This window comes from Piliocolobus tephrosceles, chromosome 3, assembly GCF_002776525.5.
Source record: "Piliocolobus tephrosceles isolate RC106 chromosome 3, ASM277652v3, whole genome shotgun sequence".
Lineage (NCBI taxonomy): Eukaryota > Metazoa > Chordata > Mammalia > Primates > Cercopithecidae > Piliocolobus > Piliocolobus tephrosceles.
Genome location: NC_045436.1, coordinates 14,333,482 through 14,405,570, shown reverse-complemented (window position 1 = coordinate 14,405,570; position 72,089 = coordinate 14,333,482).

Here is a 72,089-nt window from a genome sequence, read left to right as displayed (position 1 = left end):
GAATTTGTACATCATCATAGTTTGTAGAACATTTCTGTAAATATTATTTCATTTAAGAAAGACATTGCAGTGACTGAGACTCATTACTATAAAATTTTAACAGTATAAATTAGTCATTAATTACAAAATTAAAATAGAACTAGAGCAAAATAAAATTTTACTTGATACCTGAATATTTTTCTTCATTTTTAACTTTCATTCCTTTGGATGTCTAAATTTTTAGTCCAAGACATTGACATTTTGGAAAATTCAAGTCTTGTGTCCTAGCCACAGTATGATTTAGCAAATCCACCTAAGGGGAGGCATCACTATACTCCATTTCTTCATCCCAAGAATACACTTATGTGTTTAGAGTTACCTAAGTCATAGAGAAGATTAGTCAGCGCTAACCCATACATGTTAGCAAACCTTGGTTAGTCACCTAGAATAAATCCACGATTCCAGCAAGCATCTATTGAGTTTAAGGTGTGGCTTCTCCACATAGGCAGTCTGCAAGAATGCAGTGTGTGGTTACTACAGACTTATCTGACATATTTTCTCTTCATTCAGATGTAAGATCATCCCTCCTTATTTCCCTTATCTCACTTCATAGTCCCGCAAATCACTCCAGAAACATCTCACTTTTCTAAGGGTTCATTCATGGCTGCTGGTTAATACTCCCAAGAACTTCTCTTGGGCACAAGGGGAATGTTTGAGCCCTAGGAAGCCAGTGGATTCTTTTCTTTGCTATCATCTCCCATCTGATTCAGCCACTCCACCACTTGTACCCCTCCCACAACCTTCTCATCTGTCACAGGGATGGTCTCATCTTCCACAGGTACTGGTGCTCTATGAACTCCAGCTAAGATAGGAAATTCTCATATTTTTCTTCGCTTCCTCCTACTTCCTTAACCCCTCTCTCCCATTTCAATGCACGAGATTGAAATAATCCTGTTCGGAAGAGTCAAGGAAAGCTATCATTATGTCTGAGTCCCTTACCACTGACTTGAACATAGTAATCAGGGGAAGTAACCTATGTGATGAAAAACAGTATAGAAAAATCCAGCCCCACAGTTTCGGTGACATGATCCTTTTAATGTTTCCTCTACATTAGTCTTCTCCTTATCCTTCTATCTTTCTCATTGCCTGTTCAATCTGCCAGTGAGAGCTGTGAAGTAGTATCTGTTGGCTCAGACTAGTCGAGAATGACTAAGCACACCAGCTGCTCCTTAACATCCTTCTAAGAAACACTAAGAAAACATTAACTTTAGAGCCCAATCCCCTTGTCAACAATAGCCAGCGATGCAGAGTTGCCTTGTCACAACCTGTCTGACCCCATGTAAAAATCCATACAGTATGGAAAGAGCCATATATGTTGTCTATGCATTGACAGCAACCACATTTACACTTTCTAAAGATAAAGGAATAGAACAAGATTGTTTAGAAGGTTAGTGCCAGAAAAAAAAAACTAAAGAATATCCATCTCCACATTCTCTTTTTAAATATTAGGAAAAGTTTCAGGGAGGTTACATGACATAACCAAAGACACAGACTGAGTTGACTACAAGTTGAGCCTAGTACAGTGAATATCCTTAGGATTCTCTAGTTAACACTTTTCTACAGAGTCACACTATTCTAAACTTAATAATGTTTTCAATGCACTATCATTAAGGAATTGCTAAACAGACTGTTATCTTCTGTCATCATTGTTATCAGTCTTTAAGGATTGAGGAAAAAATACTAAAGAAAATGTTTGCTAATTGCATACTCATTTCTAAGTGCAGGGTTAGGCTTGGAGGTGGGATGGGTCAGGAGAGGATAAGAAAGCACTAAACGGCAGCTTTTATCTTCATTTAGGAGATAAGTATTAATTGTCAGAGTAAAAATAATAATTCAAGGAAGTACAGAAGACATTCTAAGTGAATACTCACAGTGTATTCACACCACTGAAATTCAGAGAAAACTAAAGTCACTAGGGCTGGAATTGTATTGAAAAACTACATGCATGGGACAAGGTGTCTGTGGTCTGGATAAGTAGTGATAGTTAGATAAGCATGGCTTTCTATTAAGGACTAGCACATACACGGCCATTTTAATTAAACCTTCTAAAACACCAGCAGGTGGATTTGTACATGAATCTAAATTGGTAATGTATAAGAGAAACTCTGCATGTTATAGTTCTTATCCACACAAAAATAAATGAGAAAAAAAAGAAAAGACTGAAAAGGAAATTTTCGACTAGATAACGTAAGAACTTGATGGAATATTGCCTCAGAGAAAAAGAGGAACTTTCTGCAAAGGCATTGAGAAGCTTCAGAGAGGGTCATTGGGTATTCATATACAAACTTTAGAAAAAATGGTTACAGGACAGCTTCTTTCCATTCCCTGAGTCCATTTAAGCAAACAATAAAGGAATATTTTTTATATACTAGGAGAAAGGGCATTTTAATGGCTTCAGAAATATGTGGACAGTAAATCTTACTCAAAGTGACTGAATAAATTAGCCCAAAGCAAAGAAAAATATAAAAGTCAACTGCTGCCCTGGTTTTTACCTTTTGAAAGGAAAAGAAAAAAACAAAAAACCTACCATCTATTTTCTCTCTGTCTCTCTCTCTCACACACACACACACACTCTCTCCTTTGTTCCTTCTCATTTTCCCTTTCATTCCTTTAGGAATATTATTTAATAATGCAAATAACATATTTAGAATATATGTTGTCATGCTGATCAATGACAAAAAAGTAAAGAAAAAAGAGAGAGAGTATAACATAGCAGCAATCCCAGAGGCATTAGTTCCAGAGAAATCTGAATGCAAATGGCTGATTCACCTACTTTCTATTTGCGTGATTTTAGGCTAGCTAATTAATCTCTTAGAGTTTTATATTACAGATATTATATTTGACATCTGTAAAATAGAAATCCAAATAATAAACTTCTCATATGGCAAAGTTTAAACTTTGTAAGGGAGTTAATGCACCTTTGAGCTAGTATGATAACACATAAATCTAATTATATTCCTTATTTCCTCCACTGAAATCAAGCAATATTTTATATTTTCTTTTCTGTATTATAAGAAGAGTAGATACTCTTGAAATTTTGCAGTGTAGTAGATGCAGGTGAAGCTATGTATTGCTTAACCCACAGGTAGCAAAAGAAGCTATTTTTCTCTTATTACACAAGTTAAAACAAATTAAATACCTTAAACGCGTATAAATTATCTTATAATCAGTGAAATGAATTTCTTAGACCCTTCATTTTTTATCATGAAAAAAACAGAAACATGCAACTATTCTGAAATAGGCACAAAAGCACTTCAACTAAATCCAACACATCTCAGAATTTAGGGAATAATGTGAATATTTTAGAAAGGAAAGTTCAATTTTCCAAAAAAGCTTTGCCCAAGATGCTTATAAATTTACAAACAGTGTCTATGTTATTTCATATAATTTTATTCTGAGGAAAAATAAAACCAAGGGTAACATTTATCAACAGCAAACAAAAATTATGACTCGTCTTTTGAGCAATGCACATATTGGAATGGTGACTCCTCTATCTTTCACATGATAAATACTCTATTTTTCTTAGCTTCTAGAAACTATATATGTTTTATGGAATTTCATTACCAATAAAGAATATAAAGTGCCTATATCTCTGGAGCTTTGCAGTAACTGGTATACTTTATATTCAGGACTATAGTCAGACCAGAAAGAGCTGGGAATTAGGCAAAAATAAAAATCTGAAAAAGAAGCCATGCAAATGTTTGTTTATATCCATTCACTCTGTCTAGGCAAACAAAAACTGGTGAATAAACAAATAAATATAGTACCATGTTCAAGCTGAATTATATTTTAGAGGAAACAAAGAAAGTAACATTAAATGGCAAACAATGCTGCTGTAGGTTTGCTATTCTTTAACCAGATTCACATATCCATGAATAAGATAAATGACATTTTCTGATGGAATTAAATCATCATACTTCTTGTTTCTCCTTAAACGGATTCAATCACAAAATTTAGAAATCCTACTAATCTAAATCCAGTAATACTTTGCTTTAAGCTCTAAGATACTATGTATCTTTCTAAAGTACCAAAAACTGAATCTGCAAGTTAAAGTTAAGCGTGAGAATAAAAACCAAGTGAGGCCAAATAAAACCAAACACATCTCAAAATAATATGGTTTTCCAAAGTCTTTATATTCTTCTGGTAATGTACAGGAAAGTGCTTTATAATGTGAAGAGTAACATAATTATATTAACCACTACTTAACCTGTGTCTTCTTTCTCTTTTTCATACCCCTTACTTTTCTTCTTTCTCTCTCTCCCTTTTCTTACTCATTTAATGCTTACTGAATGCTCACTAACCTTCAGGCAGAGCCCAGAAGAGAAGCTATGCATCTCACCTTAGGAGGTGTATGTGGTTATTAAACACATTTTCTGTTACTGAAGGACCTCTTTCAGTCAGACCTGTTTCCATAGACAATATATTAGCCATACAAGGAAATGTAAAATGATCAAAACACTCTTCTTTAACTCAACTTTGTGTATTTTGGATATGTCAAAATAATAAGATGAACCAGTAAAGGACAGAGATTTGCAAATTCAGAAGACGTTGATGGTAAACTACATAATATTCTTACCCACAACTCATGTAAATGATTCATGAAAATAGAAGTGTAAATGTGTCGTTCAAATGACTGATATTGTAAACTGAATCACTGCAGCTCAATGAATGTATCCTACTCATTCAATAATCTATACCTCCCTCGAAAATGGAGGCATAAACCAGCAGTTATCATTTAGGGGTTATCATCTTTCCTTTTTACTTAAATACCTTCAAATTCACAAGAAGCTGGTTGATCTAAGCAGGTGGCTATGGGAAATCTCCATTTTCTCTCTGCCCTTTCAGACCTCTGCCTCCTATTCCTCAGGTAGCTGCTTCCACGTACCAGTCCTTGTTCTCCGACTGGGTGGCATAGGAGGGGCAGGAAGGAGGAGAGTCAATTGCAGAGCTGCTGCTCTTCCAATTTCCTGCACCTGGTCCATTTTTCCAGACATCTCAAAATATCCATCCCTTAGATTATTTTTGTTATTCACCTCAAAATCATCACCTCATCCTCAAATTTGAGCATGGGTCATGAAGACTCTTAGTCCTGATTTCCTCTGAATATACTTGGACTTTATCCGAATCATCCCTCCTCGCCTTGGAGCATCCATGGATGTATTTGTCAACACTTTAGGCCATGGCCCTAAAATGTTTAGAAATTATGTTTTTGCTGCTGTTGTTGTTGTTATAGTTGTTGTTTTATTTTTAAATAAATAATTTTTTGATTAAATATTGCTGATTTTAAAACTGCTTTTAACATTCTCTTTTTAAAAAATTCCTTTGATGATAAGGCTATTTATAAAAGTTAAATTAAATCCAGTTGGGAGCAGTGGCTCATGTTTGCAATCCCAGCACTTTGGGAGACTGAGGCAGGTGGATCACTTGAGGTCAGGAGTTCCAGAGTAGCCTGACCAATAGGGTGAAGTCCCATTTCTATTAAAAATACAAGAATTAGCTGAGCACGATGGCATGTGCCTGTAGTCCCAGCTACTCAGGAGACAGGAAAGTTGCTTGAACCCGGGAGGCAGAGCGAGCCGAGATTGTGCCACTGTACTCCAGCCTGGGAGACAGAGCGAGACTCTGTCTCAAAACAAAACAAAGGAAACAAAAGTTAAATTAAATCCAAAACAACCCTGGAAGACATGGAAAACCACAAAGAGTTACAGCAATGGCATGAGATTAGAAGCAGTGAGAGCTGAGAAAGCAGTGGGTCAAGGCTAGGCAATTCCAAGTAGAGGCAACTAGAATCAGCCTCACTGGCTTGACCAAGGCCACACACGCACAAGATGGCTGGCTTTCTCAGATTCATTAGCAGATAGACTTTCTTCAGTAGGGTTTCTGCACTAAGAAACTCCTACGTTGGACTCTACAGAGAGAAACCTACAGAGAGAAGCCAGAAAACCTATGATGAAAATAAGAAATGAAAAGATACCTGCACACCGTACAAAAAGCCTTATTTCTTCTCCACAGCAACACCTTAAATCCATAAGAAAACACTTATTCTGAGTAACAGCATAGGAGTAAAGGATGTGGACAAGAACTTTACCAAAAAGCAGCCCCTAAAACAAGGAAGGAAGATTACTCCAATAATGAAACAGGGACATAAAACTGCAGTTACTACCATTCCTACTACTGTTTGGTTTAAATTTATATTTCACGTGTATTAGTGTCTCACATGGTACTAAGCATATTTTCTGCATAAACTCATTTAATTATTGCAACACCACAGGTATTATTATCACAACTTTACAGATAAGATCAATGAGGTTTTAAAAATTATAGTATTTTTACCAACTTTTTACAGCAAAAGCATGAAGGAGTCACAGTTTGGTCTGACTTCAGCATGTTTGTTTTCAATGGCTAAGGTACAATTTTAAATTTCCAGTTTGCAAAATAATATTAAAAATTTTATTGATTGGATTAGTAAACGCTTAAATGATTGATATTGTCAATATTATGCTACTGTAGTATAACTTTATTAAATATATTCAGCCAATAATGTTAATAATTTGATGCAACTCAATTGTGTATCAAAAGAGGAAAGGTTAAATACATATTTGGTTATTACATATAATAAAATACTGTGCAACCCTTTACGAATTTGGGGCACATCTATGTCTATGACATTAAAATATATCCAGGATATAATAAAAAGTGAAAAAGCATGATGCTTTTTTAATGTAATAAGATCATATTTAAAAAAACTTTTGTATAAATGTACCATATATGTGTGCATATATTTGTGATATAGGATGTAGTTTATATCCTATAAAGTACATCAAACTTCTAACAGTGTCTTTTTTAAAATGGTCATTTTTTTTACTAATAAATTTATTTTTAATAACAATTTTAAAACCATGTATTTACCTATATTTTTGTAACATAATAAAGAGAAAATGTAGAAATGGACTTTACATAGACATAGCAAGTCATAATTTCTACATTCAAAGGAAGAATCAATTTGTTGTAAAACTCTCTGGAACCCTCAAATTTTATATATAAAACTACAGATACAGACACTTAAAATGTAAATAGCAATTTGTTTTTACTTTTATTATTTGCACGTGTGTTAATATTTTGAGAGATTCTCAGTAATAATATACAAAAGTAGTCTAAAATGTGATCATATTGACATTGTTCTTAGAAAAATATTGTTTTCTGTTTGATTTAGAAGTGATATAAAGTGAGTGATTCTGACAGCAGTTAGCCTAGATGACAACCGTCGCATTTTATAGACACTCATTTGTTTGACCTTCTAGAATATCTTCTGTTGCAATGGTTCATGTGAGATTACAAGTTTGAGATGTGACTAGTACTTGGTCCAACTGCAATGAAGGAAGCTTTTCTCTACAAGAGTGTGCTACCTGTGGCAAAATCTTCATTGGTGATACGACCATAGGTAATGCTATAACAAAATACCACAGGCTGGGGAGCTTAGTCAACAGGAATTTATTTCCTCATAGTTCTGGAAGGTGGAAATTTGACATCAAGGTGTTAGCATGATTGGTTTCTCCTGAGGCCTCTCTTCCTGGTTTAGCGACAGCCACTGTCTCTGTGCCTGTAGAGATTTCTGGTGTTTCTTCCTCTTATAAGGACACTAGTCCTGTAAGATTAGGGCCCCACCCTTCTGACTTCATTTAATCCTGTTGTCTCCTCATAGACCCTATCTTTAAATACAGTCACATTAGGTGTTAGAGCTTTAACATACACATTTTAGGGAGACACAAACATTTAGTCCATAACATAGGCCCCATACAAGATTGAAGATACAATCAGAAAATCTCCAGAATGGGTATTAAAAGCATCTTAGCTGGCTGACACTCTTGACTTTGCAGAAGTGCAACCATAAATATCAGTATCATTGCTATGGCTCTGCTCCAAATTTCATGCTGCCTTCTTATCTTCAAATTCAAAATGAGAGAAAAGGTCAAAATTATTTCAAGATAGAGTACACTGAAAAGATACATTTTTAAAATATTCAATGGAATTCCTTGATTTTTTTTCTTTCTCCACTCTCCTAAATATATTTAATTTCTTAGATCTCAGGAAATCATTGTTTCTAGGTATTTCTTAGAGTTTTCTGACACTTATCACGTTCAATTTTTGTTCTAATACATATAATTATTTTTCATACAAATGATTAAAAATTTGCTCAAAAGACTAAATTGAAAAGACAAATATATAATTTTTATCCATTTGTTAACTTATTTTCAAAGTAATATGTCATTTAAATTCAACTAGTTTTGTTTTCTTTTATTTTGTTTATTAATGTGCTTGCTTGATTGGTTAACCACTGCATATATGCAGACACGAAAGACAGAAGAAACTGAAGAGGGCAGAATAAAAACCATTTTACATGTCCTAGAATTTTTCCAGAAACTCTAAGAGATTTGAGTAGAAGAGAGGCAGTGTGTATTTGTATTGCTTGGAAGCAGCTGCAGTAGCAAATTGAAACAAAGCAAGTCATTCTCTATCTCTTCTTATTATGTGAAAACAAATAAAAACTTTGAAAAAAAAAGATATAGCTTGTGGAAAAGAGTTTATTCTGTTCTTCTCATTATTTTAGCAAGAGGTATCATTTTCTCTGTGGTGACTGTGGGCGTGTGACCGTGAAGTTATCTACATGCCTCATTATATTTTAGCCTAATGGAACATGGATAATTTCAGCCTTGCAACCAGGTGATTGTAAATGTGCTGATTATCTGTGTCTCATCTGAATTTGCAAGAGTAAGTATGCTCCATCATTTGTTTAGTTTGCCAGGAGGAAGAAAATTTTTCTTGTGGACCCTGTTTATGCTAAGTTCTAATAGAATTAGAATGCCAGATCTTGTTAAAAAAAAAAACAAAAAAAAAAAAAAACTGGTCATATCAGAGATTAATGTATTCTCCATACTAAAAAATTTATAAAACTGTAATAACAGCCAATGCAAAGTACATTAGAAATTTTCTCAACACCCAAATTATGAAAGTATACATGTGATTGATAGCAAACATGATTTTATTCTTTATGTTTCCTGGCTAGTAATTTATCTACAAAACAAACATTTATAATGGTACTTCTTAGGCTTTTTGAATGCTAATGACATTTTAGAATTCACATCTCCTCTTACAATTCAAAACAGAGGCACATTTAGTGCTATAACGTATTTAAAGTACTCCTTTTAGAATTTTCCTATGTGGTAAGGATGATAATGCACCCTACTGATCATCATTTGTTTTAAACTAAGAGAATAAATTCAAATTTTTAACTTTCAAGTGAATTTCAGACTCAAATATAACAGTCCTGCAATCTACCATGATCACTGCCACCGATACAGCCCATAGCACAGTGCCTCGCATACAATATACATATGTATTGAACAAATAAATTAATGAATGAATCACCCTCATAACCTTTCTCCTCTGCATTTGTTTCACGTTGGCCAACACTAACACAAAACACCAGATAAATTTTAAGTGAAGTAAAACAATCTAGTAGTTCCCAAATGCTAGCAAATAAAATCGAGTAAGGTGGGTCAAGATAAATCCTCAGGAAATTCAGTGACATAGACAAAAACATGTATGCAAACTTTAAAAAGAATATGTATGAATAAAATTATTGTGCTTTTAAATAAAAATGCATTTCCACAAGCAAATAGTCACACAATCATGAAATGGTATTTCTAAATTTTTACGTAAAGTGTTTTTCTCGCTCTCTACCCGCTCATTTACCCAAAGGCATTTTTCTCCTATTGGAAATTCACTTACAGCACAGAGTTCATTCAGGAAAAGAATCACAGCTCTTCTTGTGTGATACAGAGACTGTGAACTATCTTGTGTCACGTTTGTTTTTATGTGTGTGTGTGTGTGTATATATATAGTTGTCTAGGAAGAGAGAGAGAATCCACTGAGAATAAAAATGAAGTCACATGTATGCATGCTTCAGCTTTGTCTGCAAACAACAAGCCATTCCAACGCCTGCCTCTGGATTCATTTATTTATTGTCAACACTCATTTTTGGTTTATTGCTTTGTTCATCAGTTCATTCGTCACCCAGTCGCTTGTTTTGTGTCTCCAAGTCTCAGTCAATTACACGAATAACTTGAATGCCCCCAACTCAAATGAGTTTTGAACCTGATTACCTCCTCCACTCTTGACTGCAGAGGTTGAAATATTATAGTCCTTCAAGGCATAAACCATGTGCTTCAAAGAGTAGGCAGTTATGTGTCTTAGTAACTGACCAAGTGAGAAGTGTCTGTCAGCCCAAATTTATTCCAATATTTGTTTTTAGGTTTTACAAGATTTCTAAAATGCAAAATTCTAAGTTTTCTAATAGCAAAGTAATTTAGGTTTGTTTACTTTATATCCCTCTGTTCTTTTCTTAATTTTTTCATTGTTTCTATTAAGGAGACCAGAAAGAAAACGCAGTATTTCAAAATGCCTGTTCTTCCCCAGTGAAGGGGAAGGAAGGCTGCGAGGAGGGGGAGGACGCAGTATATTGCAAGCACACAGGCACAGCACAGGAGCCTCAAAACAGGACAACAGTAGTTACTCAGTACCTCCTCCCATTCACAGTGGGATTCAGCTTTTTTATTTAGACACCATGAGGCTGCTTCCCAGCTTGCTCAAAGCCTTCTCTGAGGGTGTGGAAATGAAATACATGTTTCTGGGTTTCTGGTTCTGGTAAGCAGCAGACAGCCCAGGCTTAACGAAGGGTCTACCTACAGCCAGACTCTCAGAGAACAAGACCTCTGGCCAGCAAAGGCAAACTATGGGACCCCAATGCCAGTGGCTGCAGCAATCCTCTCATTAGCTGCAGACAGACGGTGCCTGCATTGTCACTGATACTGACAATAGTGAGGAGGGTGACAGGCAGGGAGAGGCTACTGTTGGAATAAATATAAAGCAATGAGATAGTTCGAAGAAACCACTGGAACAAATGATGTTTTGTTTCGATAGCATGAAGAAGAAGCTGTGGACAATTCTGACAGAATGTCACTTTATTGCAAATATTGTGTCCAGATTTAATGGGTTCTTGGTTTCGCTGACTTCAAGAATGAAGCCGGGGACCCTCGCACTGAGTGTTACACTTCTTAAAGCTGGTGTGTCTGGAATTTCTACCTTCTGATGTTTGAACATGTTCGGAGTTTCTTCCTTCTGGTGGATTCGTGGTCTCGCCGGCTTCAGGAATAAAGCTGCAGACCTTCGTGGTGAGTGTTACAGCTCTTAAGGTGGCTCATCTGGAGTTGTTCATTCCTCCTGGTGGGCTCGCGGTCTCGTTGGCCTCAGGAATGAAGCTGCAGACCTTTGCAGTGAGTGTTACAGCTCATAAAGGTAGCCTGGACCCTAAGAGTGAGCAGCAGCTAAGATTTATTACAAAGAGCTAAAACAGAAAGCCTTAACAGCATGGAACCGCACCTGAGTGGGTAGCCACTGGCATGCTCTGGCAGGTTGCTTTTATTCCCTTATCTGGCCCCACCCACATCCTGCTGATTGGCCTATTTTACAGAGAGCTGATTGGTCCATTTTGACAGAGTGCTGATTGGTGCATTTACAATCCTTTAGCTAGACACAGTGCTAGACAGAAAAGTTCTCTAAGTCCCCACTAGGTTAGCTAGATACAGAGTACTGATTGTTGTATTTACAAACCTTGAGCTAGACAAAGGGTGCTGATTGGTGTATTTACAATCCCTTAGCTAGACATAAAGGTTCTCCAAGTCCCCACTAGACCCAGGAGCCCAGCTGGCTTCACCTAGTAGATCCCACACTGGGGCTGCAGGCTGAGCTGCCAGCCAGTTTCATGCCATGTGCCCACACTCCTCAGCCCTTGGGCGGTTGATGGGACTGGGCGCAGGGGCACAGGGGTTGGTGCTCATTGGGGAGGCTGGGGTGGTACAAGAGCCCATGACAGCTGGGGAGACTCAGCATTGTGGGCTACAGTCCCGAGCCCTGCCCTGCCGGGAGGCAGCTGAGGCCCAACAAGAATTCCAGCACTCGAGGGCAGCTCTGGAAAGCTGGCACTGCTGGGGTATCCTTTGCACCCTCTGCAGCTGCTGGCCCAGGTGCTAAGCCCCTCACTGATGGGGGCCAACAGTGCCAGCCAGATGCTCTGAATGTGGGGCCCATGGAGCCCACCCCACCCAGAACTTGGGCAGTCCCGGTTCCTGTCTGCGCCTCTCCCTCCACACCTCCCCACAAGCAGAGGGAGCCAACTCTGGCCTCGGTCAGCCCAGAGAGGGGCCCCCACAGTGTCATGGCTGGCTGAAGGGCTCCTCAAGCCTGCCAGAGTGGACAGGGAGGCTGAGGAGGTGCCGAGAGCGAGGGCTGCCAGCATGTTGTCACCTCTCAGTGTGACACATTTATTTGAGTGTGAGGGAAAGAAAGTCAACTGTTAATTTTCTGCTAATGAAGAGATGGATCTAGAAATGCTTTTAGGAGTCTCCAGAAACCTGTTTCTCCTGCTTCTAAAACTAAGGAAGCTGAAGTTGATTTTCATTATTGAGATGGTGTGCCAGGACAATACCACAATGTGTATGCCGTGTCATGCCTCCATTAATTCTCACATTTGTATGCAAAAGATGCAAAGATGCAAAATGTTTTATAAATCAATGAGACCCAGAAAAAACAATCTTGTTATGGGCGAACTAAAATCAAAATATACAAGAGTTATTTTCAACTACTTTCTTGACAGTATCTAGTTCTTCAGATGGTCAAGAAAGGAAGCTCTCAGAGGCCAAAAAAACAGTCAGTGATACCACAGTGCTCATATGCATGATTTCAGTTTACTTATAGCCTATAAATGACAAATGCTTCTTTATAATTCAGTCAGAGTTCAACTAAAGAAGCAGACCCAAGAGAGAGTATATATTAAAGGATGACTGCAAGTAATTTTTTTACACGATTGATTTTTGTGTCCAAAATCAGTCAGTCTGGGACTCAGGAAGGAAAGATCAAAAGTAGGCTGGAACCCTATACAACCCAGCTGAGGCTTTAAGCTCAAAGGCAGTCAGAAAGGGAGGAACACCGCGGGCTGAAGCCCAAGGAGCATGAGATCTGGAAAGGCCTGAAGCTTCCTGAGAAGGCTCACTTGCTTGGAGCAGACAAACCCAGGATGATCTCCCTTTAGATTAATTTAGGGACTTCCCTGAAATCTGCAAAATCTCTTAACAGCAGCACCTAGACTCCTGTTTAATTGGGTAGTTTGGAACTGTAGCTCAGCCTAGCTAAATTTTGCCCATTACAAAGTTATCATTGCAGGGATTGTCCTTCCTGCTTAGAAAATACATTAACACATTCTTGAGAGTACACCTGATTGTACATTCTAAACAATTTTTTTTATTTTTTTATTTTTTATTTTTATTTTTTTTTTTGAGACAGAGTCTCACTCTGTCGCCCAGGCTGGAGTGCAGTGGCCGGATCTCAGCTCACTACAAGCTCTGCCTTCCGGGTTCACGCCATTCTCCTGCCTCAGCCTCCCGAGTACCTGAGACTACAGGCGCCTGCCACCTCGCCTTCTAGTTTTGTGTATTTTTTAGTAGAGACGGGATTTCACCATGTTAGCCAGGATGGTCTGGATCTCCTGACCTCGTCATCTGCCCGTCTCGGCCTCCCAAAGTGCTGGGATTACAGGCTTGAGCCACCGCGCCCGGCCTGCCATTCTAAACAATTTTTTTAAAATTTCTACAATAAAAGGCAGTTAAAACACTTCCCACCATTTCCTGTCTGGGGGTTACATGGGGGCTGGTGCGCTGAGCAGTGGGAACAGACGCCAGGAGCGCTCCTACGTTCAGATGGAGGGTGAGAACAGATAAGCTTTGACACTTGCAAGTAGATGTTCTGTGTTAGCCTGCTCTCTAATGACTTAGCAGGTCATCAAAAATGGCTCTAGGAAAAAGTGCCAAGTTTTAATCTAAAGATTCTTGTCTGTCAGGAGACGTGGCGCACGCCTGAATCCCAGCACTTTGGGAGGCTGAGGCAAGCGGATCACAAGGTCAAAGAATCGAGCCCATCCTGGCCAGCATGGTGAAACCCCATCTCTATTAAAAATACAAAAATTATCCAGGGGTGTTGGCGTGTGCCTACAGTTCCAGCTACTTGGGTTCAAGGAGAACCGCTTAAACCCGGGAGGCGGAGGCTGCAGTGAGCCAAGATCGCGGCACTGTACTCCAGCCTGGCGACAGAGTGAGACTCCATCTCAAAAAATAAAAAATAAAAATAAAGATTCTTGTCTGCCAACAAGAAACTCAGAACACAAGTGAACACAGTCCTCTGGCTAACACACCTTCCCTCCAGCGCAGGATCACTGAAGGGAAGCTGCAGGGAAGCTGGGGCCACGGTGGAATTCCATCACTCACAGACCAAGCTCACCATGTGATAACATAAGCAGGATTTTTATACAAGAGTTGGGCACCCTTCTCACCACTGATTTTTTTTTCTCTTTTGTTTGTGTGTTACAAGAGGAGAGGATTGTTCTTCCTTTATTTTCTTTTCCTTTCTTTTAACAGTTTTACAAACTGAAGTCAAGAGTACTTTCAATCAAGTCTCCCACAGGGAAAGAAAAAAAGCCAACAGAATTACCAAAGCCCTTTCTTCTCTTTTCTTTTCCAGGTAGGAGGGAGGGATTCCAAGGCTTGGGGCTGGGAAAATGAATAAGTAAAAAATAAACTAAATGCAAGGAAGTGGGAGGGTACGGCAAGGGCGAAGAAAGAAATTAACCACACCTTTTTATTTTACTTTTTCTTTTTAACCTTATGGTTTAAATATAAATTGAAGGTCTTGAATAAATTTGGAAAAGCAAAGAAACACCATTCTCTCAAAGTACATTCAAGGTAAAATTATTAAAAAAGAAAATGGAACTAAAACATATCAGATTTTTACCCTTTTCTTTACATTTTATCTAGACACCTTTTTACTAGAAATATTGTAGAAAGTTAATACTTGCGCCAGCAAATGCCAAGCAGTGACACCTGTCCATTTTCCATAGCGTCCTGCTTTGTGAGGCACCAAAACGCCCTGCTCTGAGTTTCTGTATACACTGTCCAGAAACTGCTGTTCAGATTTTAAGCCATAGTTTGCTTTCCTCCATTTTTTAACACTTCGAGGATCTTGCACAACATTTTATGAGGCATGGAGTATGCTTCAGGTACATCATCCAGAAAAGCAAGTGGGGACACTGTTGTGGGAGTGTTAGACAATTTATGAGACATTTATTGCTCGGTCAGCATGAATTTCTGGCCTTCAGTTTTGAGCATTAGTTGTTGATAGATTAATCTTGCCCTTTTAATCAATGTTAGCCGAATCAATTGTCATTTTAAATGTGACTTTGAATAGTTCAAATGCGTACGTACCAAAAAGTGTAATTTGATTCCAATAGTCTCTGTATCATGTGGAGCGATGTCAGGAACAACAAGCTCAACAAGAAGTCAAAAAATAAATGTCATCATCTGAATACGGAAGTTTTTCATCCCACATTTCCTGGTTTCATCAAGTTCCTTCATTAGTCTCTTGCAGATCCCTGTCTTGGGGCTAGGTGCCCATCCTATTTACTATGACTTTGCTGTTCACGTTTAGTCTACATTTTAAACAAGCATAATACAACCATAGTTTATTTCCTTCAGTGAGTCCCAGGGTATTATGCTTAAACATCACTTGTAAGACATAAGAATAGTAATAGAACTGTGTTTTCAATCTACAGTTTATATACATTCAACCACACAGAATTCAATGTTACCTTATAGACTTCCTTGGTTAAATGAATAATAGAATGCAAAAATAATACAGAAAAAATATTATATTTATACTTTAGATTTCAAAAAATTCAGGTTCTTAATTTTGGAGTACAACTAAGACTAGGGTGCATTGATTTGGCTTACTGTGAACAAAGAATTGTGTATCCTCAAACAACACTGTTGATGTTGTTAAACTCCCATGCTTGTTTATTGGCTCTTCCCTGTAACCTTTGGTGACAAGGATAAGATCTTCATCACAGAAAACTAGACATCTTTAAGCAGCTACATTCTATGTACTTAAAACTACTAGACCTTTCCCATCTGGGAAGATGTAGTCAAAATACTTGTCCCAATTTTTCTTGCTAAGTACAATTAAAAACCCTGAACACTGTACATAGCACAACCACAAGAAGATTCTGAAAGGTGAAAAAAAAAAAAAAAAAAGACAGACTGACTAGGGAGGGTGAGTCTAGCAAGCCAGAAAACTTTTAAACAATGATTGCTCTACTACAGCCAAAAAACACAGAAAACATTATGGCCAGCTGAACCCCAGTTGGTAGTCTAGGCTTTCACCACAGCCAGGTTGTAACAAAGAGTCCCAACTCCCCTCTCCCATCCCTGCCACTATCAAGGTGTTATCAGATAAGGCCAAGTGAAAAGCTGATATTTTCATCCCTCCTGGGAGGGTAATGAGACCCTCTTTCAACCTCAGTGTTAGTGAAGACCATGCAAAGAGCCCAGATTTCAACCCAGCAGTACAAAGATGCCCCTCCCTTTTCTTTCTGGGGTGGTACCACGGGAGGTATAGTGAAGAGTCAGGACCTCCACTACTATCTAGTGGATAGTTCCCATGGTGGAGAGAGGGTGTAGCAAAAAGACATTCTATGCGTTCCAGCCAGGGAGGTAACAGTGGAGGCCTAGCAGAAAGCCAGAACTCCTATCTTCAAGCAGTTGTCAATGAGTGTTTGAACCCACCTCAATTGTCAGTAGTGGCCAAATGGGGGGCCTACACTTCTGCCCACATCTGGTAATAAAAAGGCAGCATACTACTCTTCCCCAACCAGAATGACATCGGAGAGTACATGCTCAAAAAGATTTAAGTAAAATCCAGAGACTCAAAACATAATATACAAAATGTCCACATTTAAATTGCAAGTTACTTGTCATACCAAGAACCAAGAAGAACTCAAACTGAATGAAAAAACATAATTGAAAGATGCCAACCCTGAGGTGTCAGAGTGTTAAAATATCTGACAAAAATTTTAAAGCAGCCATTACTAAAATAATGTAACAATTACTATTATGCCTGAAACCATAAAGAAAAAAATAGAAAAATCAAAAACGAACAAAATGAAATTTATAAAACTGGAAAACGTATAGCTGAAAGGAAAAATGAAAACGCTTTCATTATTGGCTCAACAACAGAAAAGATGAGACAGAAGAAATCACTGAACTTGATAAATGAAACAATATAAATTTCCTAACCTAAACAACATAGAATAAATGGAAATGAAGAGAGAGAGAGACAGACAGTGCAACCATGGCCTCAGAGATCTATGAGACTATACAAACGATATAACACTGATGTTATGAGTCCTGCAGGAAAGGAGAAATATAGTGGGGTTAAAAATGCTTATGCCCATAATCCCAGCACTTTGGGAGACTGAGATAGGCTGATCAAATTGATAGCAGCCCTTTCCCAAAAAGACTACTTTCTTTCCTGGGGACCAGTCTGCCTTTGCAGGACTAACAAATTTGCTCCAAGAGTAGAAATTACAGTTTAGGGGTCATGCAGCCTCTTGCTCCAAGATTGTGAACCTCCCCATATCTGAGGTAGGGAGTTTGGGACCAGCCTGGCCAAAATGCTGAAGCCCTGTCTCTACTAAACATACAAAAATTATCTGGCTGTGATGGTGCAAGTCTGTAATCATCGATAATCGGGAGGCTGAGACATAAGAATTACTTGAACCTGGGAGGTGAAGTTTGCAGTTAGCTGAGATCATGCCACTGCACTCCAGCCTGGCCAATAGAGTGAGACTCTGTATCAAAAAAAAAAAAAAAAAAAAAAAGTAACCTAAATTAATGGTAGGAAATTTCCCAAAGTCTGCAAAAGGCATGAACCTACTGATTCAAAAAAGCTCAGTGAATCCTTAAATGAATAAACCCAAAGAAATCTACACTTGGACACATTGTAGTAAAACTTCTAAAAACTAAAGGCAAAGAAAACAATGAGAGAGAAACAATATCTTACTAGCCAGTGAAAAACATGTCAAATGACAATAGATTTCTCCACGGAAACAATGTGTGCCAGAAGGAAATGCCAGAATGTTTTTCAAATGTTTAAATAAAAGAACTGTCAACCCAGAATTCTATCTCCAGGAAAATATTATTCAAGAATTAGATAAAAATCAAAACCTTTCCCTATTTTGATGAGAAAAATGAAAAGAATTTTTTTGCCAGCAGAATTGCCTTAAAAGAATGGCTAAGAAGTTACTTGAACAGAAAGAGAATAATTAAAGAAGAAAACTTAGAACACCAGAAAGGAAGAAAGAACATCGTAAGCAAAAATATGGGTATATAAAATATATTTAATTTCAATACATATTTTTCTTTTCTTGAGTTTTCTAAATTATGTTTGATGGTTAAAGCAAAAGTTGTCTAATACAGTTCTAAATGTAAATAGAGATAATATTAAGGCAATTATTTATAAGTATAAGGAGATAGAGTGACATAAAAGGAGGTAAGATTTCTATGTATCAATTTAAATGGTAAAATGGTAACACCAGTAGACTATGATATGCTATGGATGTAATCTGATATTTAGAACAACCCTAAAAAGTGTTACACAAAGAGATATGAAACCACCTTTGCAAAATTATAAGGAGAAAATTATGACAGTAAAAGAAATAAGACTTAATTGACTCCATCTTGCTTGTAACGTTTAAGCTGCCCTTGTTCATTCCTGGGCATAGGCTGAACTTTGGGAAGGAATTCAGTTCATAGTTGAACTCTGAAACAAAATTGATAGCAGCCCTTTCCCAAAAAGACCGCCTTCTTGCCTGGGGACCAGGTTGCCTTTGCAGGACTAACAAATTAGCTCCAAGATTAGAAATTATAGTTTAGGGGTCATGCAGCCTCTTGCTCTTAGACTGTGAACCTTCTCAAATCACTCCTGGGGATAATATCACTGTTGTAAAACCTAAGATCACTGCTTGAGATATTTTGCAGACCCTGCACTGGATGGATCAGCTGACACCACCCAGACTAGTAATCTGGCCCAACCAGTTCTGCCATCCCACTCAGGAACAGAAGACAGCAAGAAAACCTCATTTGGAACCACTATGATTCCATCTCCAACCTGACCAATCAGCACTCCCCACTTCTCAAGCCTTTACCCTCCAAATTATCTTTAAAAACTCTGATCCCTGAATGCTCAGGGAGAGTGATTTGAATCATAAAAAATTCCTATCTCTCATACAGCCAGCTCTTCATGAATTATTTCTTCTTCATTGCAATTCCCCTGTCTTGATAAATCACCTCCGTCTAGGCAGCAGGCAAGGTGATCCCACTGGGCAGTTACAGATACACTCAAAAATCCTATACATATGGCCAGGTGCGGTGACTCACACCTATCCCAGCACTTTGGAAGGGTGAGGCAGGCAGGTCACGAGGTCAAAAGATTGAGACCATCCTGGCCAACCTGGTGAAACCCTGACTCTACTAAAAATACAAAAATTAGCTGGGCATGGTAGAGCACACCTGTAGTTCCAGCTATTCAGGAGGCCGAGGCAGGAGAATCTCTTGAACCCGGGAGGCAGAGGCTGCAGTGAGCCGAGATCACACCACTGCACTCTAGCCTGGAGACAGAGCAAGACTCCATCACAAAACAAACAAACAACAACAAAAAAAAAGTGCTATACCTGAATCAAAATAAAATTCTAAATAAAATATTTAATCAACTCAAAGTAGAGCAGGAGAAAGTAACCAGACAGATAAAAACCGAGAGACAACGAAGAAAATGAAAAGCAAAACTGCCATGTAAACAATTACATTAAATGCAAATGTCTTAAAATACAGCTATTGGCATAACAAATGATTAAACATAACCAACTATATGTTGTCTACAGTAAACTCATTTCAATATAAAGTAGTTTGAAAGTAAAGGGATGGAAAAAGATATATTATGCAGATATTAATTGAAAGGAGGAATGGCTATGTTAACAACAAAGCAAAGAAAATATTTTACAATGATAAAAGAATCAGGCCAGGTGCAGTGGCTCATGCTTGTAAACCCAGCATTTTGGGAGGCTGAGGCAGGCGGATAATCTGAGGTCAGGAGTTTGAGACCAGCCTGGCCAACATGGTGAAACTCTGTCTGTACTAGAAATACAAAAAGTAGCCGGGCATGGTGGTACATGCCTGTAGTCCCAGCTACTCAGGAGGCTGAAGCAGAAGAATCACTTGAACCTGGCAGGCAGAGGTTGCAGTGAGCTGAGATAGTGCCACTACACTCCAGCCTGGGTGACAGAGTGAGACTCTATCTCAAAAGAAAAAAAAATCAATCCAACAAAAAAGACATAACAATTCTAAACGAGTATGCACCAAGTAAGACAGGTACAAAGCAGGTATGCACCAAGTAACACAGGTGCTATAAAGCAACACTATAAAACTAAAATAATAAAAGGAAACATTTACATTTATGTTAGGAGATATCAACATCCTTATCTCAACAATTAATAGAACAAATAGACAGAAAATCAGAAAGGATAAAAAGCTCAATAACAACATTAACTGACAGAATCTAATGAATATTTCTAGAGCACTTCACTGAACAACAGCAGAAGACACATTATTTTCAAGCACCCACAGAGCATATACCAAATTACACCATATACTGGGACATAAAACAAACCTCTACCAATGTAAAGAATTAAAATCATACAGGTTGTATCTTCTGATTACAATGAAATCAAACTAAAAGCAATAATAAACAGATAATAGAATAATCTCCAAAAGCTTGGAAACTAAACAACACACTTCTAGATAATAGATGGCTCAAATAAAAAGTCTCAAAGGAAATTTTAAAAATACACTGAGCTGAACTAAATTGAAATTATAACACATCAAAATTTGTTGGACATAGATAAAGCATTGATGAGAGGGAAAACAAGCATTAAATGCATGTATTTTACAGGAAAAGCCTCAAATCAATAATCTAAGCTCCCATTTTAAGAACTGAGAATAGTGAGATAAGCTAAAAGTAAGCAAAATGAATGAAATAATACAAATAAGATCAGAAGTCAATAAAACTGAAAACAGAAAACCAGTAAAGATAATTCAAAAACAGCTGGTTCTTAGAAAATATGAATAAAGTAGGCAAATCTCCAACAAGTCTAAGAAAAAGAAAACGCAAAACACTACTATCAGGAATGAGACAAAAATATCACCATAAACTCCACTGACATGAAAAAGATATTAATTGAATACCAAGAACAATGTCACACATTTAAATTTGACAACTTAGATGAAACAGAGTTATTCATCAATAATACAAAATAGAGAAAATATACCACAACTCATCCAGTAAGAATATTGATAATTTAAATCATTCTATAGCTTCTGTAACTATTAAGGAAACTGAAGTCAAAAGTTAAAAACTCTTAAAGAAAAAAGTAATTACTATTTCCAGATAGTTTCATTGTAGAATTCTAGCCAATGCTCCAAAATAAAAAATCAATTCTGCACAATTTGTTCCAGAAAAATAGATGAGGATACAGAAAACCATTCCCAATTTATTATTTGATGCTACTATTACCCTGATACAAAAAAGCAGACAAAGACCACACAAAACAGAAAACTGCAGATGCATGTCCTTATGAATATAGATGCAAAATCCTTAACAAAATATATGCAAATATAATTCAGCAATATATAAAAAGAAATATACACATGACAAAATTAGGTTAATTTTAGGTATAAAAGTCTGGTTCAGAATTTGATAATCCATCAATGGAACCCACCATATTAACAGACAAAAAAGGAAAATCATATGATCTTATCAATTTATGCAGAAAAAGTATTTAACAAAGTTCAAAACTCATTTAGCATTTAAACAGAAAAATTCCCAGAAAAATAGGGCTAGAGGGGAACTTTCTCAACCAGTTAAAGAGCAGCTCTAAGAACTCTATAGTTAACATTAGACTTCATATTAAAGCCTCAACCCTTTTCTCCTAAGATCAAGAAAAGGGCAAGAGGCCGGGCACAGTGCTCATGCCTGTAATCCCCAGCAGATTAGGAGACCAAGGATGGTGGATCACCTGAGGAGTTCAAGACCAGCCTGGCTAAAATGGTGAAACCCTCTCTGTACTAAAAATAAAAAACTTGGCAGGGTGTGCTGGCACATGCTTGTAGTCCCAGCTACTCAGGAGGCTGAGGCAGGAGAATCCCTTGAACCCAGGAGGCAGAGGTTGCAGTGATCACACCACTGTACATCCCAACCTGGGCAACAGAGCAATACTCTGTCTAAAAAAATAATAAAAGGAAAAAAAGAAAAGAAAGGAGCAGAGAGAGCAGAAAAGAAAAAAGAAAAGCAAAGAAAGAAAAGAAAAGAAAAGAGAAAAAAAAAAGGAGAAAAGGGCAAGAATGTCTACTCTGGAAATGTGAGCCAGTGTGTTAAGACTAGAAAAGGAAATGGAAGGCACACATATCTGAAACAAATAAATAAACTCTATTTGCATATGACATGATGATTTACATAGGAAATTGTAGCGAGACCCCCTGAAACTTTTGCTATGGAATAAAAGACGAAATGCACCTGATCATTGTAAATACAAAATTGCATGCAGGACTGTGTAAAGACAATGCTAGGTTGGACTGCCAGAATGAGCCAACAGCGTGTGGTGTGCTTCCCCCTGCAGAGAGCCTATGAATGGACTTGCAGTCAGGGAGGTTTCATATCACCAAGATTCCTGTCCCAGAAAAGCAGATGTTCATAGCTCTGGGAATGTAATGCGACATTCGTGGAGAGCCTATAAATGGATGCATGAGGAGCACCTGTACGTATGGATGAGATAGGGCTAATAAACGCCCTCATCTTGCCACAGCTCTTCTAGGCCTCTTTAGGGTTAAGGCCTACTCCCTTCTGAGAATTTCTGGTCTAACCAGTTGTCCAACTTCACGTCCTGTTTCTATGAATTGTTTGTAACCAGCTTTTGCCACAACTGTTACTGCTGATTAATATCTTGCTAATCATAGGTTATGGAAAGACTGTGTTCCTGTTTTAAGTCTCTGTTAGAAATTACTGATGCACACACTCTGTTGTAAATTCTTACGTCTGTATACTGTACTTCTGCATACAGATGTTATGTTAAAGAATTACTTCATCCCCATGTCACTGTCTCACCTCATAATCAAATGACCCTAAATCCCTCACTCACCTACCCCCACCCTCACTAAACTTAATCATAAATGCTGGCATATACAGTGCATTGTTGGCACCGCGGGACCACAAGGCGGTGACCCCCCTGGACGCAGCTTTCACTATCTGGTGTGTGTCTATTATTTCTCGACCTGCCAATCCACCTGGGAACAAAGAGAGAGCCCTGTTGCATTGCGGGCTGCTGGCCAGCTCCCACAGTAGGAAATCCCAAGGAATTAACAACAAAACTTTGGTAAGTAATAAATGAGTTCAGTAAAGTTGCAGGATACAAGAAGAACATACAAAAATAAACCATCATGTTATACTAGCAATGAACCCATGTACAACAAAATTAGTACAATATCATTTCCCATGATTCTAAAAATAGCATAATACTTAGGCATAAATCTAATAAAACATGCACAGGACTTGTATGTTAAAAATTATAAAATGTTGAAGAAAAAATGAAAGATAATTTAAGTAAATTTACAGATATACTATGTTTGCAGACTGGAAAATTTAACATAGAGAATATATTTATTCACCTCAAATTGATATAGAAGTTTAACATATTACCAAAAATATCCTAGTAAGATCCTAATTTTGCAGATATAGAAAACATTACTCTAAGATTTATAAGGAAAGAAAAGGGAACTAGAATAGTTAAAGCAATTTGGTGAGAAAAAAAAAAAGAATAAAATGAAAAGAACCCATCTTCTCAATATCAGTTAGGGATATACACATAGATTAACAGACTAGAGAAGTCAGAAATAGAGGCACACATATATATCAAAGTGATTTTTGACAAAAGTGCAAAAGGAATTCAGTGGAGAAAAATTAGCTTTAAAAAAAATGGTACTAGAGCAAATAGACATCCATAGGCAATAAACAATTAAAAAAAAGGAAGAAACTTAAAATAAGGATCACAACTTATAGAAAATTAACTTGCAATGGATCATGCCCTTAAGTATGAAACCATAAGCTTTCTAGGGGGAAAGAAGAAGAAAATCTTCAGAATGTAGGGCCAGAGAGTTCCAGATTTAATATCAAAAGCCAAATCTGTAAAAGAAAAATATGATAAATTTAACTTAAATCTAAAATATTTTACTCTTCAAAAGACTCTGGAAAGAGGATGAAAAGACAAGATATAGATGATATATAGATAGGTAGATAGATATAGATACAGGTGATATATATTTATATATAGAAAAATATATATGGATATATGTAGAAAAATATATATAGAAAAATATGGGCCGGGCGCGGTGGCTCAAGCCTGTAATCCCAGCACTTTGGGAGGCTGAGACGGGCAGATCACAAGGTCAGGAGATCGAGGCCATCCTGGCTAACACAGTGAAACCCCGTCTCTACTAAAAAATACAAAAAACTAGCCGGGCAAGGTGGACGGCGCCTGTAGTCCCACCTACTCGGGAGGCTGAGGCAGGAGAATGGCGTGAACCCGAAAGGCGGAGCTTGCAGTGAGCTGAGATCTGGCCACTGCACTCCAGTTTGGGCGACAGAGCGAGACGCCATCTAAAAAAAAAAAAAAAAAAAAAAAGAAAACTATGTTTTTTATATATGTGTGTACACACACAGACACACACACAGAGTTGAGACAATGTCTCTTTCTGCTTCTGTCACCCAGGCTGAAGTGCAGTGATGCAATCATGGCTCATTACAACCTCAACCTCTGAGGCTTAAGTAACCTTCCCACACAGCATCCCAAGTAGTGAGACCCACCACCACACCTGGCTAACTTTTTAAACATTTTTTGTAGAGACAGGGTCTCACTATGTTGCCCAGGCTAGTCTCAAATTACTACCTTCAAGCAATCCTCCCACCTTGGCCTTCTAAAGTGCTTGAATTATAGGCATGAGCCACTATGCCTAGTAAGACATAATTTTTAAAAATTTACAAACTACATATCTGAAAAAGAACTAGTATCTGGAAAATAAAATAGATCTCTCATAACTTAACAGTAAAAATGGAAGCAATTCAATAGAAAAGTGGAAAAAAGATATGAAAGATATTTCACTGAAGAGGATAAGCAGATGGCAGTGAAATACTTGTTAAAAAGGTCACCATCATTAGCTGTTAAAAACAAAACAAACAAAAAAACTGCAACTGAGTCGGGCGTGGTGGCTCACACCTGTAATCCCAGCACTTTGGGAGGCCGAGGCGGGAGGATCACGAGGTCAAGAGATGGAGACCATCCTGGCCAACATGGTGAAACCCTGTCTCTACTAAAAATATAAAAATTAGCCAGGCATGGTGGCACTGCACGCCTATAGTACCAGCTACTCGGGAGGCTGAGGCAGGAGAATCGCTTGAACCCAGGAGGCGGAAGTTGCAGTGAGCCAGGATCACGCCACTGCACTCCAGGCTGGGTAACAAGAGCGAAACTCCATCTCAAAAAAAAAAAAAAAAGAAAAGAAAACAACAACAACAAAAACAAACTGCTAACTGGGGTGGTGCCAGGATGGCTGAGTAGAAGCACCCATGATCGGAGGCTCTCATCAAAAAGAACCATAATTAGCGTGTGAATCCTGCACCGGCAGCCGAGGTATCAGAGTTCTCTCATTATAACTGACAATGGGGCTGGCGTGATCCACAGAGAGGAAGCAAGAGAAGTGTGGTGCGGCAGCCCACCTGAGAACCACACAGGGTAGGGTAGGGGAGGCCCCGCCTGCAAGACAAGGGAGGTGATGAGTGAGCGTGCTACCCAGCCAGGGAAACTGTACTTTTCCCATGTGACTGCGCAAGACTTGGATCAGAAGATCCCACTTGCAAACCCAGGCCACCAGGGCCTAGGGTGCCAACCTCAGAGCCACGCAGATTCTCAACAGGATCTCAACTAGAATCTGGTTAAACCTGCTGAGTTCCTGAAGGGAGAGGTGCAGCACCACACCTGCAGCCACCTGCCGTCTAAGCTATTTGAGCTCCCTGCAGGAGGGGCAACAGCCACCACTGGGACTTATAAGTGCCTAACACGCTAAACTCCCTGGGCGGGGGAAGGGTGGCATCCGTTTTATAGCTCCAGGTAGTGCTTTTCCCCTGCTGGAGCCAGAGAGATTGATGGCTTGGTCCCAAGAGGTGTCCCCTACAGCCCAACACACCGGCTGTAGTAGATTGTGGCCATGGCACCTCTTCAGGCCTGACTCTGACCCATCCTTCCTCACAGGGTTAGGGCTCCTTACAGGAACTCCAAGAACTGCAGCCAGAGCCTCAGAGACAGAACCCGGATCTCCTTGGGCCTGAGCCTCTAAGGGGAGGGACAGTGGCAGTCTCTGTGGACCAGTAGACTTAGCTTTTCCTCCTGGTAGTTCTGAGGAATCTGGGCAGCTCAAGCGAGTGAGTTTCCCCCCGGTCAAGCACACTCTTTCCACCAAGGGACAGTCAAAGTGCTTCATTAAATGGGTCCTGCTCTCCATGCCACCCAACTGAGTGAGACCCTCCAACAGAGGTTGTCAGACACCCTATACAGGAGCGATCCTACTGGCATCAGGTTGGTGCTCCCAAGGTCAGAGATCCCAGAAGTATCAGGCACCCATCTTTGCCGTTCTCCAGCCTCCTTGAGTGACACCTGCGGGCATGGGAGCAAACCAGAGGAACAGGGCATGAAGCGAGCACCCAGCAAACTGCAGCAGCCGTACAGAAGAGGGACCTGACTACTGAAAGAAAAACAAACGAACAGAAAGCGACAACAACAACATCAACAACAACAAAGTCCCCACAAAAAAACCCATCCAAGTGTCAGCAACCTCAAAGACTGAAACTAGACAAACTCGTGAAAATGAGAATCAATAAAATAAAAACGCTGAAAACACAAAAGCCAGAGTGCCTCTTCTCCTCTAAATGAGCACAATGCCTCTCCAGTAAGGTTACAGAACTGGACAGAGCCTGAGATGGATGAATTGGCAGAAGTGGCTTCAGAAGATGGGTAATAAAAAACTCTGTTGAGCTAAAGGAGCACGTTCTAATCCAATGCAAAGAAGCTAAGAACCTTGATAAAAGGCTAGAGGAGATGCTAACTACAATAATCAGTTTAGAGAGGAACATAAATGACCTGATGAAGCTGAAAAACTCAGCAGGAGAAATTCATGATGCACTCACAAGTATCAATAGCTGAATTGATTAAGCAGAAGAAAGGATATCAGAATTTGAAGACTACCTTGGTGAAATAAGGCATGAAAGTAAGATTAAAGAAAAAAGAATGAAAAGGAATAAACAAAGCCTCCAAGAAATATGTAAAAAGATCGAACCTATGATTGACTGGAGTACCTGAAGGAGTCAGGGAGAATGGAAACAAGTTGGAAAACACACTTCAGGATATTATCCAGGAGAACTTCCCCAACCTAGCAAGACAGGCCAACATGAAAATTCAGGAAATACAGAGACAACCACTAAGATACTCCATGAGAAGATCAATCCCAAGACACATAATCATCAGATTCTCCAAGGTTGAAATGAAAGAAAACATGTTAAGGGCAGCCATAGAGAAAGGCCAGGTCAGCTACAAAGGGAAGCCTGTTAGACTAACAGCAGACTTCTCAGCAGAAACCCTATAAGCCAGAAGAGATTGGGGCCAGTATTCAACATTCTTAAAGAAAATAATTTTCAACCCAGAATTTCATATCCAGCCAAACTAAACTTCATAAGCAAAGGAGAAATAAAATTCTTTCCAGAAAAGTGAATAGTGAGGGATTTTGTCACCATCAGGCCTGCCTTGCAAGAGCTTTTGAAAGAAGCACTACATATGGAAAGGAAAAACCAGTACCACTGCAAGAACACACCAGAATATAAAGACCAATGAGACTATGATGAAACTGCATCAACTAGTGTTCAAAATAACCAGCTACTATCATGATGACTGGATCAAATTCACACATAACAATACTAACCTTAAATGTAAACCTTAAATGCCCCTATTAAAAGACACAGACTGGCAAATTGGACAGAGTCAAGAACCATTGGTGTGCTGCGTTCAGGAACCCCATCTCACATGCAAAGATACCCATAGGCTCAAAATAAAGGATGGAGGAAAATTTACCAAGCAAATGGAAAGCAAAAACAAAGTAAGAGGTTGCTATCCTAGTCTCTGAAAAAACAGACTTTAAACTAACAAAGATCAAAAAAAGACAAAGAAGGGAATTACATAATGCAAAAGCGAACAATTCAACAAGAAGAGCTAACTATCTTAAATATATATGCAACCAATACAGGAGCATCTAGATTCATAAAACAAGCTCTTAGAGATGTAAAAAGAGGCTTAGACTCCCACACAATAATAGTGGGAGATCTTAACATCCCACCGTCAGTGTTAGACAGATCAACGAGACAGAAAATTAACAAGGATATTAAGGACTTGAACTCAGCTCTGAATCAAGTGGACGTAATAGACATCTACAGAACTCTCCACCCCAAGTCAACAGAATATACATTCGTTTCAGTGCCACACAGCACTTACTCTAAAATAGACCACAGAATTGGAAGTAAAATATCCCTCAACAAATTCAAAATAACTGAAATCATAACAAACAGAATCTTAGACCACAGTGAAATCAAATTAGAACTCAAGATTCAGAAACTCACTCAAAACCACACAATTACATGGAAATTGAATAGTCTGCCCTGCATGACTCCTGGGTAAATAATGAAATTAAGGCAGGAATCAAGAAGTTATTTGAAACCAGTGAGAACAAAGAGACAATGTACCAGAATCTCTGGGATACAGCAGTGTTAAGAGGGAAATTTATAACATTAAATGCCTACATCAGAAAGCTAGAAAGATCTCAAATCGACCCACTAACATCACAATTAATAAAGCTAGAGAGGCAAGAGCAAACTAATCCAAAAGCTAGCAGAAGACAATCACTAAGATCAGAGCAGAATTGAAGGAGATAAAGACATGGAAAACCCTCCAAAAAAAATCAATGAATCCAGGAACTGTTTTAAAAAAAATTTACAAAATAGATAGGTCACTAGCTAGACTAATAAAGAAGAAAAGAGAGAAGAATAAAATAGAGACAATAAGAAATGATAAAAGAGATATCACCACTGATCCCACAGAAACACAAACTACAATCAGAGAATACTGTAAACACCTCTATTCAAATAAATGGGAATATTTAGAAGAAATGGGTAAATTCATAGACACTCCCAAGACTAAACCAAAAAGAAGCTGAATCTCTGAATAGACCAATAATAAGTTCTGAAAATGAGGCAGCAATTAATAGCCTACCAACCAAAAAAAAAAAAAAAAAGCCCAGGACCGGACAGATTCACAGCTGAATTCTACCAGAGGTACAAAGAGGAGCTGGTACCATACCTTATGAAACTATTCCAAACAGTTGAAAAGCAGGGACTCCTCCCTAATTCACTTTATGAAGCTAGCATCGTCCTGATACCAAAACCTGGCAGTGGTACAACAGAAAAAGAAAACTTCAGGCCAATATCCCTGATGAACATCAATGCGAAAATCCTCAATAAAATACTTGCAAACTGAATCCAGCAGCACATCAAAAAACTTATCCACCATGATCAAGTTGGCTTCATCCCTGGGATGCAAGGCTGGTTCATCATATGCAAATCAATAAATGTAATCCATCGCATAAACAGAACCAATGACAAAAACCACATGATTATCTCAATAGATGCAGAAAAGGCCTTTGATAAAATTTAACATCCTTTCATGTTAAAAACTCTGAATAAGCTAGATATTGATGGTACATATCTCACAATATTGAGCTACTTATGACAAACTCACAGCCAATATCATATTGAACGGGAAAAAGCTGGAAGCATTCCCTTTGAAATCCAGTACAAGACAAGGATGCCCTCTCTCACCACTCTTATTCAACATAATATTGGAAATTCTGGACAGGGCAATCAGGCAAGAGAAAGATATAAAGCATATTCAAATAGGAAGAGGGAAGTCAAATTGTCTGTGTTTGCAGATGGCATGATTCTATATTTAGAAAACCCCATCATCTCAGCCCAAAAACTCCTTAAGCTGACAGGCAACTTCAGCAGTCTTGGGATTCAAAACCAATGTGCAAAAATTACAAGCATTCCTTCACACCAACAATAGATAAGCAGAGAGCCAAATCATGAATCAACTCCTATTCACGATTGCTACAAAGAGAATAAAATATCTAGGAACACAGCTAACCAGGAATGTAATGTGAAGGACCTCTTCAAGGAGAACTACAAACCACTGCTCAAGGAAATAAGAGAGGAAACAAACAAATGGAAAAACCTTCCATCCTCATGAATAGAAAGAACTGATATCATGAAAATGGCCGTAGTACCCAAAGTAATTTATAAATTCAATGATATTCCCATCAAAGCACCATTGACATTCTTCACAGAATTAGAAAAACTACTTTAAATTTCATATGGAATCAAGGAAGACCCCATATAGCCAAGACAATCCTAAGCAAAAAGAACAAAGCTGGAGGCATCATGCTACCTGACTTCAAACTATATTACAAGGCTACAGAAACCAAAGCAGCATGTTACTGGTACCAAAACAGACATATAGACCAGTGGAACAGAACAGAGACCTCACCACCCATCTACAACCAACTGATTTTCGACAGACCTGACAAAAACAAGCAATGGGGAATGAATCTTACTCAATAAATGACGCTGGGAAAACTGGCTAGCCATTTGCAGAAAACTGAAGTTGGACCCCTTCCTTACACCTTATACAAAAATTAACTCAAGATGGACTAAAGACTTAAATTTAAAACCCAAAACCATAAAAACCCTAGAAGAAAACCTAGGCAATACCATTCATGACACAGGCATGGGCAAAGACTTCATAACTAAAATGCCAAAAGCAAATGCAACAAAAGCCAAAATTGACAAATGAGATCAATTAAACTAAAGAGATTCTTCTGCACAGAAAAAGAAACTGTCATCAGAGTGAATAGGCAACCTACAGCATGGGAGAATAGTTTTGCAATCTACCCATCTGACAAAGGTCTAATATCCAGAATTTACAAGGAACTTAAACAAATTTACAAGAAAAAACAAACAACTCCATCAAAAAGTGGGCAAAGGATATGAACAGACAGTTCTCTAAAGAAGACATTTACATGGCCAACAAACATGAAAAAAGCTCAACATCACTGATCATTAGAGAAATGCCAATCAAAACCACAATCAGATACTATCTCACACCAGTCAGAATGGCAATTATTAAAAAGTCAAGAAACAATAGATGCTGGTGAGGCTGTGGAGAAATAGGAACACTTTTACACTGTTGGTGGGAATGTAAATTAGTTTAACCATTGTGGAAAACCGTATGGCAATTCCTCAAGGATCTAGAGCCAGAAATACCATTTCACCCAGCAATCCCATTACTGGGTATCTATCCAAAGGAATATAAATCATTCTGCTATAAGGACACATGCACACATATGTTTATTGCAGCACTATTTGCAATAGCAAAGTCATGGAACCAACCCAAATGACCATCAATGATAGACTGGATAAAGAAAATGTGGCACATATATGCCATGGAATACTATGCAGCCATAAAATGGAATGAGATCATGTCTTTTGCAGGGACATGGATGAAGCTGGAAGCCATCACTCTCAGCAAACTAACACAAGAACAGAAAACCAAAGAGCACATGTTCTCACTCATAAGTGGGAGTTGAACAATGGGAAAACATAGACACAGGGAAGGGGACAACATGCACCAGGGCCTGTTGAGGGAGGGAGTTGAGGGGAGGGAACTTAGAGGACGGGTCAATAGGTGCAGCAAACCACTACGGCACACGTATTCCTATGTAACAAACCTGCACATTCTGCACATATATCCCAGAACTTAAAGTGAAAAATAAATAGATTAATTAATTTTTAAAAAGAAACTGCTAACTAAGACAACAATGTGATATCACTACACACATAGATAATTGTTTAAAATAAAAAATAGTGACAGCACAAGAGTCTGGTGAGGATGCGGAGATGTTGGATCACTCATGCATTGCGGGGGGAGATATAAAGTGGTACAGCTATTCTGGAAAAGTTTGTCAGTTTCTTTAAAAACTATACATGCAACTACTATACCATCAAGCAATTGTACTCCCAGGCATGTATCCCACAAAATTAAAACTTGTGTTTCAAAAAAAACTATACATGAATGTTTATAGCAGAGTTATTCATAGTAGCCCAAACAGGAAACAACTTAGATATCCTTCAGCAGCTGAATGATCGCACTGTGGTAAAACAATACTGTGAAATGCCACTCAGCAATAGAAAAGGAAGGAACTATTTATTCATGCACACAGAAACCTGGATGAATCTCCTGATAATTATGATAAGTTAAAAAAAATTACATTGTAATTACAAGTAAACAATGTAAAAGTTACATTGTTTTCTTCTATTTATATAACATTCTTGAAATGAAAATATTATAGAAATAGAACATATTAGTGGTTGCTAAGGTTTAAAGAGGGTGTGTGGTAGGAGAGAAGTAAACGTGGCTATAAAACGGCAACTTGATAAATCCTCGTGATGATGGAAATGTTTGGTATCTTGTCTACGTATATATATATACAGATAACTTCGAGTTATAATGGTTCAATTTACGATTTTTTAAACTTTCCAATGCAAAAGTGATACTCATTCTGTAGAAGCCATATTTTAAATTTTGAATTTTGATTCAAAATCTTTATAATAACTTTATAAAATAGGCTATAAAATAGCCTATAAAATAGACTTTGTGTTAGATTATTTTGCCCAATTATAGGCTAATGTTAAGTGTTCCAAGCACATTTAAAGTAGGTTAGGCTAAGCTACGTTTTGTAAGTTAAATGTATTAAGTGCATTTTGAACTTACTATATTTTAAATTGATGATAGGCTTATAGGGACATAACCCCACCACAGGTCGAGAAGCAGTATGTTGTAAGTTGACTACATCTACTTCAGTATCTTAATTATGATAGTATACTCTAGATTTGTAGGATGTTCTCATTAGGAAACTTGGTAAGGAATTTATGGCATTTCTCTCTATTATTTCTTACAACTATATGTGAATCCACAATTATTGCAAAATGAAAAGTTTAATTTAAAAAAATTTACTTGGAAATATATATATATATAACCTGAAACTTTCATCTTACCATGTGCTTCCAAGAACTCTTTAAGGGAGAAAGTAACACAAAAATAAAAGCAATGTATTACCTATGTTTAGTATATTTTATTCATAAATATTCCTTTGCAAACATCTTTTTTGTTCCCATGATGTCCAAATAAAATTATAGAAGTGGGTCATCGTTGCCATTTTAAATTTGGTGAAACAGGCAAAGATGTATAAGAATTTCCAGAAGTGAAAAGGCTACTAACTTACTAAGTATATGAGACAGCAAAGCTCTTAAAATCTCTAGTCAAGAGCAAACTTGAAAGTACTAATGTCTCCATGGAAATGTCTCAGGATCATCATTGGAGATAATCAACGGACTCTGTGTGATATTTGACTAAAAAGTTTGCTGCTAAAAATAGACTACACCATAATGTACTAAAGAGGGGAATGAAAGGCAGCTGTTTCCTGAGATTTCTGTATTGGGAAGCTTTAATTCTAGCAAAAGTAATAGTCATGTCAAGGACATTCTGTGTTGTTGACAATGCTTATCTTGCAAACATACATCGTAATAAAGATCTTCCTACACCCAGTCAGCTTTGTGAATACTGAGGCAAGATTTCTCTTTAAAGTCATTCATTGTTCAAAACCTTACATTTCAAAAAGGAAAATAAACAACATTATAAATTATTGTTCCTTAGATTTATCGAACTTTGGATTGTAAACACTGGCTTCATGGCAGCCATGTGGGGACTAACTGGACATCATATATGCCCAGTCTTAATGCTGATCTATCCTTGTGCCTTTTTACTAAACTTTAACATTAATCACAAGGAGCATTTTCAAATATGCACAAAGAACATCCAGAGCAGAAAAAACAAAGAACTCTGTTCTAAAACTATAAAGAGCATACTGCATTCAGGCTCTACAATATATGAAAATAAATGCAATTTAAGACCAATTTTTTTCCAAAGAAATGTTAAATCTGAATTAATTTTAGAATTTGCAGTAATAATAGCAGCTAATATTTACTAAGCACTTACTTTGTACTAGATATTGTTCTAAGCACTTTAAATGCATTAAGATATTTAGTTCTCACCATAATCCTATGTGGTAGGTACTATTATCATCTATATTTTATACTTGAGGAAACTGAGAGAAGCAAGGACAGTGAGCTTTCCCAACCATTTGGGTGTCAATATTCAAACCTAGGCAGTCTGACACCAGAGTCTGTGATAACAACCACCAGATTAAGAGGAAGGAGAATGCCTTTCACAACCTATTACATTTCATTTGAATGAAGTTCAAAACTGTCACAACAATTAAAAATCACCTGTCATTATGTAACCTTACTTAGCTAGAAGTTAATGAAGCACAGAAAGTGTACAGTTGTCAAATGACACAGGACACATGCTGTAATTTTTTAATCATGCACACCAAGAGCAATGGATGCAAGCTGCAAAGAGATTTTGGTTACACTAAATAGACAATTGGTTTGAAATGAAAAACAATAACAATCACAGTGCCCTAGAAAGAAACCTGTGAAGCTCCAAGTGACTTCCATGCCACTCTCATCACTAAATGCACAAAGAACCTTTGTTCCTGTAAGAGTCTTCCATACCTGAATGAACAGCCCGGGGATTAAAGCCCAGTTTAGAGGCAAAAATTTATAGAGCAGATAGAGTTTTCAGATTGCCTGGATAATAATTCCACCTCCAAGAAAAAATAACTAACACAACTACACAGTTGTCTTCTCCTGGGCATCTGAATGTGCTCAAGGTTCTCTTGGGGACGTGAATGTGAGCCATTAAAAAAATAGAGATAGTTATTTGGTATTTGAGTGAAAGAAAAAAATGGGTTCAAGAAATCGTATTAGTTTCTTATTGCTAGTATAACAAATTACTACAAATGCAATGGGTTAAAAACAACACAAATGTATTCTTATTGTTCTGGAGGTCAGAAGGCCCACTGGGGTTCACTGAGCAAAAATCAAAGTTTTGGTAGGATTTCTTCCTTTTGGGGATGCTAAGGGGAGAATGCATTTTTTGTCTATCTGAGGGTTTAGAGACCACCTGTTGCTGAATCCCTTGGCCCATGGCCTACTTTTAGCAGTGGCATCTTTGGATCCCTGCTTCCTTTGTCACGTCTCCTTGTCATTCATTGGGCTCACCCACATAATCTAGAATTATCTCCTTATCCAAAAATTATTAATGTAAACATATCAACAAATTCTCTTTTGCCATTTGAAGTAAGCATATTCATAGTTTTGGAGGAATAAGAATGCGGACATATTTAATTGGTTACAGGTGTGTGGGGGGGGTGGTTTTTGTCCTGGCTAACACAGGCAGAGTGTAGTTGGTTAAGAGCTCAGCTCTACAACCCTCTGAGCATGTGAAATCCCACCACCAACACATACAACTGTGTTACCTCTCAGGTAATTACCTAACCCCTCTCTACCTCCCTTTCTTCATCTTGAAAGGGGAATCATAATCATATCCCTCTCATGAATTTCAGATTAAATGAAACAATACATATACAAAACTTAGAGCAGTGATTGGAATATAGTAATCAGCAGAGAAATGTAATCTCTTAAGACAAGAAACAAATATAATATTTAATGTTATCTCCAAGATAAGGAAGGCAGAGGGAGATCTGAGAAATTATTGACTTCTAAGGCGTGTCTTCTGTCCTTAGCACTACCCCAACTCCCTTTGAGAACTAGCCATTTTCTTGCAAAGTTGGTTTCTTACACTAATATACTAAGACAAATTAAATCACTAAAAATTACCAGAAATAATTTTGGAATGTTTGTGGCCAGCATTGACTATTTCCAATCAATACTGACATCTTCCAAATTATTTTCTCTAAAGGTCTTTTTCTCAAACAAACAAATAACATTTTATTGAGGTATGTTTGACATGTAAAAAGCTGTATATACTTGACATATACAACTAGATGTGTTTGAAATAAGTCTACACCTGTGAAACCTTCAGCAACAAGGTTACAGACACATCCTACACCTCCAAGAGTCTCCTCTGGCATTATTATTATTATTATTATTATTATTATTATGTGTGTGCTAAGAACATTTATCATAAGATCTACTCTCTGAAAGTTTTAAGTACACAATATAGTTAACTATAGGTAACATGTTATATAGTAGATCATCAGAACTTATTTATTTTTCATAACTGAAACTTTACCTATTGACTGTCACCTCTGTATTCCATCTGCCACCAACCAGTGCCTAGTAATCATTCATCATTCTGCTTTCTGCTTCTATGAGTTTGATTATTTTTAATTGCACATATAAGTGAGGTCACACAGTACCTGCCTTTTTTTGTCTGGTTTATTTCACTTAGCATAATGTCTTCCAGGTTCATCCATGTTGTTGCAAATGGAAAGATTTTCTTCTAGTTTAAGACCAAATATTTCATTTTATGTTTGTACCATATTTTTATATCCATTCATCCATTAATGGACACTTAGATTTCTTTCTATATCTTAACTATTGTGAATAATGAATGCTGCAATAAAAACAGGAGTGTAGGTATCTCTTCAAATATCCCAGTTCCTTGGGATAAATGCCCTTAAGTGGCATTGATGGGTCATCAATCTTATCTTCAATTTTTTTGTAAGAATTTGAGAAGGATTGGGGCTAGTTCTTCTAAGGTTTGATAGAATTAATCAATGAAGCCATATGTTCTTTTACATTTATTTGCTGAGAGGCTTTTGACTATTGATGAGTGCTTACTTGTTATTAGTCTATTCAGATTTTCTTTTCTTCATGATTCATTCATGGTAGGTTGTAATTCTACTTTTAATTATATGAGGAAACTCCATACTATTTTCTACAATGGCTGCAGCAATGTACATTCCTACAAATAGTACACCAAGGTTCCCTTTTCTCCACATCCACACTTGCTACCTTTTTGGAAAATATGTATAAGCTAACCTAATAGGTATGAGATGATAGTTTTTTGCATTTTTGGTTTGCACTTCCCTAATGATTCATGATGTTGAGCATCTTTTCATGTAACTGTTAGCCATTTGTACGTTTTGTTTTGTTTTGTTTTGTTTTTGAGAAATGTATATTAAGATCCTTTGCCCAGTTTTAAAATTGAGTTATTTGAGGTTTTGGTGACTGAGTGGTAGAAGTTCTTTAGGTATTTTAAATATTAACCCATTATCAGATACATGGCTTCAAAAATTTTCTTACATTCTGTAGATTGTTTTTTCATTTTGTTGATTGCTTTATTTGCTGTGCAGGAGCTTTATAGTTTGATGTAATCTTCATCTTCAAAGAAAATTTGTTCAAGAAAATTTGTTGTCAGGAATTTTGGTGTCATAGCTAAAAAATTATTGCCAAGACCAACAAGGTTTTTCATTAGTTTTCTTCTAGAAGTTGTATGGTTTCAAGTTTTACATTTAAGACTTTAATTGACTTCTAGTTGATTTTTATGTATGGTGTAAGATATAGGTCCATCATAAGTGGCTACTGTGAAAAATTACATGCCAACAAGTTGAATAACCTAGGAGAAACTGATAAATTCCTAGAAATATAAAACTTACCAAAACTGAATTATGAAGAACAGTAAATCTGAATAGACTAGTAACAAGTAAGAGGTCATCAATAATCAAAAGACTCCCAGCAAATAAATGTCAAAGATAATACAATTTCATTGGTAAATGTTATCAAACATCAGAAGATTTAGCTCCAATCCTTCTCTAACTCTTCCAAAAATAATTGAAAATAAGATTCCAAACTCACTTCACAAGGCCAATATCATCCTGATAACAAAGTCAGGCAAGGACAGTACAAGAAAAAGAAATTACAGCCAACATCCTTATTGAACATAGATACAAAATCCTTGAAAAAAATGACAAAATCTTAGAGCTCATTTAAAAGATCACACACCATAACTAAGTGTGATTAATCTCTGGGATGAAAGGATCTTTCAACAAATGCAAATCAATAACTGTGATATGTCCAATTAATAGAATGAAAGATGAAAAGCATATGATCATCTTGATAGATGTAGAAGAAGCATTTCACAAAATTAAATATTCTTTCATCATAAAAATGCTCAACAAGTTATGTATATAAGGAGTGTACTTCAACATAATAAAGTCCAAGCTACTGTATTATTCAATGGTTAGAAACTGAAAGCTTTTCCCCAAAGATGAGAAACAAGGTAAAGATGCCCACTCTTGTCACTTCTGTTCAACATATGTTGGAATTAACAGAGCAACTAGACAAAAAAAAAAAAAAAAAAAGACATCCAAATTACAACGAAAGTTGTCTCTCTTTGCAAATGACATGATCTTACATATAGAACACTCTAAAGACTCTACTAAAAAACTATCATATCATATTTGATAAATATACTCAGTAAATTTGCAGGATAGAAAATTATATGTGAAAATCAGTTGTATTTTTATAAACTCACAATAAATTATCTGAAAAAGGTATTAAGGAAATAATCCCATTTACAATAGCAGCAAAAAAATACAGTACTTAGGAGTAAATTTAACCAAGGGGGCTAAAGATCTGTACACTGAAACTATAAAACACTGATGAAATAAATTGGGGAAGATGTAAATCCCTGGAAAGACATCCTGTGTTCATGGATTGGAAAACTTGATATCATTAAAATATTCATACCATTCAAAGCGATTTACATACAAATTCAATCAATCCCTATCAAAATTTCAGTTATTTTTCACAGAAATATAAAAGCAATCCTAAAATTCATATGGATTCACATAAGTCCTGCAATAGTCAAAGCAATTTTAAGAAAGAGGAATGAAGCTGAAGGCATCATACTTCCTGGCTTTAAAGTATATTACAAAGCTATAGTAATCAAAACAGTATGGTGCTGGCATAAAAGCAGACACATATATCAATGGAACAGAATAGAGACTCCTGAAATAAACCCACACACATACAGTCAACTAGTTTTTGAAAAGGATGCCTAGAATACAAAATTAGGAAAGGATAGTTTCTTTAATAAATGGTGTTGGAAATGTTGGATATCTAGATATTCTAAAAGTCTTTATAAGATTTTTGAAGACTTCATGAATTTTGAAAATTAAATAAACAATATTTATGCTTTAAGTATGTGATGAGTTCTAAATGAATAAACTATAAATCCACTTATCAAAAGACAATTTTTTAAAAAAGAATTTGCTAAAAGGCTAAATCTCAGAACTCACTGCATTTTTCACCTTTCAAAATATATTTTAATTATTCATATTTGTATCAATTTGATTTTCTTAACTTTTGAAAGTTTTTGTTACATTTAGTTACCTCTTTCTACATACCAACACATTTTTAATTGTTCAGGGTTTTTAAATGAGAGATTCTAATACAATTTAAACTTTTAAAAACATGTTTTCCATTCAGAGAGGTATATTTTGTAATCAGTAATGAAATTTTTAAAAAAGGAGCCATTTTATTATGTGGAAAAAAACTATCATGAAAGCATGGGGTCATACAAAACAAAAGGAAAAAAAGTGAGGATGCAAGGAAGAGATTCTAAATAAATAATATGATTAGCACAACAAATGTTATAGGTTAACACAAGTACAATTTCTGAAGAAAAAATAGAAGCAAATACTTGACCATTCTAAAATATTGCTAGTGTAAGACATGTACTTATGAATAAGACAAACTATTTCACATATTAAATCTTAAGTATGATGAACTAGGAGCTATCAATAAATGGCTTTAAACTACATTATGAAGCTATAGTGATCCACACAGTATGGTACAGTTGGTATGTTCTTTAAGAACTGATGAAAATAATTTTGAAATTATAAAATTGTGGACAAAAACAGCAACCAAATATTATTTGAAAGGAATCAAGATAAATAGATATATTATATGAATTGCTGAAATGTTGCTTATTAATTATGGAGCACACTACTTTGAATATTCTGTAATTTATGAGACTAAACTACTCTCTACCCCTTTATTTAAAGCCAATATAATATTTCTTAACATGCTACTATAAAGACAAAATAAAACCCTTCATTAAACTTCATAGGTGTCTATAAATATTGTAAAAATCATTCCACATAATATGTTGTAAATTAATAAAAACAGTTTAATAGTTGTTTTTGCTAATTTACCAAATTGTTTATCTGACAAATTATTTTCTGTGAATTGCCTTTGGCTTACTGATCATCAGTAACTTGGTCTTATCTATGTTATGAATACTCACAGTTTCCTTTCTTTTATGTTTCCATTCATTAATGTTTGGAGATGTTTTGAGATGTTTCCATTCATTAATGTAAGGGGCTATGTGATTATCAATTTTGTGTCAACTTTAGTAGGCCACATTACCCAGATATTTTGTCAAACACCAGTCTGGATGTTACATGAAGTTGTTGTTTAGATGAGATTAATATTTAAATCAGTAGACATTAAGTAAAGCAGATTACCTTAAAGATCTTAAGATAAAACAGACTGAGATCCCTCATGAAGAGGAAATTCTGCCTCCAGACTGTCTTTGGGATCAAGATTCCATGCCAACTCTCCAGTCTGTGGGCTTATGCTATAGATTTTGAACCTGCCATCCTTCATAACCACATGGGCTAGTTCCTTAAAACAATTCTCTCTTTCCCTCCATATATGTATATACACACACATGCACACACACACACACACATATAAAATACAAATACATATTAATAGTATAGGCATACTGTGAAAGGAAAATAAATCTTGGGGCCACAAAATCACTGAGCTAAAGGGAAAAGTCAAGCTGGGAACTGCTTAGGACAAACCTGCCTCCTATTCTATTCAAAGTCACCCCTCTGCTCACTGAGATAAATGCATATCTGATTGTCTCCTTTGGAGAGGCTAATTAAAGTGTATACAATCATTTGTCTCTTATGTACCTATGACCTGAAAGTCCCCTCCCCACTTTGAGTTCTCCCACCTTTCCAGACCGAACCAATGTTTCTGTTACATATGTTGATTTCTGTCTCATGTCTCCCTAAAATGTATAAAACCAGACTTTGCTCTAACCACCTTGGGCACATGTTGTCAGGACCTCCTGAGACTGTGTCACCCATGTGCATCCTCAACCTTGGCAAAATAAACTTTCTAAATTAACTGAGACCTGTCTCAAATTATCAGGGTTTATAATGCACACATACACATATACATACTTTGGGTAAAAAGTAAAAAATGAATCCTTTTTTAACACTGGTTCTTCTAGTTTGACATGCTATATTCCCATGCAAGATCACTAGGAAAAAAATGTTTTCATCCTCCATGTAGTAACACAAATGTATAGCTTCCTCTGATTCCCTATTCTGTACTAGGCTTTCCTGCAATTATGCTTGCAAATGAGTTTTGATTGTGCCTGCCATTTCTTGTTATGTTGACTATCTCTATCATAGACTATTACATCTTTGAAACTATATTTATGTGTCCAGGGCCTGTAGATTAATGGACGGATGGGTGGATGGATCAATAGATTAATAAAATCAGCTATCAAAATATAAATCTTGGATGTGCTCTACTACAAGACATTCTCAAAAAAAAAAAAAAAAAAAAAATGTAGTTCATGAGAAGTTTGAGTCCTTAAAGTTAGTGCTATTTTCTCTACATTCTAATCCCAGAGTAGAGCAATTCACTTGAATGATAGAAATGCTTCTAACAATGAACTGTACTGAAAATGATTTAAAATGAAAGCTTGTTGGACACAAAATACATACAAGTTATGTCACTGAACTTAACTCTCTTAAACATATTGCTAGACCAAAATCTGTGGGTGGGGAGGGGCTCAGGGGCACATCCTCTTACAGTTTTAGTGGGAAAAAGCAACACACATTCTGAACTTTTATTACATGGGTCCAAATATAGAAGCAGTTCTATGACTCAGAGTTATGATTTCAATAAGTGTCTTGCCAGTCAGGCATGGTGGCTCACCCCTGTAATTACAGCACTTTGGGAGGTCCAGGCGGGTGGATCAACTAAGGTCAGGAGTTGGAGACCAACCTGGCCAACATGGTGAAACTCCATCTCTACAAAAAATATAAAAATTACCTGGGCATGGTGGTGCATGCTTGCAGTCCCAGTTATTCAGGAGGCTGAGGCAGGAATATCACTTGAACCTGGAGGCAGAGGTTGCAGTGAGCCGAGATCATCTCACTGCACTCCAGCCTGGGTAGCAGAGCAAGATTCTGTCTCAGAAAAAAAAAAAAAAAAGGTCTTCTCTATTTTTAACCGACATATTTATGATGGGAAACTATGATAGTGTTTGTTTTGATATTGCTTTTTTGTGAGCTCAAGTTTCAATGAGTTTGAGCATAAAAACAGGTTACATTCAAGAGCAATGGAGTTAGACAAATATAATTTTCTGTTGATATAACTGAAGGCAAGGAATCTCAAAATCTCAGTACAAGTGGTCTGCTGTGGCATTGCTATGAAGGTCCAGGATCCTAGCAAGAGAAGAAGTATTATAGATCTCTCCACAAGAACTATTTGGCATTCATAACTAACTTTCCTAGTGAAAACTTACTATATGACAAAATAAAGAGAGGAGTAATTCCTTTTCAGTCACCAGAATTTTTAAAACAGCATCATCCTATATCTCAAGAGCTATTGGTATCACACACACACACACACACACACACACACAAATTTCTTGGTATTCAGCTAAGAGAAAGCAGTTGTTCTATGCAAAACATTTCTATATTAACACTTTTGTACTTTACAACAACCTAACTTTGTACTCTTTTTAGTTACTAAGGATCCATGCATTATGCTTATGTTTGAGCCACCTCAGAATAAGTTTTATCTCAGTGAAGAATACTTGCCATTGTTTTTAGTTTTCTGCCAGTTCAATGATTTCCTAGCATTTTGTTCCATGCACATTTTTGCAGAAAATAAAAAATATATATAATTCAAACAGATTAAAATGAATAATCTCTATTGAATGCTTTTTAGTGATAGAATCAAACTAATATAGTCAGCCAGGCACAGTGGCTAACACCTGTAACCCCAGCAGTTTGAGAGGCCAAGGCAGGCACATCACCTGAGGTCAAGAGTTCGAGACCAGCCTAGCCAACATGGAGAAACCCCACCTTTACTAAAAGTATAAAAATTAGCTGGGTGTAGTGGTGCATGCCTGTAGTCCCAGCTACTCGGGATGCTGAGGCATGAAAATCACTTGAACCTGGGAGGCAGAGGTTGTGGTGAGTCAAAATTGCGCCACTGCACTCCAGCCTGGGTGACAGAGCAAGACTCTGTCTCCAGAAAAAGAAAAAAACAAAATTAAATGTAGTCAATCCTCCTTTTCTGTGGGTTCTGTACCCCTGGGTTCTACAGCAGTGAATTAAGCCAATCTCATCCAAAATACAGTAACCCCAGGTTTCCCACGGCCAGCTTCTGGACTTGAGCATCCTTAGAGTTTGGCATATGCAGGGTGTCCTGGAATCAATCCCCTACGATTACTGCATTACCTCATTTAATCCTAAGGAGAATTTCAAAAAGTGCCTACCGTTATTTTCTACCCCACTTTGTGGATTAACTTGTCTAAGACATTAATAGAGTAGAAAAATTCTAAGGTGAGAAACCTAATAACAGAACAAAAATTCTGGTATCTAAAATCACAGTATATCTGATTTCAAAGTGCTAGTTCTTAACTATCACTCTCTCTCTTCCCCTAATCTTCCCAGCAAGCACTGTATTATATCCAATTCACCTGTTTTTTTTTTTTTTTTTTTTTTCTTCTTCTTTTTAGCAAACCACTTTTGTGTAAGCAACTTAGGCACTGTCCTTCATTTAAAAAAAAAATATTCATCAACACAAGATTGTTCTTTAAATATACATTTAATCCATTAAGGGACTCAAGTAATCTGCAGAGACCATTAGTCTTCACCAATTTTCCTTTTGAATATTTGTAATACCTTCAAAAGTTTATAATGTGTAACCAGTTTTTGGCTCTACATTAACTTGTGTGTATGACCAATTCATCTGTTGAGTGAATCCTAATCATCTCTGTAGCATACCCATTTCACCGAGGAGCTTCTAGTGCTGTGATAGACGTGAAGAAAAAGTAGAGATATTAAAAAAAAAAAAAAATTCCCACGCATAACTTTTGCTAGGAAATAGAAGTTTGAAATAAAGTGCTAAATGGTAAATTGATCAAGACTATGGCTGAGTCTTCCATTATCTTATGCGCAAGCAAGAAAAAGGAAAATTTATAGTTTGCTAAATTCTTACAGCTGGGAAAGGAAAAATTGTAAACTAAATTGTGTTTACACATTTGGTGATTTTAAAGCCTTCGTATATACTTTTCCTAGATGTCAATGTCATTACACAAAAAAAGTGGTTTTTTTTGTTTTTTTTTTTTTAAGTATTGCAATGTGCTCAAGAATCATACCAAATAGAAAAGACACTTCAGACCCAAGAAATTGGGAAAAACCGCAGAAAGAAAACACAATGGAGCTGACCTCCGTTGACCTTCAACAGAAAGAGGAGTTTCGGTTGTTTGTTTGCTTTGGGAAGTACAGCTCCAGATGAAACTGTGTTAATAAAAGCATTATTCTTCAGAGGTTGAAATAATGAAAAATATAAGACTAAGCAAATTAATGACAACCAAATTAGTCTATATCATAAAGAGCAGTAAATTTGGAAAAATAAATAAGCTCCGTATGAAATTGTTACACACCTCACTATGAAAAAAGAGTTTCCCAAAGTCTCTGGATAAATAAAATAATTTCAGTGAACTAGAGAATGTCACCCGAGATTAAAAATACCTTCCTTCTTATTACAGAAAATCTCTTAAGAAAATAGACACACACACACACAGAGAGAGAGAGAGAGAGAGAGGAGAGATCATGAAAGAAAAGGCTACTTTTCTTTCAATTACTTTAGAGATTAATGAAATTAAAAATAAAATATTTACTATATACAATTTCCCTTGACTTAAACTGAAACAAAACTAAATGTGGGAACTTTGATTTTTATTCGATCACCTTATGTGCTTTATATTAGTAGCATAAATGAAATAGCTATACTAAAAGGAAAATTATTTTTCATACTAGGTAAATATTCGATTGATTGTTTTGGCAGGCTAAATGTGGATGGGGCTAGGGGTAGGAGGAAGATTTTTAATGAGCAGGTAGCTCTGAAATCAACAACAAATTAAGGAAACATAAATCCTTTATAAAAACTCTTCCCACATACTTCCTCTCCTCACCACCAGTTCACAAAAGGCTGCTGTTTTTATGAGAGACACTGAGAATAAAGTCTGGAGCTGTGAAGAACTGGTTAAGTCAGAACAGGAAGGAAAGAGGCTGTGAACGCAGAAGCAACTCAGCAGCGCTGACCCCGGAGGATAATTGCCAAAGAGGGTTTTTCTCAGGTAGTCTTTGTGACCCAACATAGTCCCTAAATAATTCTGAGAAACAAGTGTCATTTTTTTGACAAGTTCTTACTGTAGATACAACACGCAGAAGCCCCAGTCTCCTTGTTAGAGTCAAATGTGCATATTTAGTTAAAAAGAAAAAAGGGAAGACCTGTTTCCATGACTACAGTGTTAATTTACTTCTTAGCGTTGATCTTGTGCAGGATTTCTGTTTTTCTTGCTATAGTATTTTATGCATTGTTGACACTTAGGTTTGCACTAATTTTAGTGCACATTTACACTAAAAATACATAAAGTATGAATAAGTAAATAAGTATCTCTTTTTTTATTGTGTTCTTGTTCTTTTGAAATTACCCACACAAGTTGCAAAATCAAGCTAATTTTAGTCACCATTGCGTATTATCTGTACATATATACGATATTAAACAGAGTATTATTCAAAAGGCACAATTTTGTATTTTGTAAGTAAAGCAGAAAATCAGTTACCTTTGAATAAATAACTTGTTTGAAAAATAAGTTGGGAAATTTACAGCAGCAGTGGCAGAAAATGTTTAAAGTCTTCTCAAATCTCTCCATGAAAAGTCAAATCAAACAACAATCACGAAAACCCATATATAGCATCCACAGTAAAAGTAGATGTAAAGTTGCCCACAAAATTTGAATGCTATGTGTTTGGGATCTGGGAAAAAAAATTTCCATCAGGTCAAATCTATTGATACAGTTGCGCTATGCAGACATCCTGGATCAAGGAGTTAGCTCATGAGGCCAGGAGTTACTGTGCTTGGGTGGTTGATTAAAATTTGGAACTAAACATAGGTGGCCTATACTGAACAAAATTAAGTCAAATTTCTTCGTTTGTTACAGAAAACATTACCCAAATGCTTATGGAGATTAGAAAGTTGGAGTGGATTTATTGCATGAGAGCTGGTCTCCTGCCCATAACTATGTCCCCATTGTGAAAGCCCAGAAGACATTCTCTGCATTGATGCTTTGAAAAACACATTGTGAGTGGAACAGAAAAGTGAACGGACTCTGCTACACTGTTAACATTTATACTATAAATCTTCCCTCAGCCTCCCCCAAGGAACCTCTAGTCATTTTCCCAGATGACTGTGCATTAGGGGAAGTAGTTAGGATTTGGTGATTACTCGTTGTTTGGAGCGCACTATTTTCTTGAGACCCAACACTGGCATTATTCACCTGTCAAGATTAACAGAGCTGTGTTTTATGTCCATCTCACAGTGACCACTGTGCCTCTGCATCTACCAATGATGATTTCCCAAATTTTAGGATGCATATTTGGAATAGACATACAAAGCAACCGGCATAAGTCCACATTAGTTTCCACACTAATATAGAACCATGGGCTACTATAATATACCAGGAAAGACAAAGTGCAAGAAAGAAAAAATTGCTTCTACCTATTATAATAGTAAAGGCAAAACAATACTGTGTGCTTCTGGGAGGATTGCAGAGGTTAGTGCTAACATCCAGTTAAGTGATTCTAATCACTTCTTCTGTAAAATTTGCCTTTTTGGCTGAAGCAAAACACAGATGGGTCTTGGGAAAAGAGAAATAATTATTATAAATTTTATCAAGTGGAGATTCTAACTGCAGTATTGCTTTAGATTTAGGGTTGGTTTAGTTACTGGAGAAAATCAACATATCCCCTGATACTTGAAATGCAGCCATCAATCTGTTAAATACTTTTCCCTATGAATCTTAGTAATGACAGTATACTTTCTCTGCTTTCTCACCACAGGATTATATCACTCTCCAACTCTCAGTCATAATCTAGTCTGCAAGGACTTTGATCTTCTCTTCATTTCACAGAACATCAAATTAGCGCATGTCAATGACATCATAATGATTACAGGTAGCAGTAAGAATCCTAACCACTGTGGTATGATACATGTATGCCAGAGGGTGGGAACAAAATAACAGACAATTTCAAAGATGTGCAAAGATTTCTCAGTGATAATTCTAAGATCTGACTGATCTGGGGAATGCTGACATCCTTTCCAGGTAAAAAACAAGTGCATGTGTTCTCTCCTGTCACAAAGAAGAGACACAATGCCTACTGAGCTACTGTGGTTTTAGAGGCAATACATATCCCAATTTGGGGTGCTACTTCCACCTATTTACTGAGTGGTCAGAACTGCTGCTAGATTTGTATGAAACGTGGATTTCGAGGAAGCGCTACATCAGGTTCAGGCTGCTGTTAAAGTCACTCTGCTATTTCAGTCCTATGAAGATGCTATGATGAAATATTGTAAAAGTTAAATATACTCTTACTGTATTTTTAAAGACAGCAATAATTGAATCACAACAGTGACATTTGTGATTCCGGAGTAAAGACATGTAATCCTTCCTTCACAGATTACCATTTTCTTATAAACAGTTTCTAGCATGCTTCTGGGTTCTTCTACAGACTAAATGCTTGATATAGGGTACCATAGTAGGCTGAGCTGTGCATTCTGGACCGACTATGTCTGACCTATAATGACATGAAGCTGGACATACACAGCAAAAGTCCATCATTAATTGGAAGTCACATATGTGAAACTGGGCTTGAGTAGGTTCCGAAGGCACAAGTACACTCTATGAGCTAACAGCTCAGACGTTCATGACCCCTACTCCTGTTATATTACTCACTCTGTCCAAACCCATATCTGTAGCATGGGTTGTATCCCATGACAAGTTGACAGAAGAAGACACATTACAGACCTGGTTTACAGATGGCCCTGTATGGTATGGCTGGCACCATCTGAAAGCAGAAGGCTACAGCACTCTAAACTCACTCAGGAGTGGTCCAGAGTACTGGTGAAGATATAATTTTGCATAATGCAACTGTTTGTTCATTTTTCCTGGAAGAAGAGATGACCAGAAGAACATTATGTCCTGATCTTTGACAACTGGCTAATAATTTGGTTACATGTTTAGAGATTTGGAAGAAGCATGATTGCAAGATTGGTTATTGGGGTGCCTGGAGAAGAAATATAGAGACATACGAATACATATAAAGAGCAACCATAGAAGAGGAGGGTCTTACTAACGAACTGAACAAGATGACCCATTTTGTTTCTTTCCCCAGTCAACCCTGCTCTTGCCCAATACTCATGGACTATGTAGCCAAAACAGCAGGGATGGAGCTTACTCATGGGCACAACAATATGTACTTTTCTCATGATGGCTGATCTAAGTGTTGGCCAATAACAGAGCTCAACAATGAGCTCCCTCTATGGCATCATTCTGTATGGGGACACTCCAGCCACTGGTTAATACATTGAATGCTCCCATCATGGAAGGGGTAGTACCCTGAATATGAATTTGCTTTCCCTGCTCATAATTCTTTCACCAAAAACTTCATCTATGGATTTACAGAAAGTCTTGCTCAAAAGTAAGGTACACCACAGAGCATTGTTCTCACTAGGAAATTTCTCTTTTTTCCCCTAAATAAATAAGGTACAGCAATAGGCTCAGACTAATGGAATTCCCTGATTTTTTGTCATGTTGCCTATTACCCTGAAGGAGCTTACCTGATAGATTAGCATAATGCAGTTCAAATATTCTGTATTTATGCCCATTGAGTGATGATACTTTGAAAAGGGGGTTGGGATCTTGTTCTTCAGGATATATTATGTATTCTGAATCACTGATTCTATACCAAGAAACTTCTGTTTTTTCCATATCAAGAATTTCCAGATCTGAGAATCAAGGAAAGTCAGTGGGAATACTATTCTCTTCTCACTATTAGCTCTAATGAACTACTAGCATCATTTCTTCATCCTTTTCTCAAAATTGTGGGTTCTGCCAGCCTAAATGTTTTATTTCCCAAGAGAATACTTCTTTTTAAAGGCAACATCTAACTGGTTACATTTAATTGAAAGTTTAGGCTGTCACCTGGCCACATAGTACTCCTTAAGCAGCAAATCAATAGGCAATTAAGACAGAGTATTGACTGATGTGCTTTGATTCTATCAAGGCGAACATGGGTTCCCACTACACAGAAGGAGTCAGAAGTGTGTCTATAATGTTGGGAAGTCTCCTAAGGCTCTCAGTAGTACTTTCATGACTTGTGATAAAAATCAATCAGATTCAATCAAATTTATAACTACTTTAATTTCACAGGACAGTTAATGGCACAGAACCTCCAAGAATGAAGGTTTAAGTTACTTCACCAGGCAAATAACCATGGCCAACTAGGTGATAGTTGAGAGCAAAAGAAATAAAGAATGAGAAAGGGAAGAAAAATGCTACAAATATTAGGACTCCAGCTGTGACAATCTTAAAATCAAGGTTATAAAACTATACGTGACAAATGACTTGCAGAAGAATTGCAAGGAAGCAGAATGAACATAAAAAGAATCTATATCAGTCAATTCAGTCAATATTCCTCCAGAGAATTTTTTTGAAGCAATAGGGGTTCACTCTATCACCCAGGCTGAAGAGCAGTGGCATAATCATAACTCAGTCCCACCTTGAACTCCTGGGCTCAAGCAGTCCTCCTGCCTCAGCCACCAGAGTAGCTGCGACTACAGGCATGCGCCACCACACTCAGATAATGGTTTTTAATTTTTTGTAGAGATGAGGTCTCACTATGTTGCCCAGGCTAGTCTTGAACTCCTAGCCTTAAAAGATACTCCCACCTAGGCCTCCCAAAGTGCTGGGATTATAGGTGTGAACCACCATGCCCAGCCTTAATTTATTACAAGAAAATTATTTATGCAATTGTGGAGGGTTGGTTAAGCAAATCCAAAGTCTATAGGACAAGCCATCAGGAAGCGAAGATTAGGAACAGGTGGAAATACCGCAGGCATGGGCCAAAATCATCTACAGGCAAATTTCTCTCTCTCATTCTTTCCTTCTGGCCTCAGCTATGGTTTTAAGGCATTCCAACCGATTGCCATGACAACCCACATTATTCAAGAGAATCTTACTTTCTGAAAGTCAACTAACTTGGATCATAATTCAAACAAATACAATGAAAAAAATTGCCCAGGAACTGTAAAATTAATGGCATTAACAATGTATTGCTATTTTATCATGTTAAATGTTTAGAGTGCTTATATTGTCTTTGATTTACTTTAAAATAGTATAAGATAGAAGAAAATAGGTAGGGGAATATATGAAATAAAATGACTACAACTTCATGACTGTTGACACTGGATAACGGGAACATGGGAATTCATTGTGCTAAACAGTAGCCCCCACTTATTTACAGGGAATACATTCCAAGATGTATAGTACAAAACCCTCTTCATACTCTGGTTTTTTTTCCCATGCATACAAACCTAGGGTAAAGTTTGATTTATAAATTAGGCACAGTAAGATTTTAACAACGATAACTAGTAATCAAATAGAACTGTTATAAAAAAGTACTATGATAAAAGCTATTTTAAACTTATGAATTGCTTATTTCTGGAATTTTCCATTTAATATATTTGGACCACAGTTGACTATGGTCCACAAAATGAGAAACTGAAGATAATGAGGGGTGGTTACCGTATTGGTTTCTATATGATTAAAATTGATGAATATTTTTAAAAATGAGTCGGGAGCATGTCATAACTGAGTCAGAACACTGGTGCTATTGGATAGCTTTATAGCCAAGAGCCCAAATATGCAGCATGCATCTGCCACCCATGAGCTGCTGCCAGGCCCGCCCCCGCAGCCAAACTCCTCCAGGTGCTCTCCAGGACTTCTGCTTATTCTTCCTCACTCTTTTTGAGCTGGTGGTAAACAATTTCTTTCAGAGAAGTTACACCAGAGTTTTGGAAACCTCCTTAACTATTGCACAGATCACATCTTCCCATGAACACAAACATTTGGGGGCGGCGGGGGGGGGAGAAAGGGCAGGATCTGACTAGGGAAATAACAATGCATAGACTGATCTAATTTTCCTCCAAATACCAGGACCATGCTGATTAGTCTGGCTCACCCTCTGTGGCTCCTTTTCTCATTACTCATAATGATCCTTTTTGTTTTTACCTCACAAACTGTATGTTCTTTCCTACTGTATTACTTTCTCTAGGACCTCCTCTATTCAAGTGTGAACACTAATTGTGGATCAGGTTAAAGTTCCTTGAAGCTCCCTAAGCAATTCCAAGTTAGAATATGTATTTGGGCCTCTGTATTTGCATTTTGAACTTTGCATAGCAGCTATTTTTTCAGAATGTACTCTAACAGATATGAAGCTCAACTGCCCATGGCAATACACTATTCTCTAAGAGGGCTGTTGATTAAATCCTTAAGTTGACTCAGACCAGCAAATATACTCAGTCAAATCTGCAAGGGCCGGAACATTCCTGGTGAATGCTTGTAAATATGAGGCCAGAAATTTGAGGTTAGAGGAGGGTGATGTCCGCAAGATTGAGCAATAGGAAGTCACAGAATTTACTCTCCCCTACAGAAAGATCAACTAGCAACGATTCACAGACAAAACCACCTTGGTAAAAATACCAAAATGTGGGAGTAATCCTGAGTCACTTGCATTATCTACAGAACTGAATAAAAATCTGCATTGAAAGGTAGGAGAAATGGTCTTTCATTGACTGCATAACTCCTATTCCTCCTCAAGTTGTGACAGCCCCACACAGAGAAGATTTCTCAGGGTCCACAGTTTTTAAATTGGGAAATGGGAAGTGGCAGGTGAACATTCAGCTTCCTTAGCATGCTGAGATGCGTCCCAGGAGGTCCACTTTGTTCTCACGTCACAGGGAATGGGAAATGTAGGAGGAAGCTACATGGTTAGACTACCTGGGGTCAGGTAGAAAAAGGCAAGGAGAAAGAGCCCACAGAGATCAGCATGCAGATTTTATTGAAAGCTCAATATACTTTCCAGCAGTGGCGCTCAATGAAAGGTACCAGCTAGGAGCATAACTTCCTTGCCAAGCTGAGCTGATCACTCCCAGAAGAGGTGGGAAGTGCTACCTATCTTGAATCCCTAAACAACCTCCAGGATCAGCCACAGACACTATCTCAGGGTCCCACCCTGTGAAGGAGATGACCTCTGCAGCAAATTTCCATAATTAGCAGGCACTAAATATCCCATATCAGGAGTTAAATCTGTCTTTTCTGTAGTCTCAAGGCCACCTCCAGACCTTTCCAAGAGAGAGAGAAAACCACCACGGTAAATGTTGGCCACAAGCAGACAATAGTTTTGCCACATCAGAAAGTATAATCAGCCCTTCTCTAAGACTCAAAGATTACCGCAGACCACATCAAGGAGGAAGGCAAATTTTAAGCACGCATTTCTACTGAGCACAGTAGTTGGTTCATCCATCTCAATCCACTTAAACTGGAGTCCCCTCCCACAAACCTATACAACTCCTGAACTAAGATAACAGTATCTCTGTCCAGGAAATACATCATGTGGCCGAGCCAAATCAGAGGCGATTATAGTGCCCATAATTACAAAGCAGAGCTCAGGCAGTGGTCTTACCAGATGGCAGAGCCTACTCAGAGACCCCACCAAAATTCAGAGCAAAGGCACATCCTAATCATCTAGAGAAGCTAAAAGCAAGCTCTGCCTGCCCAGAATCAATACCAGCTAGCCTCTCCAAAACCAGACTAGACTAATGAGATTAATGCCAAAGAACTCCTGTAAAAACTGGAAAAGGTGGTTATACCTGAAAATGTACAAATACCAATGGAAAAATTCAGAAAACCATGACACCCCCAAAAGAAACTAATAAAGCCCTAACAATTAACCCTAAAGAAAGGGGGGCTTGATGAAATGACAAAAAAGGACTCAAAATAATCCTCTTGAAAAATTCAGTGAACTTCAAAACTATGCAGATGAAAAATATTAAATAAAATTTGGAAAACAATACATAATGTAAGAAACTTGACAAAACGAGAAACAAAACAATTAAAAAATAGAAATTCTCAAGATAAAAATACAATGAACTGAAAAATGCAATAGAAAGCTTCAAAAGCTAGTTGATCAAGCTGAAGAATCGGTGAACTCAAAGACAGAACATTTGAAATACTCAATCAGAGGAGCAAAAAGATAAAAGAATGGAAAATGAATGAAGAAAGCCTGTGGGAACCATGGGATACCATCAAGCGACCCAACATATGCATAATAGGTATTCCCAAAGGAGAAAAAAGAGAAAAAAATTATCAGAAAGCATATTTTAAAAATAATAGATGAAAATTTCCCTAATCTGAGGAAAAAAGTCAACACCAAGGTACAAGAAATGCAGAGGTCATCAATTAAATTCAACCCATAAAGGAGTTTATGAAGACATATAATAAACTATCAAAAATTAAAGACAAAGAAAAAATTCTGAGAGCAGCAAGAGATAAGAAATGAAAACATACAAAGAGGTCATAATATGATTATCAGTAGACTTCTTAGCAGAACCCTGAAGGCCAGGAGAGGGTGAAATGGTGTATGTATAGTGCTGAAGGAAAACACTTTAACATGAGAAAAACTCAGCAAAGCTGTCTTTCAGCAATGAGGGAAAAATAACTTTCCCAGACAAAAACAGCAAACAGAGTTCATCACCACTAGGCCTGTCTCATAAAAATTGCTAGGGGAGTTTCTTAAACTGAAACTAAAGGCTGCTAATTCATAACATGAAACTTATTGAAGCACAAAATCTAATGGTATAAGTAACAGAGAGCAATATTCAGAATATACTAGGACTGTAACATTGGTGTGTAACGTAAATTTTTTCCCAGGCACGGGGACTAAAGGACAAAATTATTAGTAAAATCTTTGGCTAAATTAAGTTTTCAAGGGATATAAATTACAAAATGATGTAAGTTCAACGTCTAGAACATAAAATGGGGGGACAGTAAAAGCGTGAAGTTGTGTATATAATCAAAATTAAGCTGTTATCAGCTTGAAATAGACTGTTATAAATGTAAGATGTTCTATGTAAGCTTCATGGTAACAAAAATCTATACAGCATGCATAAAACAAAAATTTAAACAATTCCAAACATGCCATTAGAGAAAACCTTTAAACCACAAAGGAAGACAGCAAGAGAGGAAGAACGAAACAGTATCTACAAAAGAATCAGAAAACAATGGTCAAGATAGCAGTAGTGAGTCCTCACCTGTCAATAATTACCTTGAATGTAAGTGGATTAAATTCTCCAGTCAAAAAACACAGAGCAAATTTAATGCACAAAAACAAGACCCACCTATATGCTACCTATAAGAGACTCATTTCACTTTAAAGGACACACCTAGACTGAAGGTGAAGAAATGGAGAAAAATATGCCATGCAAATGGAAACCAAAAGAGAGTAGGGGTAGCGGTACATGTATCAGAAAAAATAGATTTTAAGTCAGAACTTGTAAAAAGAGAAAAAGATGGACATTATATAATGAAAAAGGAGTCAATTCATCAAGAGGATATATTGATTATAAATATATAGGCACCCAACAGTGGAGCACCTAAATATATAAAGCCAATAGTAAAGGATCTGAAAAAAGAGATCAATTGAAATATGATAATTGTAGGGGGCTTCAATACATCACTGTCAATATTGAATAGATAATCCAGACAGAAAATTAATAATGAAACATTGAACTTCAACAACACTTTAGACCAAATGGACATATAGAGAAATATACCTAATGTTCCATTTAACAACAACAGAATACACATTATTCTCAAGCACACATGAAACACTCTCCAGGGTAGATCATATATTAGGTGACAAAAAAAGTCTTAGCAAATTGAAGAAGAATGAAATATACTCAGGAATAAAATTAACTAAAGAGGTGAAAGATCCATACATTTAAAACTATTAAGCATTAATAAAAAAATTGAGAAGACAAAAATGAACAAAAAGATATCTTGTGTTAATGGGTTATACAAATGTAATGTTTTTGTTGTTGTTTTGCTTTCTTTCTTTCTTTCTTTCTTTATTGACACAGGGTCTTGCCTTTTGCTATGTCACCTAGGCTGCAGTGCAGTGACATAGCCATGTTCACTGTAACCTCAAATTCCTGGGCTCAAGTGATTCTCCTGTCTCAGCTTCCTGTGTATATGGGACAATAGCTGTGTGCCACCAGACCCAGCTAATTTATTTTTATTTTGTAGAAATGGGGTCTTGCAATATTGTTCAGGTTGGTCTTGACCTTCTGGCCTCATGCAATCCTGCCACTTTGGCCTCCCAAAGTGCTGGAATTATTGGTGTGAGCCACTGTCCCTGGCTCAATTAATATTGTTAAATGTCCATGTAACCTAGTGATTACAGATTCAGTGTAATTGCTATCAAAATCCCAATGTCATTTTTTTACAGATATAGAAAAAACAATCTTATAATACATATTTTCATATTTTAAACTCTGAATGCAAAATTAATATTTTGTATTTAGAACTACAAGAAACATCAAACAGCCAAGACAGTCATAAGTAGAATGAACAAAGCTACCATCATCACACTACCTGATTTCAAACTATACTACAAAGTGATGGTAATTCATACAGCAAGGTATTGGTATACTAATAGAGCTATCAATCAATGGAACAGAATAGAGTACAGGATGGTAAACAGGCAATCTCTTCAATAAATGGTTTTGGGAAAATCTGAATATCCATATACAAAAGAATGAAATTGAACCCTCATCTCACACCATAGACAAAAATCAACTCAAAGTGGATCAAAGACTTAAATATAAAACCTAAACTATAAAACTATTAGAAGAAAATATAGGAGAATATATATACAACATTGGCTACGACAATAATTTTTAAGACTTGACACCAGGAGTACAGGCAACAAAAGCACAAATAGACAAAATACATTGAAATAAAAAGCTTCTGTACAACAATGAAACAACAGAGTGAAAAGATATCATGTAGCTTTGAAAAAAATATTTGTGAGCCATATATCTGATAAGGAATTGATGTCCAAAATATATAAAGAACTCAAAATAAATCTATCAAAAGAAAACAAATAATTTGATTAAGAAATGGGCAAAGGACCTGAATAAACATTTCTCAGAAGAAGACATATAAAATGGCTAACAGATACATGAAAAAATACTTGACATCACTAATCACTAGAGAGATTCAGATAAAACCACAATGAGATATCATTTGCCATCTGTTAGAATTGTATTATCAAAAAGACAAAAGATAAATGCTGGTGCATATGTGGAGTAAAGAGAACCCTTGCACTCTATTGGTTGGAATGTAAATTAGTATAGCCATTATGGAAAACTCTATAAAGGTTACTCAAATTCTAAAAATAGTATTACCACATGATTTAGCCATTATGTTTCTGTTTATTTTCCTGAAATATTTGAAATCAGTACGTGGAAGAGATGTGTACAAGCTCATATTTATTGTAGCACTGTTCACAATAACCAAGTTATGGAATTGACCCTAAGTGTTCATTAACGTGAGAGGATAAAGAAAGTGTAATATATATACACGATGAAATACTATTTCACCTTAAAAATAATCAAGGACCGGGCGCGGTGGCTCAAGCCTGTAATCCCAGCATTTTGGGAGGCCGAGACGGGCAGATCACGAGGTCAGGAGATCGAGACCATCCTGGCTAACACGGTGAAACCCCGTCTCTACTAAAAAATACAAAAAACTAGCCAGGCGAGGTGGCGGGCGCCTGTAGTCCCAGCTACTCCGGAGGCTGAGGCAGGAGAATGGCCTGAACCCAGGAGGCGGAGCTTGCAGTGAGCTGAGATCCGGCCACTGCAGTCCAGCCTGGGCGACAGAGCAAGACTCCGTCTCAAAAAAAAATAATCATCATCATCATCATCATCATCATCATCAAGGAAATCCTGTCATTGGCAAAAATATGGATGAACCTGGAGGGCATTTCGTTAATTGATATAAGCCAGGCTAAGAAAGACAACCACCACATGACCTCACTTAGTTGTGGAATCCAAAACAAGCAGAAATAGTAGAATGGTGGTTACAGAGGCTAGAAGGTTGGGATAATGAGGAGACAATAATCAAAGTACAAAGCATTAGTTAAATAGAATAAATGTTTGGGTTGTTTTTTTTTTTTTTAAAGATCATTAGCATGGTACAGTGGATATAGCTAATAACTGAGTACTGCACATTTCAGTATCACTATGAAATTAAATCTCAAACATTCTCAACATAAAAAAAAGTTAAATATTTGGGGTGATGAATAGGTTAATTCACTTGATCTAATTATTCCACATAATTGTATTAAAAATTATGATCTCACATTGTATTGTACAAATATATACAACTATAATAGTCCAATATATAACAAAACATTTTTAAAAAGAAATTTGAGGTTAGAAACTGCATGTAAAATTTCCCCAATGCCACAAAATGATCGACTCTAATAATCATCCTTCTAATCCAGCAGCACATACTTTTGCAATTACCAATTTTTCTGACTCAAGCCTGACCCGTCTAATACTCTACATTATAAAAATAACCCCTCGACAGGAGGTGCACATTTGTTCAAAATGAGGCAGTAATCAAGAAAAAAGTTGGAGACCAAAAGGCCAACAGAAGTTCACAAAATTCAATTAACACTGTTAGTTTTGAGAACAGATCAAAGTGGTTTAAAAGCATTCCATAAAATTCAGCTCATAAAGTGCTATTTTCACTTTATCTTTCCTTCTCTGAGTTTCCCAAAATATATACCTCTATTATAATAATGTCTTCCTCTTTGGTAGTCACCAATCTCAAGCCAATGATACTATATTTTTCTAATCAATTTTTAAATATTCCTATATGCTTAGCTCTTTTGCCATTGTTAACATTCATTTTCATTTCTGGATCAACCTGTCTATGTTTTCCTTCATTTGTTCCAACTTTATTGAACGTCTCTTATTAAACACCAGGCACTGGGTATATCATAATGAAAATACATATCTTGTCACCCCCCTTAATATTTGCCATCTAAGGAGAACACAGATAAGTAGCAGGCAATTGTAATAATTACTGTGATTGTGGACATAGTAACATACAGAAGGACTGCATCAGAATCATGTGCATCATGTCTAACCTGAATTTTACTCAATCAGCAAACCCTTGTGTAAGGGAGTCATGCTTAAGCTCCATATATCATGGGATTCTACTGTGATTTGTCCCTCTCACAAGTAGTTTAAATTGGTGGGATGTGAGTCAGAGTGGGATGTGTAGCTACCATTGTAGGAGTGGGAAGCATGAATACCTTTTGTCCTTGACAATGCCAACACAGTTTGCTACAGAGAACATTTTTTTTTTTCCTCCTTACAATGTAATTCCTCGTTACATTGCAACGGTCAATTTTCTGTGTCAGCTTGACTGAGTCCGAACATTTGGATAAACACTATTCTGAGTGTGTCTGTGAGAAAATCTTGAGTAATACAAGTGGATCTGATGAAATGTGATGTAACTATATGTGCTTTCCAGCATCGAAGGCAGTTTGTACCTTCTGAAGAATGTAGAGAATTTTTATGATATTTCTATTCCCCACCCACAGTCCACTGATTAGTAACTTTTTTGTTTTTTGGAATAATTATTCCTAGTAAGATCTACCTACTGTGTTGTTTGCTTATATTTCTCTTTGAAGCAAAGAGAATTCTGGACTCTACATGAGTCCTCTTAGATGGGTCTTTTGTTAATACTACGTGTCTCTCATATTTTTTTTCAACAGCCTACAAGAAGCCAAAATACTATAACTTTTCTTTTAGGTTGCCAGGGTCATAAGGATAGCAGTAGCAAGTTTAGAAATACCATATGCCATTATGCAAAAATGACAACTATATCTATTCATTGACTTTTACAAAACAATAAAATAAAAGAACATTCCTTGAAGTAATGCAGAAAATTAGCTTTTACTATTTGCAATCTCCATATCACAATTCTTAGTGGCTAAACAGATTCTGGCAAACAAATAGAAAGCTTGTATCTACATTACCCTCCTTGACACAATAAATACTTGATCACATTTATCCTTATGGTGGAGATGTTTTCCAAAAAGAAATTACGTATGAATGATAAACTATCATTTTAACCATGTTTCAAGCCACTGATATAATGTCTAAGTAGCTTTTGATAGTTCTACATCCTGAAACACATCCTTCTTGTATGCCTTTTGCTGCCTCTACTAAATGGAAAACATCTAGTACTAAATCAGTGCACATTGGTAGAGATGAGAAACATGCACTGTTGGTGGGAGTGTAAATTAGTTCAGCTATTGTGGAAGACAGTGTCATGATTCCTCAAAGACCTAAAGGCAAAAATACTACTCAACCCAGCAAACCCATTACTGGGTATGCACCCAAAGGAATGTAAATCATTCTGTTATAAAGACGCATGCACACATAGTTCATTGCAGCGCTATTCACAATAGCAGAGACATGGAATCAACCTATATGCCCATCAATGATAGACAGGATAAAGAAAATGTGGTACATATACACCACAGAACACTGTGCAGCCATATAAAAGAAGAGGATCATGTCCTTTGCAGGAACCTAGATGGAGCTGGAAGCCATCATTCTTAGCTAACTAACACAGAAACAGAAAACCAAATACCATATAATTTCACTTTTAAGTGGGAGCTAAACGAGGAAAACACATGGACACATAGAGGGGAACGAACCACACTGGGGCCTTTTGGAGGGTGAAAGGTGAAAGGATCTAGAGGACCAGAAAAATAACTGTGGATACTAGGCTTAATACCTGAGTGACAAAATAATCTGTACAACAAAATCTCCTTGACACAAGTTTACCTATGTAACAAACCTGCACCTGGACCTATGAACTTAAAATAAAAGTTAACCTCACCCCAGAAAAAAGACATTAGGAAGATGCATATGTTAATTCTAATTTAATTCTTTATGGTTGCATAATTAATTTATCAATGATTCCTGAATTTACCTGGGCCTTTAGTATGAAAAATAAAGATTCAGCTAGTGAAAGGCAAGACAGATGCCAGACTCATTAATATTTTAAAAATATATATTTACTTATAAGTATAAATTCTGTTGAATTTTAGTTGGCGGTGAAAAAATAGTTACAAAAATAGTTATTTTTCTCTTTCTTTCCAAGAGCTCTCTATGACTGTGTATCCCAAAATTCACTTTGTATTACTGACAAGCAAAGGCAACTAACATTGCCAAGCTATATCAATTCTCACTATGTTCAAAATCTTAGAGAACTGAAAAACAAAGATGGCTTTTTAATTGGTAAAAAAACAAATATGTATTACTTTGATGGTACTTTTAGAGTTACTCTCTGGAACGAACACATCAAATTCAAAAACCATTCTCACCTAGAAAAAGAATGAATGCAAATAAATGACATGAATAAAATTCATGAAATAAAAGTGCAAATGGACTCTGAGCTTCAGCAGTCCGATGTTTGTTTATAGGATGATGTTCAATGACTCAGAAGAGTCAGGCTAGCAGCGAATTCCCTGCACTGCACTCACCTCTCCTCAACCCTTCTGGAAGCAGCTCTATCAGGTATAATTATGTGCCTGTAGGAGATGTGAAAAAAACAATTATGTAAAGTGGCAAGGCAGGGTCTTGCCCACAGGAATGACAGATCAGAGAAATTGCACTGGTTCTAGCATCTTGAGACACCCCACGACCCCATGTACCTTTTTCCCTAGCACTAACTCAGAGACATTCCCTTTGCAATACAGAGGTAGTTTACTTGTGTTTAAAGACTCTTTCCATGCATATAGCACCTGATGACAATCTCCAACTCTTATCCAGTCAAGAGTATAAAATTTGCCTCCCTCACTTTCACAATTATCCATTGGCAAAACTGTACTCATTTTAAGTTGTTTTTTTTTTTTTTTTTTTTTTTTTTGTCACTAGGATTTTCTCATTTCAGCTTGTCTTTGATACTGATTTGCCAAATATCCACTTGTCTAATATTTTGAATGATTAGACAGTATTTAAGTTGTTTCGGATTCTATAGGCTCTGGGGTCATGATGATTGCAAATAACTTAGATTGAGTTATTTGTCTTGGAGTTGGACAGTATTTGGTACTGAGTAACACAAAGACACTCATGTCTCATGTTAATTCTTGATATGTGTTTCTCATTTTGAAAAAATATCTTGATGTTGCCCATACCATAAGACCTTATTTTCACCAATTTGAGCTTCAACTAGAGCCATTTCTAAAGAGGCAGCCAGTCTTGGTGAGTAGCATTATTCCTGTATAAGTAACAGATGCAGAGAAGAGAGCACGGTGTGTGGTAGTTAATACAGTCATCACTTACATACTTGGAATCCTTGAGGGGGTAAAACAAACATGTAACACAGAGACAGAAATGGATGCTAATGTACCATCTTGCAAATGATTTGTACTCCAAAAAAGGAGAAAAAGAAAACTCTTTTAAAACAAACATGGTGTAAGGATCAGATCTAAACTATTTTTCTATGCAGGACAAATACGGAAGTTCTTGCAAAGAAATTTTCTAACACATATTTACATCATGACAATGATGGAGAAAAACTTAAGGAAATTAATTTTGTGAGAAACAAAAATTAACCTGTATCCTGCAGTAAGATGAATCCTATCCTTAATAATTTATAACAATTACTCATGTTCTTCACTATCTACAATATGAATTCCAAATCTCTGATTAGGCTGTAAAGAATTATCCAAATAAATAGTAGTGCTTCAACATTCAGTCACCAAAATGTTTACTGGAGTGTCCGAAAGCAATTTGCACATTAGTGATAAGGAAAACCTAACTTGACCTTAGAAACACTTGAAAGTATTCTCTTACAGAATACTGATGTGAACATATGGGTCACATATAACTGATCAGGAGTCTTTCAGGCAACACTACCCTTGAGCTGTTGTATACCGTGGAAATGTTTATTGAGGTTAAATTAAAAATTAGCACAGCATTCATGTTTCTAATAGGAACAACCTGTTTTTAGATCGGACTTCAGTCACGGTCACCATTATGCTAAAGAAAAAAAAAAGTGTTTCTCTCCCACTTAATGTGTTTGTGACAGTCCAGACAAGTCCATGGGCACTGAGGACCATGCAGAAAAGAAAAAGTAAAATCGAAACACAAGCAGCAATGTACAGAGTGCATTTGAAAGTGTAAATCCCTGAAGAGGAATTCATTACTTAGCTTTCAGTTTCCAACTACATCGGTTTCCTAGTGGAATATTAGTGTAAAACCTAGCCTTTTTTGAGAGAAAAAAGGCGTTTTCTAAGTTTCAAAGAGTGTTTCTTTTGTATAACAAGAACAAAGCTTAGAGACAAAGTAGACCATACCAAGGTTATCACATAAAGGAGACCTCCGACTAACCACTAACAGGAAGCAGGGAAGGCTTCCAGCTGTGGCCAGGTGGGCAGTAGAACAACGCAGAGACAATGCCTCCTCTAAGCGGGCCCAGAGTGGGGTAAAAAGGTAGCGGAAGGAGCAAAAGCACGGGTAAAGTTCAACAAAAGCATAGGGGTCTTGTTTCCTGTTTCCACCTGATGCTCCAGGAGTTACCCTGCCATTAGAGCAGCAGGAATAGTTCTACTAGTGCAAAATGTCAGTTTTAGAAAAGTTAAGAAAATTAATATTTGCACATATGAAGTGAATTCAGAACTTTCATCTAATATTGCTGATTTCTGGTGGCTTACCTCCCATTGACTTGCTAGAGGTATAAATTCTCTTTTTTTCTCTCTTGATCTAACCTTCTTTATATTAGCTGCTTTGGATTACGGCCTTTATGTGCAACAGTGTATTTTTGGTACGACTTTGCTCAGCAATGAAGGTCCTATTAGTTTCCCAGTGCTGCCTTAACTAAGTACTACAACCTGGGCGGCTTAAAACAACAGAAACGCATGATCTCAGAGTTCTTGAAGCCAGACATCTGAAACCAAAGGTTGTTGGGACCACGCTCGCTCTCAAACCTGTAGGGAAGATCCTTTCTGGCTTCCTCCTGGCTTCTTGCAATCCTTGGTGTTCCTTGGTTTATAGCTGCAACATTTCAGTCTCTGACTCTGTCATTACATGGTGCCTTTCCCTCTTGTCTCCAGTTTTTTCATTCTGATAAGACCACTAGTCATCCTGGATGAAGTTCTACCTTCATAATCTCATCTCATTTCAATTACACCAGCAAAGACCCAATTTCCAAGTAAGGTCACACTCAGTCACCAGGAATTCAAGCTTCAACGTATCTTTTTGATGGTCACAATTCAACACATAATAGAGGTATAAAGAAAAAAAAAAAACAAACAACAAAAAGAAACTCCTCACATATTTCCTCTAAGGAAATATCTAAAGTCCCGTGTTCTATTTGTAACCAAAGAAAAACTGGTATATAGCATTGTACAGGCTACACAAGCTCCCTGAAAAGAGTTGGTAATTTCTCCAGAAATACCCAGTTTGCCTATAGTTTGGAACAGACGATGGACGGGTTCTGTGGAATCAGTTGTAGTGAACTATCACAGTCAAACTCTCATTCTTTTTTTTTTTTTTTTTTGAGACAGAGTCTCGCTAGCTCTGTTTGCCCAGGCTGGAGTGCAATGGCACACTGACTGCACCCTCCGCTTGCCTGGTTCAAGCAATTCTCCTGCTTCAGGCTCCCAAGTAGCTGGGATTATTTTTACAGGCACAGACCACCACACCCTGCTGAGTTTCATATTTTTAGTGGAGACGAGATTTCACCATGTTGGCCACACTGGTCTTGAACTCCTGACCTCAAGTAATCCGCCCACCTCAGCCTCCCAAAGTGTTGGGATTATAGGTGTGAGCCACTGTGCCTGGCCTCATTCTTTTTCAATGTATAGCTCCCATGAAATTCACTGTAGATAAATCTTTTGTATTATCCAGCTTAAGATTTACCAAAAAAAATTAAAAAATAAAAAATAAAAAGGACTTACAACCTAGTGGCAGTGACAAGTAGTCTCAACCTTGCCTGAATTCAGGGAGTCACTAAAGCACCAGTTGTGGCAGCCAACCGCCAAGGCAGCCCCTGTGATCTACCTCCTAAAAGAGCCTTAGGTAGCCCCCTCCACATTGTATCAGGTTAGTCTATGTGATCAAGAACACACAGCAAAAATGCTAGCATATCACTTTCATGTTTAGCTGATACAAGACTGACTTCCATCATGGGTATCTTCTCTCTCCACTCAGCTCTCACTCTGGAGGAAGCAAGCTACCAATATTATGAAAAGTCCTATGGGGAGGCCCCTGCGATGAGGAACTGAAGCTTTAGCCACCAGCCAGGGAGGAACGGAGCCCTGTCAGCAACCACAAGAATGAACTTGGAAGCAGATTGACCAGCAACAGTCTAGCTCTGGTCAACAGCTCTAGCAGCCTCATAAGAGACCTGGTGGCAGAACCATGCAGAAATGCTGTTTTTTGATCCCTCAGACACTGTGGGAGAAAATAAATGTTTGTTTTTTAAAACTGCAAATGTGGAGATGGTTTGTTACACTGCAGTGGAGTGCTGCTATGTGAGCTGAAGTCACATTTCTTTCACTCTGCTTTCCAGCCTCTTTTCTCACCTGAAGGAAGATAGGATTTCTCTCTATTCCTAAGGAAAAAGCTTCTGAATAATCTCATTTTTATTACTTCAGTCCTAAAATAAGCTGGATTTATCAATTAAGAGAATTATCTAGCTACAAATACAACTTTTGATGACAAACATGAACTAAATGGTTTAGTAGTAAACCTTATTTTATGAAGAAATAAAGTAGTTCTTCTTTTTTTTTTTTTTAGAAAATTTCCAAAAAAATTTATTTTTCCAAATCTGTCATCCTACTTAATTAGCACCTGAATTCAAGTGACCCATTCTGCAGTGGTATCCAATAAGCTTGTGCCCCCTAAACTATCTATTTTCCATGCCAACTCAGCTTTGCTGGCACATGCAGAATCCACCTTCAATTCCTCTAGGGTACCAAGGACATGATGGGGAGTGGTGATCCTGACCCTCCTTCTATCTGTCAGTCTTTATCCTTAGTCTTTAGTCCTTATGCCTTTTCTTCTCTGATAGCATCAGTGCAGTTAAGTTAACCAGTACCTCACAGACATCTGCGTGGGAAGCAAAATTCTAGTGTCCATTTACTGTGGTATGGCAAATTTTACGGAGCATTTCTCTTTAGGACCTTAGCATCACTCTATTCTCCCCTTTGTGGGTAAAGGAAACCATACTTTACAAATGCTCTACGTGTCCAAACTGTGACTTCCTTCTCCCTCTGAAGTCTCCTCTTAACCTAGAAGGACATAGTGGGATTGGTAGTGTTGGTTTAGCTAAACAGCATCTCTCGCCAAGCTTTGCATAAGGACTCAATTATCGGTGAGTTCCCTGAGCCTAAAATACACAATTCTTGGTGTCTTTTTATAACTCAGGACCCTAGTAATCAGTTTTTTTATTCTGCATACACCACCGTCCATATACATGGTAAAAATCCCAAATCAAATCCAGGACCAAATGCAAGGCCCTCTTGTTGCAATTTGATGGTTTATTTCTACCAACCAGCCATCTCTCACTGACTTTTCTACACAATTAGAAAAAGTCTTCCCAACAACATGGTTTTGAAATTCTACATTGAATGACACAGTTGTGCAAATCTCCCTTCCATAAGCTGCCTACCCTGTATGCTCTTGCAGGAAGCTTATTCAGATGATCACTCTGTACTCTCACACAGTATAATCTTTATTGTCTGGCTGAAAAGCCTGTTCTTGAATATTACACCCCTAGCAATTAGGAGCTCAGATATGAATAATTTCTATCTCCCCCACATCCCTCCCTCACAGAGATTACACCCACTTCCAGCACCATCACATCCCTCTAATAGTTTGAAAACAAGATGAGAGTGACCTGGCCTAAGTAGGCTTAGCTGCGCACACTTCCATGCCATCCAATCTCAGATTCGTTTCTGAATATCCTATTAGGAGTCCAAACCCAGAACAAAACAGTGATATTATATTATCAAACATATTTAAAGAATCCAGAGAATGGTTCGATCATTCTTCATTTTTCCCCTCAGGCTTCCAACGTGCATACACAGTTCACCTAGAGTGAACAGATGGGGTTCATCCTCAAAATACGTTCCTCTGCTTTTTCTCTATCATGCTTTACTTCAATCTCATCTTTCTAAAACAGTCTACTTCCTCTCACTCTTCATCTCTGGATAAAACCATGGATCAGTCACAATGAGTTTTTCTTTTTTGTTTTGTTTTGAGATGGAGTCTCACTCTGTCGCCCAGGCTGGAGAGCAGTGGTGTGATCTCGGCTCACTGCAACCTCCACCTCCCAGGTTCAAGCAATTCTCCTGCCTCAGCCTCCCAAGTAGCTGGACAGGCACCCGTCTTCATGGTTGGCTAACTTTTTGTATTTTTAGTAGAGACAGGGTTTCACCATGTTGGCCAGGCTGGTCTGGAACTCCTGGTGTCACATGATCCACCCATCTCGGCCTCCCAAAGTGTTGGGATTATAGGCGTGAGCTGCTGCGTCTGGCCTGACAGCTGTTTTCCCACAGAGAAAACAGAGAAAGAAAAAGAGTCTTCAGATTCCAAACATCATTGCAAACCAAGGATTTTCAGAGGTTGTTAGAAAATGGTTCTACCTGGTCAGGCCTCAGATGGAGAAAATTACAATACAGGCAATACTTTCCTTGCTAAAATACCAACTCTTGTAGCTCAACTTCAGTTTGTTTTTATGTAAAAAGTACCTGTTTCTTTCCTCCACCTTCCACATCCCTAACTTCTGTTCTCACTGTCTTTACAGACCAAGACCCTAGTGGAGTGGGTGGGTGAATGTTCCACTCCAGGAAAGGTGTGAGACGATAAAAAAAAAATTCTATACGCCGAGAAACTTGACATTTTCATGCACTATTAGGAAAAGATGCTTTCCAATGTCTGTTTATATGACAGCTCTGGTATAATACTTTTATGGTATTTTATTCAAATGGTAATACATGAAAAGAAAATGTGACTTTTAAACTGTTCCTTTAAAAATAAAAAAAAAATAATTGTGATACGTGCAAAAAAATTGAACAAATATGGGTGTCTTAGATTGCCAAGTTTATATTTCAGTATTTGTTTCAGTTTTCTGGCAATAGCAGCTGTTATCTACTTGAAAAGTTTATCATACTCAAAGGCAAAGTGTAGAGAAATAATATCATGATAATGAAAATGCTTACTAATGAATGCTCTATTCAACTATATTTTAAAAAATAATTAAGTAGTACTTGTTTAAGTGTACTCGACAGGAATGGCCCCCTCGGGATAGAGAAATGATAAAAAAGGAAAAGGAGACACTAACTGAAAAAACCTCCGGAAATGAAACAGTGACAGCCGTCTCAGGGTAAAGAAAATATAGCTTGCCCCCCAATGGCTATCAGTTATTTGAAGACATGCCAGCAAGGTCTCCAAAGCTGCACTTTTCCTGTGCTGTCCCAGTTGGGTGCACTTGCCTGAGGATACAGAAGGAAGAAAGGTTAGAATACCTCATCTGTCCCAGATAAATGCTATTGCCTGAGGAGATATAAGGGAAGAAGGGAAGATGGAAGAAAAGAACAAGTGCTTTTACAAAGAAATGAGTGTTGTTAATAACAAATGGAGCTCAAAAGACAATGAAACAGTATCTGTAAAGTGTTAAGCTCTCTCCTACTTTCTCATTCTCTGCAAATTCATTTGTTACGTTTTGCTCCATGTTGCATTATCACTTTTCCTCTTCTAGTTCATGTGAACTCATCTTCAAATCTTAGCTTAAACATTTCTCATAAATCCTTCCTGATTCTGTAGTATTAGCTTCTTTCTGTCCTCTCTGTTCACGTAACATAATGCATGCCCCAATTATAACTCTAAGCTCTATGTATAGTGTTTCTTTTAAATGCATTTCTTTAACTTATTCCTTTTTCTGTGAGCTTTCCTAGTACACTGCCTGGCAGTAGTAGATGTTCATCAAATTGATTTAGTCATTCAACTGTAATGCAAGATGCTACATATTTAGAAATGGACAAAATATGTGTCCATGTCATCAGTTTCGAATCTCATGGAGAAGCAGATATTAAAGAAGTAAAACAAAATTAAGGAGAGTATAAATTGTGGCAATTGAAATAAATGGTGACACAAAAGAAATGAACAGAGAAAGGAAGAAAGGAAAATGACTCAGTAAACTCAAAGTAGACATGGAGTCAAGGAGAATTTCACAGAAAAAGTAACGTTTCAACTGTCACCTTAAAATCAATATTTTTAATTACTGAAGATAATTTGTTTTGTCACAGTACATAAGTTTATGTACTTACTTTGATTTTTAAAAGAAATTCAAGTATTATGAAGAGAAACATCTTGCCTAGGTTTTAAAAAAGTGTTTTCTTTAGATCCCATTATTCCATAATCAATGCTAACAAAAACAATATTGTTTTATTACTTGAAAAAGTCAACACAATAACAGTGGTGCCTTTTATACTTATTAAAATAATGAGTAAAATGAGTTTTATTTTTGAAAAATCTTCTCTTTTCAATAGTTAAAATTGGATGCATAAAAGCCAAAGTTGTAGTTAAATGAAAAATTGTGATGATGAATTGAGCACAGCAATTTAATTTCTATATTAGTGACATAAATGTTAATAGTACACAAGACAAGAAGAAAGAGAGGTAGTAAAAGAAACAATAATTTAAGGAATTAGTGATTAATATCACAGCAGTGTTTGGAGAAAATTAACTTGAGCATCTTACTCTTCACAGGTACTAAATAAATGAATGTCACACAAACAATAGCTAAAATTACTTATTTAGTTGCTAGAACAAATCTGAATTTGTTGCTATGTTTACAAATAGATAACATTAAGAGTAGAGTTGGTAAGAAATCAATCATAAGCAGGAAATAATAAATGTGGAAATGATCTAATTCATCACTTCTGTTTCCAATATTATTGAAGATTAGATCGCGTAAACATATTGAATAAGAAATCCCTGAAATCACCTAAACATATTAAATAAGATATTTAAAGACTGTTCTTAAATGAATCAACAAACCAGCAAGAAATTAGGAAATACTTACAGCAGGAATGGAACGAAAGGGGAACTAGACTTAATAATGCAATAAAGAGCATTTTAAATACCCCAAACATTTTTATGAGAATCACATGAAATAAAATTTTATCAGAATTCCTATGTTTTTAGGACACAAAGTCAACAACACAGTAATAAAACAAGGTATTTCTGTGTATGAATATTCATGTTTTATTCAGGCCAAGGTTTTGAATTGTATCTTAGCAGATCTGTCACATTTGGTCCTGACAATGTCTGACATTGCTCCATGAAATAGCATGCAATATTGTGTTAACCTAGCAAAATGGCCTTAGGAAACAAGTGTTCAAATCATACAAAGCACACATATTCATCAACTATGCAATGTATTTAGAATAAGCATAATCTCGTTTCACAATCATATAGCTCAGTAGAAGAGCAGTAATTTTTAAATGCATAATTTGTGCAAAAAAGGGCACACCTGGAGGTCAGCAGCTGCTTCATTTGGTGAATGCATTAACTTCATGCACACTGTGATCTTTCATTATGGCTCACTACATTAAGCCATCATTCTATTCAGCTCTCTTAATAAAAGGCAGTTTATTTCCTTCTAAATCACACTCCCAATAATGTCTATAAAAAAACACATAGAACATACACTTAACACAATTAATGCATCTCAAATTGATGTGTTTTTAATTTAGTAATAAAAATATAATATTATGAGAGCCTAACTAGCCTATTCCCAAGATGAAAGTTTGCATAATGTCATTTTGTTTTAAACTCTTCTCACAAAGAGACTTATTACTTAAACCAGAAAAGTTCTAAGGCCAAATTATTTTGAGATCCCTCAAATGTCATAAAGAGTCCAGAAAGCACAGGAGTTTATGTTTACTTGGAATACTTATAAATTAAATGAAAATCTGCCATATAAACATCAGATAGGCAAGAAAGAATTTCCGTGTTATTTTAAAATACTAAAAAATGTAATTACAATTATTATATTTTAAGAGATTTACTTATTAAAAATTACAAAAAAATGGTGTTTCCAAACTAAAGAACCTTCAGGATAGTTATCCAACCAGTTGGTAATTTAGATTCATTTTTGGTCAAAATAAAATTTTTGACATTCATCTCAATGATATTACACAGATTTAGTAAAAATAATCAGTACCGTGTATCAAATTAAAAGGCAAATGAAATAAATTATCCAGACATACCAGTGGTGCATTGAAGCTATCTGGCACCAACTCAGAAGACCACATGGTCTCTATGTCTTCCCAGCTCTTGTGTTCCATGTTGTCAAGTTGGTAACTTGAAACGCAAATTGGCAAATGCTACAAATCAGGTCTACTTCTCCCCTCAACAGAGAGCCAATGGGAGATGATGAAATAAGAAACTATAAAATGTATAGGGCAAAAGATATTTACAGGGATGACAGAGAGTTTAAACATTTTTCTGGATTTATGATATTTGAGATATTAGCATTTTAAATTTATCATTTGTTTTTATCTTATTCTCATTTGAATGAAATACTAACTTTTGTACCTAAGTATGTGTTCATACTATTATTATTATTTTTAAGGTCAAATACTGTATAGACCTCAGGCTTCTCAAAACTGATATTTACCCTTGCAAGGACCTTGGAATCTTTTCATGGTAATTACATCTCTTGTACTCATGTGCTTCTGCTGTCATGTAGAATTTTTTATATTTTTAAGTAAATCACATGTAACATGAAAGGGGATCTAGCAAATGGAAATAAATTTTATTTATGCATTGGAAATGTTTGAACTGGAAAATGTCCAATTCTTCCAAAATTAACTCAATGAAATTCCAATAAAGCAGATTCAGTGAAATTCCAACTGAAAATATTAATATTTCAATAACAATTCAATTAACATATTTAGAAGTTGATCCAAAAAGGTAAATGTATAAAAGTCAAAAATTGCCAACGCATACTTAAAATTGAAAAATACATTAGGTGAAATTTCTCTCTACTCAATATCAACTTAATATGAACATTAATTAAGACAGTTTTGCTGGCATAAATAGTACATAGATTCAACCTAACTAAATAAGATGGGTAGGCCAGGTGTGGTGGCTCACACCTGTAGTCCCAGCACTTTGGGGGGCCGAGGTGGCAGATTACTTGAGGTCAGGATTTCGAGGCCAGCCTGGCCAATATGGTGAAACCCTGTCTCTACTACAAATACAAAAATTAGCCGGTGTGGTGGCACATGTCTATAATCCCAACTACTTGGGAGGCTGAGGCAGGAGAATCGCTTGAACCCAGGAGTCTGAGATTGCAGTGAGCTGAGGGCGTGCCACTGCACTGGGTGCAGAGTGTATGTCAGAAGTAGCCTACTGGATAAGTAAAGAAAGGGTAATCATTTTTAATAACTGTTGCTAGGACATTACATTATCCATATAAGAGAAAATATCCCTAATATCACCATACTCAAAAATCAAGCCCAATTATA